Below are 72,089 nucleotides of genomic sequence, written 5' to 3'. Positions count from 1 at the left end.
ATTTGACGATTCAAAAATATTTGTTAAAATACTTAATTGAAAAAAGAAAAAAAATTTGATTTGATATAATAGGTATATTTAATACTAGATGATACCCGCGACTTCGTCGGCGTGGATTTAGGTTTTTAAAAATCCCAAGGGAACTAACTCTGCTGTCCAGAATAAAAAGTTGCCTATGTCAATTTCCGGGACGCAAGCTACCTCTGTACCAAAATTCATATGAATCGGTTAAACAGTTGGGTCTTTGAGAATCCCGTGAGAACTCTTCGATTTTCCGGGATAAAAAGTAGCCTAGATACGTCCCCGGAATGTAAGCTAACTCTGTATCAAAATCAGTTAAACTGTTGATCCGTGAAAAGCTAGCAGCTTTAGACAGACAGATAGACAGACACAGACATACAGGATTAGATAATACCTATGTTTAAGTTAAGCAAAGTACACCTATCCCACAAAAACGTATTCATTTTTTTATATGTAAAAACAAAAGACACCAAGTTTTAAAATCATCTTTATCGTGCATTGATAAAATAGGTATCTACATAAAACATGTGTCTTGATGAAATTTACATAATATGCCCTCCACTCCAAAGCAGATATATTACGTTTTGCATAATATGTGCTTAAATGCGATGGAGGGGGTATTATTTGCCCCACCATGTACCTAAATAACCCCTCCATACATCTCTACTTACCTATTAAAATATAATATAACCAACTTTCGATGTAGTTATGTAGAATACCTAATAATAATATTTTTTTCGTTTTAATTCAGGTAACTGAGTCATATTTAAATATGTACTTACGTACTTATAAAAATATCTGTACGTGTGTATCTATTAATATTTTTTGTGATATTTTAATAAGCTTTATACCCATCTAAAACTCTTGGGCATTACTTACGTGTCAAATAAATACATCTCATTGTGGCATATTACAGAGTAGCTAAAGCCATGAACTAAGCCGCTTACTAAACTCTATAGATATACACGGAGAGAAGTTACTCGTAGCAATAAGGCTCTCCCTGTTACGCAATCCCATTCAAATGACAAAGACGATAACTAAGTAAATAAACGTAATCATTTTGAGTGACCAACGAATCACAAACGCACCTATATATTCGAATTGAATTTCGAAAGTTTTAAAAACGTAGGTTCTCTAATAATACGGAAAACACAAAATTTATCATCGTCATCATTATCATCATCACAAGCCATCGCCAGCTCACTACTGAGAACAGGTCTCTTGAGACGAATGAGCAAGGCTTCCGTCATAATCCACTATGAATACATACCTCTGAGAACAATATGGAGAATTCTCAGGTATGCAGGTTACCTCACGACGTTTACCTTCACAAAGTACATTGCTTAGTATTACAAGTGTAAATTAAAAATTTATAACACCCCCGACAAGTGAAGGTTACAGTAAATAGAAAAGAGCTGATAACTTTCAAACGGATGAACCGATTTTCATGGATAATAGCTAAGAACACTCTCGATCAAGCCACCTTTCCAACAAAAGAAACTAAATTAAAATCCGTTCATTAGTTTAGGAGGTACGATGCCACAGACAGATACACAGATAGTACACGTCAAACTTATAACACCCCTCTTTTTTGGTTCGGGGGTTAAAAATTAATACGAATACACTATGACGACCTCCCTGGCGCAGTGGTGAGCGCTGTGACCTTGGGAGGTCCCGCGTTCGATTCCAAATTGCCCCTGCCGTTAATATTCCTTAAATTGTCGCTGGTCTGGTCTGATGGGAGACTAAGACCGTGGCTAGTTACCACCCTATCCGACCGATAGTTACCAAAACCAATAAGGGGTATGGATTAAATAAAGACTACCACACTCCTTCCCAGTTAGTTTGCTTTGTCACACTTCACACTAATATTATATTAGGCAAAAGTTTGTGTGTATGTATGTGTGTGGTGTATTTTAGTTACACCTTCACGCAAAAACCACTGGACGGATTTGGCTAAAATTTGGAATGGAGATATATTATCCTGGATTAGACCATAGGCTACTTTTTATCCCGGAAAATTAAAGAGTTCCCACAGGATTTCGAAAAACCAAAATCCACGCGGGTGAAATCGCGGGCATCGGCTAGTTTATAATAAAATCGCGAGAAAACGAGCAGGCGGGTCACCTGATGTTAAGTGCCGCCGCCCATGAACATTTGCAGCATCAGAGGTACAACCGATGCGTTGCCGGCCTTTCAGGAATTTGTTGGTCCGCCTCCTTTATAACCCCATGTTGTAATCTAGTGGGAACACCAGTCACCAGCGATGGGAACTGATTCCACAGTTTGCATGTGAGAGGAAAAAAGGATCTGGCGCAACGGGTGGTCGAAGTGCACCAGCCACCCAGGTGGTGATTGCTTCCTCCTTAGATCGCAGTCAAGACTTAACTTGTTGAATTTAAAAAAATGTATAACTGAAACCACATGCTTTTGTCAGTTTATAACAAAGTAAAGAACACCATTGTTTGATTCTGAGACGACTTCAGAAGTTTTTCAAAACGCTCATCCTCACTTAGTCTGGCCGAGTGAAGAGATACGGACATGGACAAAGTTACTTTTACGGTTAACGGAGTCAACCATTCGGGTATGTAAAACAATAATTTAGTATTAAAATAATGAAACCCTATTTATTATTTAATATCTATACCTATCTTCTAATAAATAAAATTGAAGTGTCTGTCTGTAATTTCGAAATAACTACCTCACATTAAGCTCATAATCTTATTTTAACCGTACTATAACCGAATCACACATTTTTAAAATTTTTGTCTATCTGTTTGAACGGGCCAAGCTTTGGAACGGCTAAACCTATTTTGAAGGGGCTTTCACAAACAATTAAAGGATTGGGCGAGGAGTGTGTGTTTTCCTATATATGTACACCGAAATCTCCGAGATTTCTGTACCAATTCGCGTATTTTTTTTAATCGATAGAGAAACTTTGCAACATTATCCCATACAAAATTTGAATTCCAACTCCTCGATCCTGATGCATGCAGGGAACCTGACCACCAAAACTGATGGGTTTTAGAAACTGTTGGTTATAAATAGGTATCTACCAAGTAAAGAGTTCCCAAATCGTAGTGATACTACGGGATTTTTAAAGAATCATCCTCTTAAATATTTTTACGAAATTTGCTACCGTCCCGGTTGCATCCGGGAATGGTCTACTATTAGTACGGATAGGCTACTTTTGTCCTGAAAAATCAAAAGCTCTCGCGGGATTTTTAAAAATCTAAATTCACTCGGGCCAAGCTGCTGGCACCATCGAGTTTCTATATAAATAAATAAATCATTAATTATTATAATAAAATATTTTTACATAAAAAATAAAAAAGACAGGTTCTTAAGTAATAATTAAAAAATTAAAAACACGACTGGCCTGCCATTTATTGCTTTTTTTCTTAAAAAGTTATAGCCAGTGTCACTTGAGATGATAATATTATAAGGATTCTAAAAGGATTCTAACGGGACATTCAAAGCTTTTCAGGCATTCATAAGTTGTTACTATTATTTTTATGTAAAATTATCTAAATAATAGTTATGAACCAACTGGTGAAAAAGGGGCTGGCAAATTTTTGTGCAAAGGATCAGCCTGGCTGTTCAGCGCGTAAGAGCAGCCCATATTCTCGACACCATTTGACGCGGGTATATTTTTACAGTAGTTTATGTTATCGAATCTAATACATAGAATAAAACTGTAACTGGACGATTTCTGTACATTTAAAATATTTTGAAAATTTTAATCGGAGAAAACATTATTATCGATGTATGTCCCAAAACTATTTTTTTTTAATTTTCTTGTCTGTCTGTCTGTACGCGCATCACGCGAAAACCAAGCTAAACCGATTTAAATGTGTGCTACAGTGGTAGGCTGATACTTCGGTTTAACATATTATAGGGTAATATTTATTGATTTTTACATATAATTTAATATTATATAAATAATATAAATAATTAATATAATACAATTTAAATATTTTTTGACAAAGTATTTAATGTGACTAATTTTACCAAACCATGTATTATAGAAGTGTATTATATCATTACATATTGCATGCTTTTAGACAAAATTTGGTTGTACCCTTTTTGTTTTTTAACATGTCCACTGCTGTTTACCCATATTCGCAATAAAGAAATTTGAATTGAATTGAATTGACGAGTGTAAATTAAAAATTTATAACACCCCCTACAAGTGAAGGTTACAGTAACTAGAAAAGAGCTGATAACTTTCAAACGGCTGAACCGATTTTCTTGGATTATAGCTAAAAACACTATCGATCAAGCCACCTTTCAAACAAAAAAAAACTAAACTAAAATCGGTTCAGTAGTTTAGGAGCTACGATATATTTAGCTATAATCCAAGAAAATCGGTTCAGCCGTTTGAAAGTTATGAACTCTTTTCTAGTTACTGTAACCTTTACTTGTCGGGGGTGATATAAATTTTTAATTTATACTTGTTTAAGTGTATCCTGTATTCTTACTCTTTGTAATTTTGCTAACAATAAAGTTGTTTTTAATTTAATTTAACTTAATTTAATTTAATGGTTTTAGTTGGGTGCGAGGAAAGCTCCACCACGACGCTCTTGGATTATCTACGGTACTACCTCAATCTCCATGGCACGAAGTACATGTGCAAGGAAGGTGGCTGCGGCGCCTGCATGGTCAGCGTGGTCAAATGCCATGGCGAAGAACGCGTCAGCCTCAACTCCGTAAGTCCCACAAAAACCAACTTTTTTAAGGTTCCGTACCATAAAAGGAACAGTGGAACCCTTATAGAATCACTTTGTCTGTCTGTCCGTCTGTCGTGTCTGTCAAGAAAACCAATAGGCTACTTCCCGTTGACTTAGAATCATGAAATTTGGCAGGTAGGTAGGTCTTACAACTGCCACAAGTAAAGGAAAAAATCCGATAACCGTGAATTTGTGGTTACATCACAAAAAAAGTGTTGTATGTAAAAAGTAAAAAAATTATTCTTAATAGTTTTTGATTTATCGTGTAAAATGTCGGAAAAAATATTTTCATTCCACTGAACCGATTTTAATGAATTTGGTACAGAGTTAGCTTACAGCCCGGGGACAGACATAGACTACTTTTTATACCGGAAAATCAAAGAGTTCTCATGGGATTCCTAAAGATCCATCCGATTCGTATGAAATTTGGTACCGAGGTAGCTTGCGTCCCTGTAATTGACACAGGCAAATTTCTATCCAGGAAAATTAAACAGTTCCTACGGGATCCTTAAAAACCTAAATCCACGCGGACGAAGTCGCGGGCATCCTCTAGTAGTACCATAATAGTAGTTTATGAAACGATTGCCTAAGACCCGCCAGTAAGGCGGAGATGGATTGATGATGATAATATAGAAGTTATATCGGGCCCGTTTTGTTACCCGACAGCGGCTAATCCAAAAGGAAGGGTTATAATTATCTTTGTATCCAAATTCTGTGTGTTCCATCGTAGTGCCTAAACTACTGGGACGATTTTGATGAATGAGGTGTCAATTGATTCGTTGTAAAGGTTCGGGTGATATAGGCTATATTTTATTCGAAAAAAAAATTACCAAACGGATGTTACATCAAAAAAAGTGGAGGTCTCCAAGAACTCCAAAAGATGACCTGACCATATAAATGCTTCTTCTAGTGCCTGGTGTCAATAATGTCATGTCAGGGCTGGGATATCGAGACCATCGAGCAGGTTGGCAACCGCTTGGATGGATACCATCCGCTGCAGAAGACCCTCGCGGAGAATAATGGATCCCAGTGCGGATACTGCTCTCCAGGGATGATCATGAATATGTACAGGTAAGATAATGAAGATGAAAGCCTTCAACCAGTATGCCCTCCTCATCCTCTTATATAACGCTGTATTTACAAGTTCAAAGTTGCTCAGCGAGCTATTGAAAGGGATATGGAATTTCCCTGAAGAATAAGATCTGAACTAAGCAGATCCGCAGGAGAACTGAGGATACTGACACAGCCCAAATTATCTGCTGACTGTACTGTAGGTAAGCTGCCCACCTGTAAAGGGTAGTTTCAGGGCGTGGTTATTGAAAAGTAGCCTAATAGTGGTGAAAATGTACCTATGACCGAATGACCCTTGGTTTCATTTCGGTGGGATTTTCTAAATTGTTCAAGATTAGTGGAGGCAGATTGAACTAGAGCGAGGGAGGTCTCGGTTTGATTCTGATTCGACGTCTATTAAATACAAGAGGATGCCCGTGACTTCGTCCGCGTGGATTTAGGTTTTTAAAGATTGGTAACTGTTAGATTTTCCAGGGAAAAATGCTTATGTCAATTACAGGGACGCAAGCTATCTCGGTATCAAACATACAAATTGGTTAAGCGGATGGGTTTTTAGGAATCCTGTGGGAACTCTTTGATTTTCTGGAATAAAAAGTAAACTATATCCGTCCCCGGGATATAAGCTAACTCTGTACCAAACGTCAAAATCGGTTACACTGTTGGGCTGTGAAAAGGTAGCAGACAGACAGACAGACAGACACACTTTCGCATTTATTATATTATAAGTATGGGTAAGGTATTTGAACAAATAGGGGAGTCGTGAAATTTTATGATTTTGACTTGTTGATATTTTGATGTAACTGGGTTACATGAGTTGTGATCACGACGGAACTGCATTACTGCGAGAGATGAAGTTCGGGCTGTCATGGACGATACCGAACTACCCACTTTCTTATTTTTTAATGGTATTTTATCAGTAATCATCAATACTATTACCTGTCTTCGTTTTTGCTAGGTTATACCCTGCATGTATTTAATCCATTTGTTTTTGTAGCTTTTTGAAAGCGAAGCCTCGCACGATGATAGACATAGAGAGGGCACTCGGAAGCAACATTTGCAGATGTACCGGGTACAGACCAATCCTCAAGACTTTCAAGCAGTTCGCCAGTGATGCCCCAACCCCTTCGTCACTATCCATCGAAGACCTGAAAATCTGCGGAAGTTCTGCGGGCTGCTGCTCGTCTAAGAAGAAATCTGACGACTGTTGCTCCAAGGACAAATCTGGTGGCTGTTGCTCGGATCAGAAGTCTGACCAATCCGATTGGTGCATGGTTTCCAGAAACGAAGTGCACGATGAGATGTTGCATATCAGACTGAAGGACAACCGGGATTGGTACAGAGTTACCAAGTTCACTGATATCTTTGACGTTTGGCAACAGCATGGCTTGGAATCGTGTATGCTTGTGGCGGGAAATACCGTGAAAGGTAATTTTTTTCTACTGAGCCTGAAGCTTACTCGCTCTGACTTCACTTAAGTGGAATAATTAGAGTTTCGTACCTGAAAAGGAAAAAAGGAAACCTTATAGGATAACTTCGTTTTCTGTCTGTTTGTTGTGTAAAGACAAGGGAATTAGCACCTGAATCATGAAATGCGACAGACAAGTAGGTTTTATAGCAGGTTTTTAGGAAAAAATCCGAAAACTGTGAATTTTGGAGTAAAAAAATAATAATTTAAATGTGTTTATGGACATATTGGTAGATACTAAATCACATATAGGTAGATGACGCTGTCCGTTATTAACTTGCAGTGTTGCACATAAGTGTTAAATCTTGTTCAATGGTACGGAACCCTACGTGTGCGAGTCCGGCGCGCACTTGACCCCAACCTCCTGAATAGGAGGCGGACGTCTTAACCACTCAGCTAACACGGCTCTTATGATTTTATTTGTTTGATTCCAGGAGCGATTCCAATAAATGAGTATCCCCAACTATTGATAGATATAACTGGAATACCGGAAATGAAAGGCTGGTACATGGACCAGAACCTGTTTGTGGCCGGCGGCTGCACGCTGGGTGAGATGATGGATATATTCCAACTCGCGTTGGAGTATGACGGCTTCAGTTATCTCAAGGAAATTTGGTCTCATGTCGATTTAGTTGCCCACGTTGCCATCAGGAATGTAAGTAAAATGAGGGATCTAGCATAGCGTAGGAAGTTTTCAGGGTTCCGTACCCGAATGGTGCCAACGGGACCCTATTACTAAGGCTCCGCTGTCCGTCTGTCCGTCTGAATTCCCACTAGTTCAACGGTTGAACAAATCAGTTCAACTAGTGGGAACGAGCATGTCTGTCAGCGGGCTGTATCTGTGGTCCATAATAGGTAGAGGTGTTTCTATTGCTGTTATAACAACAAATACTAAAAAAATCAAAATTGCCGCCATAAAAATAAAAATAAAGTGTTGTTTGTACAATGGTACTTATCATTTCAATAAATATATTTTAGTTGGGAACCATCGCTGGCAACTTGATGATCAAGAAACAATCTCCAGGTTTCCAATCGGACATTTATCTTTTCCTAGAAACTGTTGGAGGAGAGATCACTATACGTAAGTACTTTTTATTTGTTTATTGAAAATACAAGGTGTAACCAGAACGCTAGCAAAAATGAAGACAGGTGATAGTACTGATAAGGTAATCCTGTATTTTGTAAAGTTCATCTTTTAAAATTTCAATATTGCAATTAAATCATTTGACTGACGCTAAGGTCAACAAACGTTACGTAGATAGGCCACTCAGAGTCAATGCGGTGCCTTAGGTGGAACATTGACCCCAGTTTTGCATGCTGTACATTGCGATTTGCGGGTTCGAAAAATACTAAATCACTAAAAGTGCACGATAATTGGCATCAGATTTTGCTTAGGTAGTATAATAATAACCCTAAGGTTTGCAAGCATTCTGGCCTACACCTTGTATTACAATGAAACTTAAAGCTAGCCTTATCTAATTACTGTGCAAATCATGCCCGCGTGGAATGGTGCCAAGAATACTGGCCGCATTTCCGCGCTGGTCAGCCAGACTGATCCGTTGCGCAAATAATGAGCCAGCCCTTCTGTCTCCAGATCACCAGATGAAGCTTTTAATCGCGGTGAAATGTCTCGTAAATTTTTTTTAGCACTAAGACTCCATGGCCCCAGGGTATCCACGGCAAACGGAACAAAAATGTAACCCTCGATAAGAGAGGCATACTTGCGTCGCTTACCGGTTTCACCCATTTCTGCTGCGGCTCCCGGTTTTGATGCTGTCTCCTCTATCACCTAATATTGCTGGTCTTGCTACTATCGTACCGCGAGGCATCGTCAAGGTCTGCATCCGTACTTAGTCGAAATCCCACGGACTCGTACGAAGCGATTTGCCTCCTCATTTCTAATTCGCCCTTCCGGCATCAGTTTTCTCCTCAAATTTCAAATGGAGGCATCTTCTAGGCAATGCTGTGTTCAAAAATATTTAGAAATAATAACTATGTTGTTACAGTGCAATCTGATGGGCTAAAGCGCGTCTTGTCCATGCAGGGATTCCTAAAAGAAGATATGTCTGGGAAGATTATTTTGAACATTGTTTTACCGCCCCTGGCTCCCGAGTGTAAAGTACGAACTTACAAGGTAAGTGCGAATCCATTTTATTTTTTTAATTTATACGTATGAAAAATTTGATTTATACATTGTCGTAGGGTTAGGATTAATAGAGCTGTTTTCAAGCAACATTGACACATACACACACACACACACACACACACACACAATTATCTTTATCGTTACCTTATTGTAATATCACTGAGTTCACCCGTTGCTTCTAGATAATGCCGCGCTCCCAGAGCGTCCACGCGTTAGTCAACGCGGGTTTCTACTACAAACTGGACGAGAGCAACATAGTAGAAGAATGCAGAATCGTGTACGGAGCCCTTTCGACAAACTTCAGTCGCGCAAACAAAGCCGAGCGGTACCTGGTCGGCAAAAACCCGTTCACCAACGAAACCCTGCAAGGCGCATTGGACGTACTGGTTAATGAACTGGTCATAACAGAACACTTGACTGAACCTTCTGTGTGCTACCGTCGACAACTGGCTTGTGGACTCTTCTATAAGGTAAATTCTATAAAATCAGTCATTTATTCAAATTTCTGATTGTCAAACGTGGTGATAATTAATTCCTGATCAACCCATTTCCGCCCCACTACTGAGTACGGGTCTCCTCTCAGAATGAGAAGGGTTTAGGCCATAGTCCGCCACGCTGGCCCAATGCGGATTGGCAGACTTCACACACCTTTGAGAACATGGAGAACTCTCAGGCAAGCATATTTCCTCACGATGTTTTCCTTCACCCTTAAAGCAAGTGATATTTAATTGCTTACTTGAAAAGTAAGTGGTGCGTGCCCGGGATCGAACCCCCGACCTCAGATTAGGAGGCGGACGTTCTAACCACTAGGTTATCACGAGCTTCAATTGATAATTAATTACATTATCAGGTGATAATTACATTAACTTAAAACTAAAGCTACGAGGGTTCCAAACGCTGGACGCGTCTGAGAAGAGCCCACAACAAACTCAGCTGGGTATACTTTTTTCTATCACCACTTTACAGAACAACTTATAGGTACTTATTAGAACTATCAAAGCTGTTTGGCAACTCATTTCCAAGCTTTCTTATTATTTAATAATCCTTTACATTGTAATAGGATTTTTCAATCAGTTTAAGCTTTATGAGAGCTTTGAACTTGTTGAGAGACATGAGAGATGGTAACTAGCCACGGCTGAAGCCTCCCACCAGACCAGACCAGAGATAAATTAGTATCTAATTATAATTATAATTATTAATTATATAATATAATTATTATATTAATTATAATTATAAATTCCCAAACTATCCCTGCCGGGAATCGAAGCCAGGCCCTTTCACTATAAGATCACAGCGCTCAACACATCTCCTCAATGTGACAACAAAAGCCTAGTTATTATAACTTATAGGTAGAGATATATATGTATATTTATTAGTCCCATTCACTTCTTTCAGAGTCTTCTCTCACTGTGTCCAGAAAATACTTTGGCTGACATATATCGTTCTGGAGCTCTCAAGCATAGAGAAACCAGGCCAGCATCCGAGGGCCACCAGACGACCAGCACCAACCAAGCCCTGTGGCCAATAACCAAACCTATTCCCAAAACCGATGGACTAGTGAGTATCATTTTCAAGATTGTATAGTCGCTAACCATGGACCTCATAGTCACTCAACGGACGTTGGAGAGAGTTATACTTGGAGTTTCTCTACGTGATCGAATCAGAAATGAGATCCGCACTACAACCGACATAACTCAACGGGCTGCGAAGCTGAAATGGTAATGGGCAGGGCAAGTTTGGTGGTGGTGGTGTGGTGCCGAGGTGCTAAAATGGTGACCTCACGGTGAAATGCAGCGTTGGAGTGTAGGCACTAGGTAGGCAAACAACATCAAACGAGTCACAGGGAGCCGCTGGATTCAGGCGGCGCAAGATCGTGGAAGTACCTACCAAGAAGTGAGAACCCATGTCAAAGAGCAGACGCCTATCAGTTGTTCATGGCGATAATGATAAATATTAAATTATATCAAAAGCATTACATAAAAAGATAAAAAAGCGTGAACTTGACTTGCAGCTCGCTCAAGCAATGCGTGGGACTGCGATCGCTTACTCCATATTATATGGCATAATTTGTGAATGTAATATTTGAAAAGGGCAACCGTCGAGTTGCTTGCTGGTTCTTCTAAAGCCTTTTTATTTTTAAAATAGATTATATTGTGTGGTTTTCACCTGCAGCTCGCTCCAGCAATGCGCGGGACTTCAATTAGGTACTTTTATAAATGGCATAATATTGTAGGTATATCAAATCTTTGAACATAAACTGCCGAGTTTCTTGCTGGCTCTTCTCTCGGCATTTCGAACCAGTGGTATATGCATTTGGCGATTCAAAAATAGTTACTTGTAAAAGTCTAATTGAATAAAAAATATTTTTCCTGCTGGCAAGTGACGTTGCAGCCTAAGACGCGCTTGTTTTCTTTGTTGGAAGACCCAACTCTACTTGTAATACATTCTTGACAGTTCAAGTTGCTTGCAAAAGGTTATATTAAGAAAAAATGTTTCCATTTCATTTAGATCCAATGTGCAGGAGAAGCTCAATACACGGACGATATCCCATTGTGTCCAAATGAGTTGCATCTCGCATTTGTCTTGGCTAAGGTTGTTGGAACTATAAAAAACATTGATACTACGAGAGCTCTGGTAAGCAATTAGTTTTTCTTATTTTACTGTACTCTATGGTTTTTATAAGCAACTAGAGAATGCCCGCGTTTAATTTTCCGGGATAAAAAGTAGCCTATGTTCGTCCCCGGGATATAAGCTAACTCTGTACCAAAATTCGTCAGAATCAATTAAACTGTTGGGCCGCGAAAAGGTAGCAGACAGACAGACACACTTTCGCATTTATAATATTAAGTATGGATAAGTTTAAATTGATGAAAATTAGCGAGTCACCTCTATGTGATTCATTTGGGGTTTGTTATTTAATTAATTCTTCCATTCAGACTTATAAAAGCGCTTACGAAAGTCAGATCGTTAAATTACAATACAGTGAATAAAATTATAAGTCTACAAAATTATGTCGTAGGATCTATATAATGCAAATTATTTATTGATTGAAATTGCATAAAAATTAATAATGTATACCTACCCAAGCATCTTGTCAAACAGAAATAGTGAATAGTGAATAGTGTTCTTTGTAATTATAATACGCGAAATTCAAATTTGTTTGAGGTGTAAAGGCTTCTAAAGCAATCTCTTGCAGACAATATTTGATAAAAGAATTAATTTATTCAACTTTTTTCAGGCCGTGCCGGGAGTGGTAGCATTCATTTCGGCAAAAGATATCCCGGGAGTAAACAGTTTTATACCAGCTCCCAATGGATATAATTTGGCTAACGAGGAATTGTTTTGTGACGGCGTAGTAAAATATTTCGATCAGCCTATTGGCGTGATTGTGGCCGAGAGTCAAGCCGCGGCTATATCCGGATCTGCTTACGTCGATGTTACGTACACAGACCCGAGGAAACCAGTCGTTGATATAAATGCTGCTAAAAAGGATCCAAAACGAGTCAGCGCCTTCCAATCCGTAAAAGCAACATCTAAAGGAACTGATGTTGCTAAAGTAATTAAAGGAAATAATACAATTTATGGGCAGTATCACAATCCCATGGAGACTTTAGTTTGCGTAGCTCGTCCCACTGAAGATGGATTACGGTTGCACGCTACGACGCAATGGATGGATCTAGTGCATCAAGCGGTTTCTAGGCTTCTCAAGATGGACCAAAGCAAGTAATTATATGTCAATCAAACAATTATTATGTTACTAGATAATGCTCCCCACTTCGTTCGCGTGGATTTAGGTTTTTAAAATCCTGTGGGAACTCTTTGCTTTTCTAGGATAAAAAGTTGCTTGCTAAAAATGTTAATTTCGGGGACGCAAGCTACCTCTGTACCAAATTTAATATAAATCGGTTTAACGGATGGGTCTTTGAGAATCCCGTGGGAACTCTTTGATTTTCAGGGATCAAAAGTAGCCCATGTCCGTCCCCGGGATTTAAGCTACCTATGTACCAAATTTCATCAAAATCGGTTAAACTGTTGGGTCGTGAAAAGCTAGCAGGCAGACAGACAGACAGACAGACACACTTTTGCATTTATAATGAACCATTTTTTAGAGTTCCGTACCTCAAAAGCAAAAACCCAACCCTTATAGGATCACTGCGTTGTCTCTCTGTTTGTCCGTATCTCCGTCAGTCTGTCTGTGGTGTCTTCCGAAAATAATGGTTGTCTTCCCAACAATTATTTTCACCGTGTATAAATATATACAATGTTAAAATACGCTCCTACTGTTAACTACGCTCCGCCTCAGGAAACTGGGAAAGTCATTTGTGGGAATGAGTGTATTTTATAAAAAAATCCCATAGTCAATTTCAGACTTGCCTTTACAAAAGTTTAAAAAATCTATTAAAAGTATGCTCCTGGATAAAGCATATTATACAATCGAAGATTATGTAAATGATAAAAAGCATGGATTTGACTCGCTCCAGCAATGCGCGGGGTTGCAATTTGCTTGAATAGTATGGCATAATGTTATTGTAAATTGAACAGTTGAAAAGAGCAACCGGCGAGTTTCTTGCTGGTTCTTCTCGGTAGGAACGACATTCCGAACCAGTGGTAAATTATTTTGACGATTCAAAAGCACTTGGAAAAGTTGAAAAAATCTATTCTATTCTATTATTGTATTAGTCGCTATTCTGGCGACAGTTCGCGGGTAGTTTTAGTGCTGTTTACCTTCATCTTGTTAGCATCGACGTTTGCTGCGCGCGAATCGGCGGAGCCTATGGTTTCAAGATAGGCAGAGCCAACATGGTGTCTTGTGCTACTGCTCTGGCGGCCCACGTGCTCAACCGCCCCTGCCGCATGGCCACTCCACTAACTGACAACATGAGGGCTTTGGGCAAGCGCATGCCCTGCTCCAGAGACTTTGAGGTATGATAACGTCACATTTCTGCCGTCCTTTTCAAAGCTTCGTTTTATTTTTAACCCCCGACCCAAAAAGAGGGGTGTTGTAAGTTTGACGTGTGTATCTGTGTATCTGAAAAAATGAAAATGAAAAAAATTAAAAATTATTTATTTACAAAATGTCTTGTACAATTTTTCTGTGTCTGGTGGTACCCACACTAGGTAATCCTGTATCCAGGGTACCTTATTCGCATTAACAATATGCAGTTTACAGTTATTATTTGGCACTCGGTTTATTAATTAAAGGTGTAACTATTCTAAGGTTAAAATAAAAAATAAAAATGGAGATCTAACCTATCAAGTAATTTTGTTGCATTGCATTATGTAATGAAAAGTAGTAACAAAGTGCCCTTATTTTAGATGCAGGAAAAGTTTCTCAGATTCATCGTAACCTAAGTCGGGCGAGCTTCACACTTGAATTTCTAATTTTGTTTTATTATGCTCGCTCGACTTCATACCTATGTACATAACACGTGTAGCTAAACAAAGATTATTTTTTACTTTTTAGTGTTTGAGGTTTTTGAAGTCGGTTTTTTTTGCTATTCATATTGCAGGTCGGCGTGAACTCAAACGGGGAGATTCAATACGTGAACTGCGATCTGTACGGCGACAACGGCTATGTTGTCAACGAGCCCCTGTTGGCGCTGGGCATGGACGTGTACTTCAACTGCTACAACAAGGCCTTGTGGAATTACAACTGCTACAACGTCCTCACTGACACTCCTTCGAATACTTGGTGCCGATCGCCCGGTAAGTAACGCCAGTGATCTGCATAATAGGCGAACTAGAAACCGTAATACACCTGCGACTCCTACGCTCCGCCTCAGGAAGCTCCAAAAGTCATATTTTGTGGGAATGGGTATAATCTTTTATAACAAAATTTCACAATCAATTTTGGACTTGCCCTTACACAAGTTCAAAAAATCCATTAACAAGTGTAAATTAAAAATTTATAACACCCCCGACAAGTGAAGGTTACAGTAACTAGAAAAGAGCTGATAACTTTCAAACAGCTGAACCGATTTTCTTGGATTATAGCTAAGAACACTCTCGATCAAGCCACCTTTCAAACAAAAAAAACTAAATTAAAATCGGTTCATTAGTTTAGGAGCTACGATGCTACAGACAGATACACAGATACACAGACACACAGATACACAGATACACACGTCAAACTTATAACACCCCTCTTTTTGGGTCGGGGGTTAAAAATACGCTCCTGAAAAAAGCATATTACGATTTAAGATTACGTAAGTGATAAAATAGCGTGGATTCGACCTGTACTTAGCTCGCTCCAGCAATGCCTGCTGACTTCAATAATTACTTTTGTACCTGCCATAATATTGTATATCAAATAAATGAAAAGAGCAACCGCCGAGTTTCTCACTGGATCTTATCGGTAGGAAAATCATCCCGAACCACTGGTAGATGCATATGACGATTCAAAAGTACTTGTAAAAGTTTAATAGAATAAAAATATTTTTATTTTTACTGTAAAACTGGCGCCAGATGCATCGGCAAACACTACAGATGGCTTGCCTGCCAATTGGAACGCTCCAAAGCGTTGGCAAGCATACGTGGACGGGTCTATGAAGCCACGCACACTCAGAAACAAGCAATTATATTGTTTGACTAGCTGATGCCCGCAGCTTCGCCCGCGGGGATTTAGGTTTTTGAAAATCCCGTGGGAAATTTGGATTTTTCAGGACAAAAGTAGCCTGTCCGTAACAGCCCGTCTCCGGGATGTAACGTATTTCTGTACCACATAAAACATTTGATGATCTTTTAAAAATCCCGAGGGATTACCAGGATTTAGGAATGCAAATCCTTACAGCATCAGGGTTGAGGAGTTGGGTCCTCGAGGTCAACGACAAAGTCTTTACTTGGTATCAACCTTCAATATCAATTGAAATCCTTGGTACCTTCAATATCAATTGATAACCGACGACAGTTTCTAAATTCCATCCACTTTGGTGGTCAGGTCCCTTGCAGCATCAGGATTGAGGAGTTGGAATCTAAATTTTTCATAAGTCAATGTCGCAAAGTTTCTCTATCGGATTAAAAAAAAATACGCAAATCGGTGCAGAAATCCCGCAGATTTCGGTATACATAGGTAAAAAACACAACAGCTTTTGTGAAAATTGGTCAAAAAACTAGCCTATGTCACACCCTGATCAATCCTTTACTTGTCTGTGAAAGTCCCGTCAAAATCAGTTCAGCCATTCCGAAGATTAGCCCGTTCAAACAGACAGACGGACAGACAGACAGACAAAAATTTTAAAAATGTGTGATTCATGTTATGGTATCGTTCAAATAACCATATGAGCTTAATATGAGGTATTTATTTCGAAATAACAGACAAACACTTCAATTTTATTTATTAGTAAGTATAGATGTAGAATATAAGTTAGTAGCAATAATTTTTATTCGTATAATAATCAGGTACTCTAGAGAACATAGCAATGTCAGAGATAGTAATGGAAAGAATAGCATGTGAGCTGAACCTAGACCCGCTTGATGTGCGCATGTCAAACTTGGACGAGAGTTTACGTGATGATATGGTCGAATTGGTAAACACCATAAAAGCTAATGGGCGATACGATGAAAGGAAATTGGAGGTCGAGAAGTTCAATAAGAATAATAGATGGACTAAACGGGGACTAAGATTCAGTTTCATAAAATGGGAACCAGTTGGATTCATAAACCTCGACGTGAACTTAGCGGTGTACGCCGACGACGGCAGCGTCATCATCACGCACGGAGGGATCGAGATGGGACAAGGTGTCAACGCGAAGGCAATACAGATCGCTTCGTACATACTAAAAGTACCCATGGACAAAATTAAGATAAAACCAAACGATACTACCATCGTGCCGAATGGAGGCGCATCCGGAGGTAGTATAACTTCCCAAAATGTTGGAATTGGAGTTCGCAGATGTTGCGAGGAACTTATGAGAAGACTAGCACCTATTAAGCTACAAATGGGTAACCCTACTTGGAAGGAGTTGATAAAGAAGGCGTATGCTGACCAGATAGACCTGCAAGTGCACGCGTACACTACTTCAGCTGATATTGTAAATTACCATATTTGCGGTGTTGTCTTGTCTGAAGTCGAAATGGATGTACTAACGGGAGAGTTCCAAATGATACGAGTTGACCTGATAGAAGATTGCGGCCAAAGTGTTAGCCCTGAACTAGATGTTGGACAAGTAAGTGTTATTCCACGGTCATTCAGTGGTAGCCTAGTGGTTAAAATGATTCTTAAGAGGATCGAACTAATTTTTATACAAAAAGCGATAACTTATATACTGTAGATATAATAAAGAACAAGTTTTAATTTTAAAGAAATATTGCTTACTAGCTGATACCCGCGACTTCGTTCGCGTGGATGTAGGTTTTTTTAAATTCCCGTGGGAACTCTTTGATTTCCGGGATAAAAAGTAGCCTATGTACTTATCCAGGGTATAATCTATCTCCATTCTAAATTTCAGCCCAATCCGTCCAGTAGTTTTTGCGTGAAGGAGTAACAAACATACACACACACACATATACAAACTTTCTCCTTTATAATATTAGTGTGATGTTAATAGTGGTGTCTAAATATCCATATTTTTGGCTTAAAACTTTCTTGAGCATTTTTACTTTTTTAAATTTAACTAAATAACTGAAATACTAAAAAAAAACGTAAGAGTTAGATTAAGGTAGGGGACGATGGGGGAATTGCGGACGCTGAAGGGAAATTACGTATAAAACCCATACTATTAGAAATAATCAATCAGTCTTTATTAATTATAAAACTTTAGTTATTCAAGTACAAAATTAACATTAACTATTCTAGGAGATCAATCAACGACTACAAATTTTTATTGAAAAACAAAACCTTGTCTGTCCGTAATTACCCGTAGCCGTTGGGGCAAATACGGACGTGTATTCCTTGAATTTTTTATTCTTGAATTCTTGAATTTTATTAAAAGTTGACTTTGTGCCTCTTTTTGGAATAGCCCCTTTTCACTTTGTTAAGAAGTGTAGACTTCGGAATTCTGTATTCTCTTCCGCCTGACGAAAAGTTATATTTTCATCCTTTATTTCTGGTACGGCTTTTTGCAAAGTTGCGATGGTGTATGTCGGATCGAGCCGAGGATCGTTTAAGAATAGATGAAGGCGGGCGAAGATCCTTAGGGTCTGCTTCGATCACTAGGCGATCTTCAGGCGTGTTAAGAACAATACTTCCGTTTACTGCATGTCACAACTACCAGCGTAACTAGGTAAACCTAACCTAACCTACCTAGACCGGCTCCTCCACCCCTTACACCGGTCCCAAACCAACCATCTAACCTAACCGCCACAATAACAACTCGTTTAACCAACAGTACCACTTTAGGTAACCACTACTCTAAAACCTACAGTACGACAGACTATTCCTACTGAGAAGTGTCCTCGGCAACAACCGGACGAATAATGCCTCGCTACGCACAGCGTGTCTGATTTTATAGTCCAACGACGACAGTGGGGAGATGACGTAATGCTCAGTGAGCAAAGTATTGACAGCTAAAAGTCGGTACCGCCGACACGGCCATTCTGACCTGCGTACGTCCTCGTACGCTAAATGTCACAAAGCATGTGAGGACAAAACCATAACCACAAAATCACTATACCGCTCGTCTATCCTGACTAGCAGTTAACTGTCAATGAACATCTTTCTCATTCTAAACCTGGACATCAATGTCCCCTCAACCACTCAACACTAGTGGACCGGACATCAGCGTCCCCTCAGTCAGTAAACCTCTGTAAACCAGAAACATTACAATAATTAACGTACAATGCTATTGGTTATGATTCTGACCATCACGGCTTTTTCTAGGGCTCTTTGGCTTGACTAATTCATCACATCTCAACACTTGACGTGGAAGTTGACACAACCAACCTAGGCTAAGAAATCACTTTCAACTGATCATCTGTCTAAAAATAGGCTAACACTGCGAGAAGAACCAAAACCTAATTACAAGAACCTATCTACTGACATGTCGCGACGCGAAATTTAGTTGAAACGATTCTAAACTACAGTTCATATGATTAGAGCGCAATTGCTATTGCAACTCTTAATCAATCATGATCTAAACATTATTCAAAACTAATTTACCACTGGTTCGGAATGCCACAACCTAGCGAGAAGAACCAGCAAGAAACTCGGTGGCGTCTAACTGAGTCGTTAATTTCATCTTCACGAGAAAAGATCTCCTTAAAGAATCATTGCATTGATACTCACATCTAAACTAGATCACATTATTGACTTCTCTTTACTTCAAATGTCGCAATAGCTCACCTTCTCCACTCTTTGCGAATTACAATACTAAAAGCCATAGTATCGTGCGCTACGGCGCCTTGAACACTATCCATGAAAGTATGCAATCGCCACACCACCGCGTATCCCAATCAAGGAATCGCCAGTAAGTGCCCGGTTTCCGAATGCAAGCTATTCGATTTCATGGGGAAACTCATTGTCCCAATTTATTTTAACTCTGCACAAGAGTCATCAATGATTCTTTACTAAACGGATTACTTGATTCCAAAACTGGTTTATAACGTCATGACGATTATCACAAAAGAGAACCAGAAAACAAAAGAACTAATCACAAGACTTGGCATCTAACTGAACTTAAAAACAATTTTTTTTTTTTTTTTGTTAAGGGTATGTGGTTAACTGTAACTGTGCGGTGTCTATGACAGTAAAACTCGTTTGACATCGTCGCGTCACGGCCATTCTGACGCGCGACCGTCCTCGGGAGCTAGTACTGATCAAGCACAAACAATCCCTAACCAATGCTGTACACCGCAGTTGAAGACAAAAAGAAACAAGGTATTCGCACATGGGTTTAATGTAGGTAGGTACCAGAAAATCCGATTATTGGTTCCATTTAGCTCAAACACATCCAGTGCTATCGAAGGATAACCCCATCCAAGCACACGATATGTCCCGCCAGTATGTGTAACAATGCGTGCCACAGCACTGCCAGAGAGTAGCCCTAGCCACGTACGTACAATACGCACTATTACACATAATCTAAACCACAACACATTATCAGAGAGTTGCCCTGACTTAATGTGCAGCGTCACGACACACGTAACCAAATAATCGTAAAAATAATCTAATGTGGGTAATCCACTTCTGATTTCGCCGCTTCTAATGATTATTAAGATTGAAGCATGATCTAACCACTAGTAAACCTGGATAATAACTAAGCGGATACGTCAGGATAGCAACCTTTAGATTAACCGAGCCTTCGTGGGCGTACTAACGATATTCTTGGACTATCAAGTGATATAGTGTGATTGTAACGGTTTCAGTAAATACTTTGAGAGTGTCTTTGCCAAACCAGCAAACTCTTACGACGCGATGAGTGACTCTAACTTGAGCTATAACGAGTCAATCTGCAAAATCACCATTGAAGAGAATAATGTACCCAAGCTTCTCAAAATTCTGAAAACTAACAAGGGAGCCGGTAGTGATGGTATTCCACCTATTTTCCTGAGCAAGTGTGCTTCAAATCTGGCGAAACCTCTCACGATCATCTTTAACCACTCCATAAACGTCTACGGTAGTTTCCCAGACATCTGGAAAGAAGCGCTGATAGTCCCCATCCACAAAAGCGGATCTAAAACTCAAATAGAGAATTACCGACCTATCTCTATCCTCAACGTAATGAGCAAGTTGTTCGAATCAGTTATTTACTCTTACATATCTCCAATCATTTCGAGATCTATCCCCTACGAGCAGCATGGATTTATAAAAAACCGTTCCACTGTCACCAACTTAGCGGTCTTCACGGACTATGTCACGGAGTATGGATGAGAGACACCAGGTGGATGTGATCTATACGGATTTCGAAAAAGCTTTCGACCGTGTGGATCACGTGATTCTGCTTCACAAGCTAAGCATTCTAGGAATAAATGGCAACTTACTCCGATGGCTAACTTCATATATAAAAACCCGTATGCAGGCTGTAGTAACAGGCAGCGCTAGAAGTAACTTTATAACCATTCCATCAGGGGTCTATCCTAGGTCCCCTCCTATATAATGCCTATCTATATGATATTGGTAGCTGTTTCAGCCATGGACAATATTTAATATTTGCTGACGATAAGAAAATTTTCCTTAAAATACGTTCCCTTGAGGATTGTTATCGGCTACAAGAAGACTTAAACGCCCTGAGTGATTATTATGTCAGGAATAGAATTACCGTTAACGTTAAAAAATGTCACCACATAACTCTTTCTCGTAAAACTAGCTCTATATCCTTCGACTATCATATAAACGATGTAAACATAGCTAAAGTCAAAACCGTCCGAGACCTGGGTATTAAAATGTCAATTTTAATACCCATTTACTTAATAATTTAATAATTTTAATAATTTACTAAACTATCGATGAATGAGCATGTCGAAGTCGTAGCGGATAGAGCTTACAAACAACTAGGTTTCATTAAACGCGTTACACGTATTTTCAGTAATATTGAATGTATAAAAACCCTGTATTTTGCATATGCTCGTAGTATTCTCGAATATGGGTGCAACATTTGGTCACCGTATTACATTATACCTACTCAAAGATTAGAACCAATACAAAAACAATTTCTTAAGTACCTGGCGTTTAAAGAATTCAAAAATTTAGCAGTTATAAAGAAGCCTGTTCGCATTACAAAATTGACTCACTGGAACTTAGAAGAAACCAAAGTGACATGATGTTGCTACAAGCTATTTTGACTGGACAAATTGACTGTCCTAGCCTGCTGTCAGCTTTCTCACTCAACGCTCGCTCCTTTAGGCCTCGTAAACCTCAGCTACTTTGCGTACCGAAATCCAATACAAACTACGCCCAAAACTCCGTACTTCTACGCCTGGCGCGAACTTACAATAAAACTTACTCAGATTTTGACCTTTTCCACCAATCAGGCGTGAACCGTTTCACAATCAAGAGGTGTTGTCAGAACGAGCGCCTCGACAATAGCAACTCGCAACGCACTGTTTTATAATGCTGGCGACCGGACCGTCCCTACCGTCCCTGATTCATGGATTGTCCGATATTGTTCGTGCTCGCCTTCGTTAATCAGCGCCGACATGGCCATTCTGACCACAGGTCGCCCTCGACCTGCCAAAGAAAAAAAAAAGAACACAGTACCGTTGTACGAAACAGATTACGCACGGAAGCCCTCATCCTCGTTGGACACGACTAATAGTGAAAGTAAGGAGGCCCCTGTCCTCAACTTACGTCACAAAACACAAAAGTAAGGAGGCCCCTGTCCTCAACTTACGTCACACACACAAACGTCACAAAACACAGAAGTAAGGAGGCCCCTGTCCTCAACTTACGTCACACACACAAACGTCACAAAACACAGAAGTAAGGAGGCCCCTGTCCTCAACTTACAAAACACAGAAGTAAGGAGGCCCCTGTCCTCAACTTACAAAACACAGAAGTAAGGAGGCCGCTGTCCTCAACTTACGTCACACACACAAACGTCACAAAACACAGAAGTAAGGAGGCCCCTGTCCTCAACTTACGTCACACACACAAAAGTCACAAAACACAGAAGTAAGGAGGCCCCTGTCCTCAACTTACAAAACACAGAAGTAAGGAGGCCCCTGTCCTCAACTTACAAAACACAGAAGTAAGGAGGCCCCTGTCCTCAACTTACGTCACACACACAAAGCGGCAATATTAAGATTTTGAAAAAGTGCAGATTACCTGTAGCTTTCACCTCCTGGACTTGAATCAGATGTCCTTGTCTTTGTCACCATTAACCACTCATGCATGCATTTATGATAAAGCATGGATTTATGAAAAACCGTTCCACTGTCACCAACTTAGCGGTCTTCACGGACTATGTCTTGCGGAGTATGGATGAGAGACACCAGGTGGATGTGATCCATACGGATTTCGAAAAAGCTTTCGACCGTGTGGATCACGTGATTCTGCTTCACAAGCTAAGCATTCTAGGAATAAATGGCAACTTACTCCGATGGCTAACTTCATATATAAAAACCCGTATGCAGGCTGTAGTAACAGGCAGCGCTAGAAGTAACTTTATAACCATTCCATCAGGGGTCTATCCTAGGTCCCCTCCTATATAATGCCTATCTATATGATATTGGTAGCTGTTTCAGCCATGGACAATATTTAATATTTGCTGACGATAAGAAAATTTTCCTTAAAATACGTTCCCTTGAGGATTGTTATCGGCTACAAGAAGACTTAAACGCCCTGAGTGATTATTATGTCAGGAATAGAATTACCGTTAACGTTAAAAAATGTCACCACATAACTCTTTCTCGTAAAACTAGCTCTATATCCTTCGACTATCATATAAACGATGTAAACATAGCTAAAGTCAAAACCGTCCGAGACCTGGGTATTAAAATTGACGCTAAACTATCGATGAATGAGCATGTCGAAGTCGTAGCGGATAGAGCTTACAAACAACTAGGTTTCATTAAACGCGTTACACGTACTTTCAGTAATATTGAATGTATAAAAACCCTGTATTTTGCATATGCTCGTAGTATTCTCGAATATGGGTGCAACATTTGGTCACCGTATTACATTATACCTACTCAAAGATTAGAACCAATACAAAAACAATTTCTTAAGTACCTGGCGTTTAAAGAATTCAAAAATTTAGCAGTTATAAAGAAGCCTGTTCGCATTACAAAATTGACTCACTGGAACTTAGAAGAAACCAAAGTGACATGATGTTGCTACAAGCTATTTTGACTGGACAAATTGACTGTCCTAGCCTGCTGTCAGCTTTCTCACTCAACGCTCGCTCCTTTAGGCCTCATAAACCTCAACTACTTTGCGTACCGAAATCCAATACAAACTACGCCCAAAACTCCGTACTTCTACGCCTGGCGCGAACTTACAATAAAACTTACTCAGATTTTGACCTTTTCCACCAATCAGGCGTGAACCGTGTCACAATCAAGAGGTGTTGTCGGAACGAGCGCCTCGACAATAGTGCGCGTGGCTTCGCAACGCACTGTTTTATAATGCTGGCGACCGGACCGTCCCTACCGTCCCTGATTCATGGATTGTCCGATATTGTTCGTGCTCGCCTTCGTTAATCAGCGCCGACATGGCCATTCTGACCACAGGTCGCCCTCGACCTGCCAAAGAAAAAAAAGAACACAGTACCGTTGTACGAAACAGATTACGCACGGAAGCCCTCATCCTCGTTGGACACGACTAATAGTGAAAGTAAGGAGGCCCCTGTCCTCAACTTACGTCACAAAACACAAAAGCAAGGAGGCCCCTGTCCTCAACTTACGTCACAAAACACAAAAGTAAGGAGGCCCCTGTCCTCAACTTACGTCACAAAACACAAAAGTAAGGAGGCCCCTGTCCTCAACTTACGACACAAAACACAAAAGTAAGGAGGCCCCTGTCCTCAACTTACGTCACAAAACACAAAAGTAAGGAGGCCCCTGTCCTCAACTTACGATACAAAACACAAAAGTAAGGAGGCCCCTGTCCTCAACTTACAAAACACAGAAGTAAGGAGGCCCCTGTCCTCAACTTACGTCACACACACAAACGTCACAAAACACAGAAGTAAGGAGGCCCCTGTCCTCAACTTACGTCACACACACAAACGTCACAAAACACAGAAGTAAGGAGGCCCCTGTCCTCAACTTACAAAACACAGAAGTAAGGAGGCCCCTGTCCTCAACTTACAAAACACAGAAGTAAGGAGGCCCCTGTCCTCAACTTACGTCACACACACAAAGCGGCAATATTAAGATTTTGAAAAAGTGCAGATTACCTTTAGTACTGCGTAGCTTTCACCTCCTGGACTTGAATCAGATGTCCTTGTCTTTGTCACCATTAACCACTCGTTTCCAGATATTCCAAGCTTTGGTAATTGATTCACGTATCTCCAAGAGTTTTGGCTCGACCTTGCAACAAGCCAGCTATTTTCTTCGATGTGGTTAGTTGGAGCTGAAGAGGCTCCACGGTTCATCCCGCTTCTGATGTCGGATTGAGCCGAGGATTGTTTAAGAATTGATGAAGGCAGGCGGAGATCCTTAGGGTCTGCTTCGATCACTAGGCGATCTTCAGACGTGTTAAGAACAATACTTCCGTTTACTGCATGTCACAACTACCAGCGTAACTAGGTAAACCTAACCTAACCTACCTAGACCGGCTCCTCCACCCCTTACACCGGTCCCAAACCAACCATCTAACCTAACCACCACAATAACAACTCGTTTAACCAACAGAACCACTTTAGGTAACCACTACTCTAAAACCTACAGTACGACAGACTATTCCTACTGAGAAGTGTCCTCGGCAACAACCGGACGAATAATGCCTCGCTACGCACAGCGTGTCTGATTTTATAGTCCAACGACGACAGTGGGGAGATGACGTAATGCTCAGTGAGCAAAGTATTGACAGCTAAAAGTCGGTACCGCCGACATGTACGTTCGTTCTTTTTTTCTGATATACTTTCGAGGCATCTGAAAATGAGCAGTAAATTGGTTTAGTTTTTGACAAATTATCTAGTCAGGGGTAATTACGGACGTCCGTATTCACCCCAACGAGCTTGTCCGCAATTAACCCAACCAGATCCAAAAAAAAAAGTTGGCAATAATTTGTAGGTAACAAAATTTCTCATCGAAAGTTATTTGTGTAATCTATTCTATATGAACGAGGCAATCGATAGAAAATATAGCTTTTTATTGTCACTTATTTTACAGACATAACACTCAAAATAGTAAACACTAAAAATTAGATCAAACCTCACAAAAACATTTGAGTTTATTTACCTTAAAAAAGGTGCACAGCCTTCCGTCGCGAATGTTTCCCTGGCACTGAAGATGGCGGAAAGTAACTAGTGATCATGGTGGACGGGCACGGGGGAAAGGGATTGAGCAGATATCTGCTAGTCCGTATTTACCCCGTGTCCGCAATTCCCCCATCGTCCCCTATACTAAATCTAATGAGAACAAAATTATCTAATTTCATAAATGTTTGGAGGGGATAAAAACGATATCATCCGAAACAATATTTCAAGAATAAAATGTAGGCTAATGCCTTCTGCACAGTTGCAACTTTATACTCTATCGCTCGATACGGAGTGGCGAAGCGGCGTGAAACATTTTTGGAAATGCCTAGTCGCGCGTTTTGTCATTAGACGTTGACCCTGACGATTCAGATAAGTGATTCGGGAGGTTGAGGGTTTGATCCCGGGTACGAACCTGCCTGCTAGAGCATAGGTCTCTTCTCAGAATGAGAAGGGTTTGGCCACAAGTCACTACGCTGGCCAAGTGCAGATTAGCAGACACCGTTGAGAACATTATTAGAATTCTCAGGCATGCAGGTTTCCTCACGACATTTTCTTTCACCGTTTAGGCAAGTGAGATTTAATGGCTAAGAACGCACATAACTCCGAAAAGTTAGAGGCACGTGTCCAAGCCTCCCACGCCTTTTTTCCCTTATTTAAAACTAACTCATGCACACGACTTTTTCCGCACGGACTCAATTTTACCCCTTTAGGGATTGAATTTTCAAAAATATTTTCTTAGCGCATGTCTAGTGATAAATCATTGATAAATAGCTATCTGCATACCAAATTTAAGCCCGGTCCGTGCAGTATTTTAAGGCATGTTTAGGCCGCGCTCTCACAAAAATCAAAAATTTTATGATTTCAAGCGCTAAATTAACCATTATAGGATAAACTTTCACATTATTGAATACAATATGTTTAAAATGAACCAATTTTTCGTATTGACATTTAATGTATCATATTTAAAAAGACTATTTTGTTTATTGCGTAGCTACTTATTGCAATTTGGAGTGATGTTTATTATTATTTTTATGTTAGATCAAATAATTAATGGATTGTTACCAAAACTATATAAATAGATTTGTTAACGAACATAGTTTTTATTTTCACATAAATTTTTGAATGAAGTTATACTTTATTTAATACAATAAATCTTACATCTTATATCTTACAAGTTAAACTTGGCATATATAATTTGCAATAATTGGCAACAGTTCTTTTTTTTACTCATTAATGTGATTAAAAATCCATATTTCAATACATTATGTGTCAATAAGACTATATTTCTGATATTTGAATATTTTTTTCCACTAAATCAGATGATTTCTAAGGACAGTTTTAGGGCTTCAAAGTTGAGTCTGTTATTATTTTCTTTAAAACTAGGCGCGGAAGATTGATCACTATAAAATAAATAAAATAGTTTTTCCAAAAGTGTTACAATAACTGTCAATACGAAAGATTGATTTATTTTAAACATGTATTCAATTACGTGGAAGTCTTTCCTATGGTGGTTAATTTGGAGCTCGAAAATTTTTTGGTTTAAATGTAAGCGCGCCCTTAAGCTGTGCATTGATAGATCAGTCAGTCACTCACCTTTTCCTTTTAAACATATTTAGACCAACTTTTTCGTGCGACTTTTTATTTAGTGGCAAACTAATAGAGTGTTATCAATGCGTGTTTTAGATTGAAGGTGCATTTATGATGGGATTGGGTTATTGGACGAGCGAGAACTTGATTTACGACCCTAAAACCGGAGAATTGGTAACGAACCGGACATGGATGTACTGGCCTCCGCAATGCTTGGACATCCCACAGAACCTTAATATTTACTTCAGAGACAAGGCATACAGTACTGAAATGATTTATGGATCTAAAGGTAAGTGTGTTAAGACGCACTTTTTATGGTTTCGTACCTCAAAAAGAAAACACCGGTCAAGTGCGAGTCGCGCCTCGCTGTTTTAGGGCTCCGAACATAATTATGAACATCATATTTGGGTGTACTTATTTCTTTTCCGAGCTAGAACGTCGCAATAAACCATGAAAGAAAACCCCAAAAATTGTTCGTTTGTTTTGGTCACAACTTACAAACTATTTTATAAATCATTGTTTTCAGTATATTCTGTTGTTTAAATACAGTATTAGTTTAGTTTTTGAGATAGATCCCGCCAATTCAACAAGCTTTAAATAATGATACTTTAAATTACTCATTTAGTCTACGAGCTAGAGACCTGTAACACGCGGACAGACAGACGGACACACAGACCGATAGACAGATAGACAGACAGACAGACAGCAGAGTGGCATTAATAGGGCTCCACTTTTAGCCTTTGGGTATGGAACTCTAAACAAGTAACCCTTGTAGGATTACTTCGTTGTCTGTCTGTATGTTTGTCTATCGTGTCTATTAAGACACGACATCACATATAGATGGTGCAGTCCGTCAATCACTTGCATTAGTTCTACATAAAAGTGTTAGGTATATCTCGTACAATGGTATTCCGAACTAGTGGTAGATGCTCTTAACGATTCAAAAGTACTTGTAAAAAGTCTAATTGAATCTGTGAATTGAATAAAAATATTTTAAATTTGAATTTGAATTTGATGGTACGGAACCCATCGTGTACGAGTCCGACTCGCACTTGATCGATTTTTCACTATGAGCTGCTAGTATTCAGGTAACTAACTAACTATATTAATGTCTGCTCTGGCTACGAATCCTGTGCATGCCAAACTTGATGGCCAGATTGCAGCCACACGCAATTAATTTTTTTTGTGATCAGGAACGGGTGAGCCGGCTGCGTGCTTGAGCGTCGGACCCACCTTCGCGTTGAGGGCTGCCATAACAGCAGCTCGCGAAGACTGTGGACTGCCAGCCAACGAGTGGTTCCAGATAGGTAGGCAGTTAGAAATGTTCTATTTCACTATAACCGCTCAGCCTTGGTTGTAGTAGTTATTTAACAATAGAGTGAGATACAAGGAACCAAGAGCTTAATTTGCTATAATCCGCTAAACCAGACTAATCTGTATGGTGCAACATGCAGCATGCGATATCCACCGCCCGCCCTACCACTGCTAAACATGCAGGTAAAGCCAGCTACCAAGCAAGCAATACGCTCCACCACCACGCAGCACCACACAAATCCCAATTGGTTCCTTGTATATCATGGACTTCCGCAAAGTAACGCCTGTATTACAACATGTTCTATTCAACATTGAAAAGAGTGAGTTCTTATATTATTCTGTGGCCACTATAGCAAGTGTACGTGTGCACTCACACAAACATAGCCAACTGGTCTTCGTGAAGTACAACATCTGTACCTCATCTCATTGCAAAGCACCATCATCATTTCACGCACGGGTTTCCTCTCATAATGAGAAGGATTTGGCCAAAGTCTACCACGCTGGCGAAAAAAATCTCGTCCGCGCGTTGCTCCGTTCGCGTTGTGACGTGGTTGAAGGACAAACCAACAAACGAACACACTTTCGCATTTATAATAGTAGTAATTTTTTTAATAGACACAGCTCTTATCCATAGGTGGAGCCTTTAGAATGAATTCATTTAACACTTATTTCAATTCAAGAATTAGTTTTTGTATTGAAGCTTATTTTATTTTTTCAGATGGTCCTTTTACCTTGGACAAGATTTGCATGGCTACAGGAACCAAACCGGAACATTTCAAATTTTACTAAACATTTTTATCTCTTGCATTTTTTATTTATTCTAAGTACCTGTACTCTTTATTGTATTAAAGAGTATAAAATTTACTATCAGTTCGTATCTTTGCTCTTATCGAGTAGAACTGACTAGTAGATTATTTTACCTTTTGTTATATTACGATTTTTTTCTTCATTTAATATTCATATTATTTCTTTGTTGTCTCAGGGGTTGCTTACAGTTTTTTTTGTTTTATTTTGTGTATAGTCCTAACACAATGAGATGCCACGGCGGCGTCACTGACTACGCGGCCATGGCTCTGGCTACCTATCATACATATATGAGGTTGCCAAATCAGTAACACAACAGTAGCGAACAAAAACACGCGGTCGTCCGTCCTGGCAATCAGTTGGCCACTGAGTGAAGGAGGGATACTTACTGGTGTACAAAATTCTGACGACTTGGCTACGCGTCACCCAGGTTGCTAAAGTATTCAAGGGGATAGGAGCGTCGGTCGAGGCTTTGCTCCCAAATTGGCGACGTCGCGTCGCTTCAGGCCCATTGAGGCCGTAGCCAACTGAGTAACTGTCGTACATTTCAATACGAATTGTCTGGATACGTAGTCGGTGACGTCGCCATGGCATCCCAGTGTATTAGCGCTCTTATTCAAACATCTTGTTTCTTGTTAAGTATTTGGTAGTGGTTAGACCTTTTATTGTTTTTGTTACATGGTTTTTGGTTTCAACAGTGTTGTCCCATGATTTTGAAACTTTTGATTTGCTGTGATTTGTTGTAATTCTTTATCATTGTTTAATGTTAAACCTGATTGTTATGGCAAAAATAAAATGATGACCTCAAAATATGGTTTTTATTTTAATTTGTTTCTTTAAATTATAATAGTTAATTCTCGCGACTTCAGGTACGTAGATTTAGCTATTGCTTAAATCTCGTGGATTTTTTTTCTGAGAGTGACGCTATAGAGCGTCTTATGGTGCAAGGCAAGGAGGAGGGCACCAGAGGGCGAGGACGTCGCCCATGCGATGGACTGACCAAATTAAGTAGGTATACTGTCATGGGTAGTCCCTTGTATGAGTGTACCAGCCAGCAGGGAGAAGTGGCGAATGCTTGTTTGGCAAATAACATCTGCCCCCAAAGACATCACTTCGTGATGACCACGACCACTCTGCCAGGGTGTTATGACAAAGATCCCGTCTCGGCTAGACCTTCGTTATTTTACAAAAGCTGAAAGTTTCTCTGTGTGAAATGCTAGTTAACTTCCTTGAAAGACATGGGCTATTCTTAATGAACTTGTTCTGTGTTCTGTAGGTCAATGAGAACTATCTTATAGGTTTTAATTCCCTTTTCTTGACAGACACGACAGACAGACAACGAAGTATCCTTATACAGGTTCCTTTTTCCTTTTTGAGGTACGAAGCCATAAAAAGGGTAAAACGCATCATGTGAATAAGTTGTAAATTACATGTTCTGTCTTCGCCGACCTTTATAATGACAAAACTAAGCATAATATTATAATATTATCATTATTACAACCACTTATTTAGTAGCGTTATTAAAGTTATTACGTAATTCCGCTACATACATAGTACTCGTGATTTTCAGACTATTTAAGAATATTATGTAAATAGTAAATACCTATCACAAGATAAAAGCATCTCTTTTAAGACTAGTCAAAAATTCGCAAATCCTCAAAGCAAATAAACCGTTGCAGGTAAAACACAATCATAAAATTTGCAGCCAATGTCGTTCGATAACAAAAGACAAGCCTTCTATTATATAGAACAGGTAGGAACATACTCAGAAAATTGGCACATATTGTATGAAAAGTATATCATACTTATAGAAACCTCAATAACATTTTTGAAGACCTATCCATAGATATTCCACACGTATGGGTTTGATGAAAAAAAATATTTTGAGTTTCAGTTCTAAGTATGGGGAACCCCCAAGATTTATTGTTTTTTTTTTCTAATTTTGTGTGAATATGTTTCACAGAATACATCTACTTACCAAGTTTCAACAGTGTAGTCCTTATAGTTTCGGAAAAAAGTGGCTGTGACATACGGACGGACAGACAGACAGACATGACGAATCTATAAAGGTTCCGTTTTTTGCCATTTGGCTACGGAACCCTAATTACACGTCAAAGATATGCTTTTATCCACTGTAACGCGGTAAGGTGCACATTTTAAATGCTGACTGCGCCACCTTATTATATTGATAATATGATCATCCGTGGATTCCGTGAGACGGAATGACAGTCCTTTAACAAAAAGTATATTTATTTAGATCCAATAAAAAAACAGACATTTTAAGAGAAATATTCGGGGTTCTTTGTTTTTTTAAATAAGATTAAAAATCTTATTTTTCATGATGCACTAGGTGTTTGTTCGCAGACTCCAAATCTTGTTATCTACAGAGGTAAAACAATAAAGATTATTTGCACAACTTAGCATTTTCACTGCACTAAACAGAATTGTTTCATGCATTTCCTCACTAACTCTTTTTCACTCCTGGACTACGGTCATGGACAAGTTGGATAAAGTTACTTTCAGAGTCAATGGTGTCAGCCATTCGGGTATGTATTATTATATAATAATAATATATATAAATATATATAGGTACTTTCTTAAAATTATAAATGCGAAAGTATGTCTGTCTGTCTGCTACCTTATCACGGCCCAACAGTTTAACCGATTCTGACGAAAATTGGTACAGAGTTAGCTTGTATCCCGAGAACGGACATAGGCTACTTTTTATCCCGAAAAATCAAAGAGTTCCCAAGTGATTCCTAAAGACCCATACGCTTAACCAATTTGTATGAAAGGTACCGAGGTAATGTAATTGACATTTTTACCCCGGAAAATCAAATAGTTCCCACGGGATCTTTAAAAACTTAAATCCTCCGTACCTCAAAACGAAAAACGGAACCCTTATAGGATCACTTTGTTGTCTGCCTGTCTGTCCGTCTGTCGTGTCTGTCAAGAACTAAAGGGTACTTCCCGTTGACCTAAAATCATAAAATATGGCAGGTCTTATAGCACAAATCACGGGCACAAATAAAGGAAAAATTCGAAAAACCGTGAATTTGTGGTTACATAACAAAAAAATATTTAAATGTATTTCATTTTCAAAGAAAGATAACTGTACCAATGAAATGGCTTTACCTGTACATTCTAAAACAGATTTTTCTTTATTTTTATAGTTAAGAGTTTTTGATTTATCGTGCAAAAGTACGGAACCCTCGGTGGGCGAGTCTGACTCGCACTTGGACGGGTTTTGACAGTTTAAATGAATTTCGAAAAAATAATAACCTTACAGTTGGCTGTGAAGTCAGCTCCTCCGACACTCTTCTGGAGTACCTTCGCCGGACGTTGGAGCTCCGCGGGACCAAGTACAAGTGCCATGAAGGAGGGTGTGGCGCTTGCATCGTCAGTGCACTCAAGAGCCCCGGCACTGCACCGATTGGTGTCAACTCTGTATGTATTTCTGAAGTCTCTTTATCATCATTATTTTAACCTATCGTCACCGGCCCACTACTGAACACAGGTCTCCCTCTCAAAAGGATTTAGCCATAGTTGCGTGTTTTCCTGAACCCTCATCATCATCATCATCATTTCAACCAATCGTTGCCGGCGCACTACAGAGCACGGGCCTCCTCTCAGGAGGGCTTAGCCATAGTCGCGTGTTTTCCTGGCCCTCATCATCATCATCATTATTTCAACCCATGCTTCGTCACCGGCCCACTACTGAGTATGGATCTTCTTTAGCAAAGGTTTAGCCATTGTCTCGTATTTTCCTGAACCCTCATCATCATCATCATCATTTCAACCATCATCTACATCACTGACATAACTGCATCATCTCTTACCACCAGGTGAGATCGTAGTCAAGGACTAACTTGTATATGAACAAAAATAAAAACAAACCATGCTTTGTCACCAGCCAACTAATGAGCACGGATCTCCTTCCGGAAAAGTTTAGAAATAGTCGCATATATTCCTGAACCTTCATCATTTCAACTCATCATCGCTGACCTTACTACTGAGCAAAGATCTCTTTTCATAATGAGAAAGGTTTCGCTACAGTATCACTCAAGTCTGTCATAGTTAAATTATTTTTAGTGCATGGTGTCAATAACATCATGCCAGGACTGGGATATCGAGACCATCGAGAAGGTTGGCAACCGCTTGGATGGATACCATCCGCTGCAGAAGACCCTCGCGGAGACGAATGGATCCCAGTGCGGATACTGCTCCCCAGGGATGATCATGAATATGTACAGGTAACTACATGAGTTTTCTACGTTCTGGAATCTTCCCTAATCTAAATCTCCTAAATTCGAAACCATTATTAGTCACGAAATTTAGGACTCCCATGTATGACTTTTGCTATCCATTTAAAATAAATAAAGCAATACATTTTATATTTTTAACCCCGACCCAAAAAGAGGGGTGTTATAAGTTTGACGTGTGTATATGTGTACCTGTGTATCTGTCTGTGGCATCGTAGCTCCTAAACGAATGAACCTATTTTAATTTAGTTTGTTTTGTTTGAAAGGTGGCTTGATCAAGAGTGTTCTTAGTTATAATCGAAGAAAATTGGTTCAGCCGTTTGAAAGTTATCAGCTCTTTTCTAGTTTTCTTATAGAGGTTTTTGTCAAGGGGTTTTTTTAAATTTTGAGTTATTAACATTAGGCTTGTGACTTCGTCAGCGTGGATTTAAGTTTTTAAAAATCCCTTAAGTACTTATAGATTTTTCGGGATAAATATCACTCTCCAGCTGATCTATAACTAAAGATCAAATAGATCTGTTGATTTCATTTCTGCGTAATTGGCCTGAAAGTAGCATGCATGAAAAATTTTTCCCAGCTATACCTACAAAAATCATGCCAATCTATTGCGGTATGAATTGTGATGGAATAACAAACTAACAAACACGTTCGCATTTATACTATAAAAACAAAAAAATAAAAATTATTTCAGCTCGTATAGATAGTGATTAGAATATCTGAAAAAGGATTATAATATGTATTTGTGACATGTATAATTTTCAGTCTTTTAAAATCGAAGCCACTTACAATGCTTGAGATAGAGAAGTCTCTTGGGAGCAACATCTGCAGATGTACAGGATACAGGCCAATATTGGAAGCTTTTAAGAAATTCGCGAGTGATGCCCCGATACCAACCCTGCTAGATATTGAAGACTTGAAAATTTGTGACAAAACTGGGCAGGCGTGCTCCAAAGAAAAATGTGAACAATCTGATTGGTGCATGATTTCCGGAAACGAAGTGATTAATGAAGTTTTACATATCAAATTGAAGGATAATAAGGATTGGTACAGGGCTAGTACTTTATTAGATGTGTTTGATATTTGGAGGACGAATGGCGTAGAATCTTATATGTTGGTAGCTGGGAATACTGCCAAAGGTATTAACTCTATTTCTATATCTATATTTTTCAAAACAGAATATAGTTACAAATAATTTTATATTTGTGCTTTTATGAAATGAATTGCTAAGTTCATAAGGAGAGGATGCTAGGATGCTAGGATCCTCTTTTGAAGATGTATCATCCCATCTCATGGAGTCTATAGCAGGTGACCAGAAAGCTATTATAGGTATAGCGCATAATTGAGGAGGTTTCTGCGGTGAGGTGCAGTGCGGGAGAGGACAGTTGTCACAAGTCGACAACTGTTATCACATGTCACTGAGCTCATCACATTGAGTGGGTTAATAACGCAGCCAGCGTTCTGAGCACGTAGCCTCAATGAAATGATAATTATGAAATTTTGTATTTCTGTATTTACTTTTATTTTGTTTATTAATTGTATTTTATTTTCTGTTAAGAAGGGTCTCTCCGTCACTCGCTCCATACAAACGTAGTTCGTATCTCATTTGAATACTAACCAATCATACTCAATGGAATTTTGTAGAAACGTTCCGGGATCTAATATATATATATATATATATTCCAGATTTCCGTTAAAATATTCGGTTTCAAAGTTACGCGGTCATAAATATTCACATACAAATCTTTGAGCCCCTATAATTTTAAAACTATATATTTTTAGAAAAATCTAAAACACTACAAGCACAGATATTAGTTTCTAAAATATGTCTGCAAAATTTCATGAACTTTGGTTGCTTAATATTCAAATGAAATTGAGACTACGATTGTATGGAGTAAGTGACTTAGAGAGCCCTGTTAAGTTATTTTATTGCATTTATTTATTTTTGCGTTATTTTACTACAGGAGTATATCCTATACTAGACTATCCCAGATCACTGATCGATATCAGTTGCGTCCAAGAATTAAAGGGTTACTATGTAGACCAAAACTTAGTGATTGGAGGTGGAAATTCACTAGCAGATGTAATAAACATATTCAAAACAGTCGCTGAAATTGATGGTTTTAACTATCTCAGTGTGTTGAATAATCATTTGCAGTTAGTTGCACATACTACCATAAAAAACGTAAGTATATTGTTGAAAGAGCTTCTAAATATAAGTAAGTAGAAAATCTTGTGTAGTCATAGTTACTACATAGTTACTATGATTACACCCGTATCCGTACTCACCCGCATCGTTAACCAATAGATGTCCACGGCTGGACATAGGTTTCTTTAAGTAACTACCAAAGCCATGATCTTATGCCATCTGCTCCAGCAGGTCCCTGTGATTCGTTTGATGTTTTATATCTACCTACTCGCTACTGGAAGGTCGTTTGCTTGCGCTTTGTGATGTGAGTCGCCACTCCAATACTTTGGCATCACAAGGCATATATCAGCTCTTCTTCAAAAACATGTATATTCTCTAGAATATTATTTGCATTCGAAATCATTCTACTTCTATTATTAAATTCAGTGCTATCTATATCTAGTAGTTATTTTTAGTTAGCAACGTTGGCTGGAAATTTGATGATAAAGAATCGATACCCCGATTTTAAGTCTGATATTTTTATTCTACTCGAAACAGTTGGAGCTCAAATTACTATACGTGAGTTAAATTAAAATAATCTTCATTTTAAGAATGATACACAAAAGTTTATTCATTGATAAAAGTTGTTTATGTTCTATATTTGTTATTTAATTTATTTTCAGTAAAAAGCGATGGGCAAAAGCAAATGATAACAACACAAGCTTTTCTGAAAGAAGATATGAAGGGAAAAATCCTCCTAAACATAATTTGTCCACCGCTGAGTTTAGAAACCAAAATAGTAACATACAAGGTAAATGAAATTCAAAATCATTAGAGATTTTAAAAAGGCTTTACTTTAGTTGTCAAAAGAAAATATATGTAGTCTTGTATCTGAAATTAAAAAAGTCTTCAAATCCGCACTCACCCAGCGAGGAAGACATAGCCAAACCCTTCTCATTCTAACAGCAGACCCGTGTTTCATAGTGAGTCGATGATTGGTTGATCATGATGATGGTTAAGTATAGTAAAACTCTTTCAGATAAGTATTAATTTCTACCTATTTGTTTGCAGATAATGCCGCGATCCCAAAGCGTCCATGCTCTAGTTCACGCAGGATTTCTTTACAAACTAAGCGAAAACCATACAGTACAAGAATGTAAAATTGTATATGGAGGTCTTTCTCCAAATTTTACCCGTGCATTCAAAACTGAGCGTTTTTTGATCGGTAAAAATTTGTTCGTAAATGAAACCTTGAAACCAGCTCTGGACATGTTGAATAAAGAGTTAGTGGTGGTCGAAAATTTGCCAGAACCGCCAGTACAGTACCGTCGGCAGGTGGCTTTGGGACTCTTTTATAAGGTAAGCTATTACCTTCATCAAGCGATGGAACGGTGAGCATTGCACGGTGGTCTTATAACTATACCAGTTCACCATTCCTAAGAGATCCTGGATTCAATTTCCAGCAAGTGCTAGTTAGGATTTTTTTTTAATTGGTCTTCAATCTAATCTTTTGGGAGGTTAGGGCTGTAGCTGGTTACCACCCTGCTGGCAAAGTTGTGATGACAAGGTGCCGCATATGGTTTTTGGAATATAAAATTGATATATCCTTTTTAAGTTAGTCTACCTCTGCTTAGTACAAACAAATTATGGACTGAATTGCAAGAGTCGTGGCAACGACGGTAATGTTACCATCAAATTAATTGTGGTATGTACCCAATCTAAAATATAAAATGTCATCTGAAGTGGCTTGTTTCAGGGTCTCCTTTCGTTATGTCCACCAAACAAGATGAACATACGTTACCATTCCGGAGCTATCAATCTTCGAGACACTAGGCCGGTGTCTGAGGGGCATCAGGTTTTCGACACTAACCCAGACATGTGGCCATTGAACAAACCTATGCCCAAACTCGATGCATTGGTGAGTGAGCAACTGGTTTTTTTTAGAAATTAAAAAATTCAGAATCTATTTATTTCGTGTGGGACAGTTACTAGTGTCTCTTATGCTACCGTGTGTCTGTGACCACCGCTTCGGCACGTACGAAACCTACGGTGGTAGGTTACATACTTCCGAATTCAGAATGTGGGAGAAGTTCAAAATTTCAATCTTCTTCTTCTCTCTCTTCTTTATTAGTCCTTATTAATCCATTGCTGGACTTAGACCTCCTCACGTGCCTTCTTCTCGTCGTTGGGTGAGCCTCCTCCAAGTTTTTCCCACAAGCCGATGCACTATTTTCGTATTTATCTTAGCACAGGTTTTACACTTTGGAAAATATCACTACTAAATAATTATAAATGTGAAAGTGTGTTTGTTTATTGGCTTGTCCGTCAATCGCATCGCCACGGATTGACGTGATTTTTTACATGGGTATAGTTAAAAGCCTGGAGAGTGACAAGGGCTACTATTTATCTCGGAAAATCAAAGAGTTTCCTCGGTATTAAAAAAAACTAAATTCACCTGAACGAAGTCGTGGTTATTACCGGCGATGTTCTGATGACGACGAATCTGATGACAAAATACGAAAAAATATTGCGCAGATCCAATGTGCCGGAGAAGCCAAATATACCGATGACCTTCCATCGCTCCCAGGGGAAGTGTTCCTGGCGTTTGTTCTAGCTAAAGTTCCCCTTGCAACTATAAAGAATATCGATCCTGCTCAAGCTTTGGTAAGATTCTTATTAATTTTTATGCTTTTTTCTCTCTCTCTGAGCAAAATCTCGTATAGAAAGCGTCCTGGCTGCCATAACATTCTCAAAGGTGTGTGAAGTACCAAACACTCACTCACATATAGGATATGGCCAAGCCTTCTCAATCTAAAAGAAAACTCGTGCTCAGTAGTGAGCTGGTGATGGGTTGACCATGAAGATGATGATGTTAGTGACAAAACCGGGATGACGTGACGGCTTGGGGTGCTCTCCAAAGGAAGGAGGAAACGAAAAGGCCAAAGGTCCTCCAAAGTCGGCTGCATTCGCCATCGCAACAGGCCACACTTCTACATACCTACATATTATTTTCTTCTTGATTTTGTTTTCTTTTTTCTCACTCTCTCTTACGTTAATTTTATTAAACGATTAGTGAAAATATTAAATAATATTTTGTAACTTTTCAGAGTGTACCTGGGGTTGTAGCGTTTTATTCAGCGGCAGATATACCGGGAGTAAATAGTTACATACCAGCTCCTAATAATTTTAATATAGTCGATGAAGAATTGTTTTGTAACGGTGAAGTAAAATACTATGATCAGCCTCTTGGTATTATTGTAGCTGAATCCCAAGCTATAGCTTCTAAAGCCGCTACTTTAGTTCATGTTGAGTATATTAATATTAAAAAACCAATTATCGAGTTAAAAAAAGCTATAAATGATCCATCTCGAGTCAAAGTTTTCGCATCAACTGAGGCAACAAGTAGAGGAACTGATGTCGCTAAAGTGATTAAAGGAAGTGACACTATTTATGGGCAGTATCATTTTCCTATGGAGACCTTAGCTGCAGTGGTTCATCCGACGGAAGAAGGATTGAAGATCTACGCCACGACGCAGTGGACAGATCTGACACATCAAGCTACCTCGAGGGTTTTAAAATTAGACCAAAGCAGGTAAACACACACTTTGTATTTATATTGTGTCTATCGCGAAAGGAGATCTCTAGTTAAATAGCTTAGTTTGAATGTTAAATTCACATTAACACGTTTTTAAGCATTTTAAAGACATTTTTAGTTAGGTCTCTTTTTTCCGTTGACATACTTAGACCTTGCAATTTTTTTTGTCTTTTACGTCCCCACAATAAGCCAAAAATTTTTGTTATTTTATCTTTGCATTTATTCTGTTTATCTATTGGATTCCAATGTTTTCTTTTACCATATTGTGTAACAGACTTTAAAATAAATAAATTTTAAAAAATTACAAATCAAAAATATCATCTAAACCACTGTAACGAAGCAAGGTGCCCAGAACGCTGGGACCTACTCGTACACTGGTAACGCACCTCATTTAATAGCCAAATCTATATTATGCTGACGAAAATTCCAACCCAATATACTAAAAATAAATTGCATTTTATTAATATTATATAATTTTGTTTCAGGATCGATGTTTTCGTCCGAAGACTCGGCGGTGGCTTTGGTTATAAATTAACTCGATCCACGCAAGTTGCAGTGGCCGCTGCTCTTGCTGCTTTCAAACTCAATCGACCCTGTCGTTTTGTCAATCCTCTAAGCATTAACATGAGAGCCAGTGAAAAACGCGCTCCAGCTCACAGACAGTTTGAAGTAAAATAATTGATTTTGATTGACAAATCCTATTGATCAAATAAATTAGGTTAATATACCACTTTTTTTCCTAGGTTGGAGTTAATGCCAATGGAGTAATTCAATACGTTACTTGTGACTTATATAGTGACGACGGCTATATCAAAAACGAGCCTCTTTTGAATCTAGGTCTTGATTGTTACTACAACTGTTATAAGAAGGATCCATGGAAGTACACAGCGTATACTGCTGTTACCGACACTGCTTCAAATACTTGGTGTAGATCACCTGGTAAGTGAACGTAAGGGTGACCAATCAACATTGAGCTATGCTGCGCTATTCTATGCCCAGCTAAGCTAACTTTCTGGTGCTATGTTTATTCTGCAAACAATATTGAGCTACGTGGTGTGCTGTACGACTGTGACAGCGTGATATGCATGCGCACAAGTGCAAGCGAGATAAACGGAAAACTGAGCGAGATGGTCAATACAAAACGAGCAAGCTAACACATATCGCGTGATCCATATGTGATCCGTGGAGTAGGTACAAAGCGCAAGTTTGTATCTTCATTATAATCTAAGAGAAGCGATAGACTATAGCACAGCATAGCGCAGCTAGCTCAGTGATTGGTCACCCTTAAGGTAAAGAAAACCTACTAAATTATCTTTCCCTAATTCGTATGTAATGAATGTAAATTGAACAGGTACTCTCGAAAATATTGCAATGGCCGAATTGATGATAGAAAAAATTGCTTGTGAACTAAATTTAGACCCACTCGAAGTGCGCTTAGCAAACTTGGATATGGAGAAACATAGTGACATAAAAGACATGACTGAAACGATAAAAAATAACGCGCAGTATGATGAGCGCAAGATAGCAGTTGACACATTCAATAAAAATAATAGATGGAAGAAACGTGGGCTACGATTTTGTTTGATCAACTGGACTCCATTCGGATACCTTAACTTTGATGTAAATTTGACTCTGTATTCAGATGACGGTACTGTCGTCATAACACATTCTGGGGTAGAAATGGGGCAAGGTGTTAATACGAAGGCAATTCAAACGTGTGCATATTTATTGAAAATACCCGTAGAAAAAATTCAGATAAAGCCTAATGACACTGTCATTGCACCCAATGCTGGGTTCTCAGGCGGCAGCTTAACTACCCAGCACATTACTTTTGCCCTAAAAAGATGTTGCAATGAACTGTTAACTAGGCTTGAACCTATAAGACAACAGATGACCAATCCTACTTGGGCAGAGTTAGCGAAAAAAGCCTATGGCTCGCAGGTTGACTTACAAGTACACGGTTACACTACTTCAGATGATATGCTGGATTATACTGTAGGTGGGGTAGCATTAGCAGAAGTTGAAATAGACGTTTTAACGGGCGAATCGCAAATCATACAAGTTGATATAGTCCAAGATGTTGGTATGAGTTTTAACCCTGACTTGGATATTGGACAGGTAAGGTTTTCAAAAAATGTTTATTAATTAATAATTAAGATTACAGTATTTATGATTTGCAATAAACTCCCAGAAGACATATCAGAGATGTTAAATGTTGCGGCTCATGCAGTCCTCAATACGTGAATTCATTTATTTATGTACTTTTGCTCCCTTGGAACAGATAGAAGGTGCATTTATAATGGGCCTCGGTTACTGGACGTGCGAGAATTTAGTTTACGAGCCCAATACCGGCGAGTTGTTGACTAACCGTACTTGGGAATACTGGGTCCCTCAAGTTTTAGATATTCCGCAAAATCTGAGGGTCTACTTTAAGAAGCGAGGTTATACTCGTAGTAGTGATGTCGTATTTGGGGCTAAAGGTGAGTTTTATGACACTTTGAGATTCTCGTATAGTCATAATTATTACTCTCTGCCTTTAGTGTAACCAGAACGCCCGTAAAAATGAAGACAGGTGATAGTACTGATGATTACTGATTAGGTAACCCGAATAAAAAAAACTGTATTTTTGTAAACATCTGACTGACGCTAGAGGTCAACGAACCACTCGGGGTCAATGCCGCGTCGTAGATGGGACATTGACGCGAGCTTTGCCCGGTATGCATTGCGGGTTTGAAAAATACTAAATCACTAAAATTACATAAATAAGGCAAATGATTATTGGCATTGGATTTTGTTTAGATAGTGTAATAATAACCCTAAGTTTTTGCTAGTGTTCTGGTTACACCTTGTATGTGGACGGGCGTTTCATAGAAAACCAAATTAACTGAAGCAACTGACCTATTGAACAATTAACTAGTACAGTCAGACTGTAATGGCTAAATCTTAATGAGTCTAGGCCAGCGTTTGACGAAAATTGCCTAATAAAAAGTAAATTAAAGCTCTAGGTTGGCGCACGCTTGTCTAGAACATGCATATTCGCTCTTACCTTGAAGGTATTTAGGTTATACGCTACAGGAAACACGGTTGCCGGAAGGGCACTCCACACCTTAGTGGTTCGTATTAGAAACGTTGAGCAAAAACGTTTCATGCGAGTGGATAGGATACCATCACATGAGGATGCCAACGTTCACGGTTTCTCGCCGATATGTAGTAGAATAGTGAAAAAATTGGTTGTCTGTAAAGTCGGTTTACTGACGATAGTTGAACGTGACAACAAAGGCCGATTGTGCTTCTTTGTCGCTCGTTCCGCGCTCTCGCTTGCACTTACATGGAACGCCTCAGAGCGAGGTAACGCCGCATGAGTCATGTTTTTTTCGTGCGTGCAGCCGGCTCTATCGAATTATAAGACGTTGTCACGTCAAAAATAAGGTTGTACAGTTCCTAAGCATAATCTCTAAAGTATAACCGATAAAAGACCGCAATAAGCAGGCGATATTGCGTCGGTGTTGCAAGCTATGGTGATTGCGATCTATTGATGCTAGTTTTGATTATCAACATTATAAAAAACAATTATTTTCCAATTATGAGAAAAACCTCAATATTTGGAATAATACTTAAATTTATTAATTTACTAGCTGACGCCCGCGACTTCGTCGGCGTGGATTTAGGTTTTTTGAAATCCCGTGGGAGCCCTTTGATTTTCCGGGATAAAAAGTAGCCTATGTGCTAATCCAGGATATTATCTATCTTCACTCTGAATTTCAGCCAAATCTGTCCAGTGGTTTTTGCGTGAAGGAGTCACAAACATACACACACACACACATACACACAAACTTTCGCCTTTATAATATTAGTGTGAAGTATTTTAAAAAAAGTTTCGTTAAATTCAAAATTATCTTCTAGGTGTCGGTGAACCAGGCTCATGTATGGGTATTGTTGTTCCTATTGCGATGAAAGCGGCGATCACAGCAGCTCGGCTTGATTCCGGGATACCTGCCACACAGTGGTTCCAGATAGGTAACCTTACTTACAACTTTATAATTTTCAGCTGATAAATTTTCGACGCCATATTGTATGCTTGGTGTGTGCCCCAAGTTATCCAGCACGGTAGGTCCAATTTCGAGAAAGAGGTTAGCCGCTGCTTCCAACTCTGCTGGGCAGCGTTCGGGGAACTTTGAAATGTCTTCTCGTCCAAAATTCCTCAGTGCTTGAAGACCATTGCAGCATTGGAAAACAGTCGACAGACGACATCAAACGAGTAGCAAAGAGCCACTTGATTCTCTATATCTGTCTGTCAAGACCCGTCAAGGAAATGAAAACTTAAATGGTACTCCCCGTTGAGCTAAACCCATGAAATTTGGCAGGTAGTCAAGTCAAGGGAAAACTTGGTTACAGTGCAAAAAAATGAGAGTGTTATTTTTTGTACAATCGTACGGAACCTTTCGTGTGAATCTGACTTGCACTTAACCGGTTTATCTATTAACTATAGATAATTCTTTTGTTTGTGCAGCATTTAAGAAATTTCAATCTATCTAAATTTTCTATGTTCTAATTGCTAAATTTTTTTTCAGATGGCCCATATACTGTGGATAAAATTTGTACGGCAACTGCAACGAGATTAGATGAATTCAGATTTTACTAAACAATAAAATCAGTTTTTTTTTTTGTAATGCATTTTTTGCGCAGATTTTGTGTACGAGAGATTATTTTTCTGTCATTAACGTCATCATTTAGTTTACATTATTTCTTTTAACTATAGATATTGATAATTCTTTCTCAAGTGTATACTGTAACAATTTACCACTTTTCGAAGATTTAACTATTCTGACTTTTTTTTCTGGTTTTGTTTTTTTTACTTAATAAAGTTAAATAAAATCTAGATGTTTCAATTCTCATATTTTTAGTACCGGTGATTTGCTTTTTCGTTATTATTTAATAAAAACAGTTAAATATTATTGTACATATAATAATTATCATAATCTATCTCTAATATATATCTCTTTGGCATAATTTTGCTATTTATGTTATTGAGTTTAGTTTAGTTTATTTAGTTTTTGTTACTAACATTGACAAATAAATAAAATAAACACTTTGTAAACAAACACACTGCTCTTAATGCAAAAGATACTACAACTCCCATATACGTAGCTGGTTCTCCAGTTGCTACAATCTGGCTTCCTAATTTACCCGACTGTGGCAAAGCCAAAAGGAAGGGTTATGATTTTAGCAGTCTATGTATGTATGTATGTATGTTTGTATCCAGATTTTGTGTGCTCCTCCGTAGCGCCTAAACAACTGGGCCGATTTTAATGAATGAGGTGTCAATTGATTCGTCGTAAAGGTTCGGGTGACATAGGCTACATTTTATACAAAAAATTGTCGTCACAGATGTTACATCTAGAAACGTGGAGGTCTCCAAAAATTTTTCGCTATTTTTTCGAGTGGGATTTCAAATGAAAGAGGAAACAATTCTGAGTTCATTAATATACGCAGTCGGGTTTTAGTTTTCAACTTTATCAAAAAAATATTATTCACCTTTCGCGCCAAGAATTACAACGCTACTAAAAGACCGTTGTCTAAAATAAATACGAAAATCTTGTGGGATATCTTTGAGGTATTAAGATAGGTATATTTGTAAAAAAACTTCATAAATATGTATTCAAAATTTATTTAACAGGTACTGTGAAATCCCGAATAACATTGATTCTCAACCTTCACCCATAAAAAGTATTTTTATCAATCTCTAGCTAACCTACCACCGACTTACTACTTGTAATGAACAAAATTATTTGTATTGTGATAAAGTGGTTATCAAAATAATGGATACAGAAATGATCAAACTAAATAAATAAATAAATAAATCTTTATTAACTTAACAAAACGTAGTGTTTACAAGCTTTAGTGTGAGACCCTGCCCCCTGATGAAGTGAAGGCTGTGTTTCAGGAGGCAGTATCTATATACTAATAAATAAAATTGAAGTGTCTGTCTATAATTTCGAAATAACTACCTCATATTAAGCTCATATGGTTATTAGAACAATACCATAACTGAATCAAACGTTTTTAAAGTTTTTGTCTGTCTGTCTGTCTGTTTGAACGGGCTAATCTTCAGTACGGCCGAACCGATTTTGACGGGACTTTCACAGACAGGTAGAGGATTAATCAGGGAGTAACATAGGCTACTTTTTTAACCGACTTTCAAAAAAGGAGTTGTGTTTCTCTACCTATGTATACCGAAAACTAAAAACAAACTTAAAAAAGATTCCGAGATTTCTGATTTCAGAAATCTCGGAATCTTTTTGATAGAGAAACTTGCGACATTGTCCTATAAAAAATTTGGATTCCAACTCCTCAATCCTGATGCTGTAGGGTACCTGACCACCAAAGTGATGGGATTAAAAAACTATCGTCGTATAAATTGAAGCGTGGTATGAGGCAAAGAGGTTTGTCTTCACCAATCCCCTTTAGCCTTTATGTGAAAGACTTAATCATTGAACTTAGCGAGAAGCGTGTTGGCTGCTAGATAGAAAATGTTAAATGTTATTAATTCAAACATTTGGCAATGCAACAGGATACAATATAATATTATTCTTTAAGAGGGCTCTCTCCGTCACTCGTTTCATACAATCGTAGTTCCAATTTCATTTGAATATTAAGCAACCAAAGTCCATGAAATTTTGCAGACATATTCTAGAAACTAATATCTATGTCTGTGGTTTTCCAGATTTCTGTTAAAATATTCGGTTTCAAAGTTACGCGGTCTTAAAAATTTTCATACAAATCTTTGAGACCCTGTAATTTTAAAACTACATATTTTTAGAAAAATCTAAAACACCACAGACACAGATATTAGTTTCTAGAATATGTCTGCAAAATTTCATGGACCTTGGTTGCTTAATATTCATATGAAATTGGAACTACGATTGTATGAAACGAGTGGAAACGAGTGACGGAGAGAGCCCTGTTAAATACAAAACAAAGTCGAAACTCACAATAGTCTGTCAAAACAGATTTCAATGCGGTTTTTAACACAATTTAGAAAATTTAAAGGTACATTTTATAAAAATATGTGTATAGTGCATTTAACACATAAAATACATTAGGTTTTCTATAGATCAAATTTTTATACATAAAAGCCTCCGTAAGAAGCCAATATAAATTAGCTAGTAATTAATAAAATTTAAAATTTTCCACCCTGACTGCGCATGACACACCAATTTTATCCACGGTGAATGGTCCATCTGTAATTTTAAAAAAAGAAGTAAAATGTTAAAAGTAACTGGAAAAAACGCATTGGGTAATAAATAAAATGATTTTAGAAATATGAATTAAAAACATTAATCAAACACAATCAATATTAAAGTCAGTAAAAAAATGCATCACTCACCAACGGGGAACCACTGAGTAATAGGTAATCCAGATTCTAGCCTCATGGCTGCAATGGCAGCCCTCAATGCAAAAGACACTACAACTCCCATACAGGTAGCCGGTTCGCCAGTTGCTAAAATTAATGATTCGTTATTGGCTTCCTAACACTATTGTTTTAGATTTTTTCTAAGCTTTTAAATAAATAATTTTACCTTTTGCACCAAGAATAACATCACTACTTAAAGACCGTTTTCTAAAATAAATACGGAAATCTTGTGGTATATCTCTAGCTTGGGGCACCCAGTAGTCCCAAGTGCTATTCGTAAGCAACTCTCCCGTGTTAGGCTCAAACACTAAATTCTCACAGGTCCAATAACCAGTCCCCATGATAAAAGCACCTTCAACCTTAAAACATTCATTTCATTTTTAGTCTTTGTTTACAAATCCATTCTCATATTATTTAATTAAAACCAAAATTTTGTTTTAATTATATTTTTTAGTTCAACTTACCTGCCCAACATCTATTTCAGGATTGACACTTTGACCAGCATCTTCGAGTATATCTGCTCTTATAAACTGCCACTCTCCAGTGAGTCCATCAACTTCAACTTCAGCCAGAGCTATTCCATAAATATGATAACTCACAATATCTGCTGTATTAACTAAAGTATGTACTTGTAAATCAATCTGCAATTCATAAGCCTTTTTTATTAATTCTTCCCAAGTGGGATTAGTCAACAAACTCTTGACTGGTTCTAATCTGCTTAACAGTTCTTCACAACATCTTCGAATACCAATAGTGATATTTTGAGACGTCAAGCTGGAACCCGTCGGAAGGACATTTGGTCCAATTGTGGTATCGTTTGGTTTTATTTGAATTTTCTCCAAAGGTATATTTAGAAAATGAGCACATACTTGAGCAGCTCTTGTATTTATTCCTTGACCCATTTCAATACCAGCATGTGAAATTGCTACAGTACCATCATCATTATACACAGACATGTTCATATTTAAATATTGATACCCCAAAGGAGTATATCGAAGGAAACTCGGTCGTAAACCACGTTTCTTCCATCTATTTTCTGAATTGAATTTTTCAACTGCAGCTTTCCTTTCAACATATTGCGAGTTATTTTTAATCGTTTCCGCCATTTCTTGCAAGTCATGGTGACTAACTGTATCCAAGTTAGTCAAACGTACATCGAATGGATCTAAGTTTAACTCATAAGATATTCTCTCTAGTATGGACTCTGCCATAGCTACATTTTCCAAATTACCTAATAGGAAGTATAAGAATACTTATTTAATTTTTTTTTCTAATGCTATTCAACCAATTTAATGATGTGACATAAAATCTTACCAGGAGCTCGACACCAAGTATTTGATGGAGTATCAGTCACCGCATTGTAAGCTTTGTAATTCCAAGATTCCTTATTGTAACAATTATTGTATGCATCAAGACCCAACTGAAGTAAGGGTTCATTAAATATATAACCATTATCGCCATACAGTTCACAATTTACGTACTGAATAACTCCACTTCCGTTTACTGCAATCTAAAAAGTTTCCCATTTAACTTTACTCAGAACTAACAAAATTAACCACCTAGTGAACAAAATATAATAGAAGTCATGCTCTTATCACTGATTAGCAGCATAAACGACGATGCAAATACAAAAATTTATGTGAGTACAGATAAGCAGAAATTGAAAGAAATAACCAGAATCAAAAACATCAGCTGACTATATAAGGTTGTACCACTACGTTTGTGCTAAGGTGTACGGTAACAGGAGCACATTTTTTAAATACGAGTAAAATATTGATAACTATGTTTTATCAAAAACGCAAAATATGTCTATTGTAAAAAAACTAGAAATCTTCAAACAGTTGTACAGATTTTCTTCTTCTTCAAACAAAAAAAAACTAAATCACAATCGGTTCATTTGTTTAGGAGCTACGATGCTACAGACAGATAGGCACAAACACACAGATACACACATACATACATAGACAGATACACACATACATACATACACAGATACACCCGTCAAACTTATAACGCCCCTCTTTTTGGTTTGGGAGTTAAATAATTCTTGAAAACATTACTACCTACCTCTAGGCTTGTAGTACACGGCATTCTTTTTCCCATCGCTCTCATATTATTAGTAAGGGATTGTATGAATCGACATGGACGATTGAGTTTATACGAGACCAAACCACATGCTGTAGATATTTGGATAGAACGACTTATTTTATATCCGTAACTGCCACCAAGCCGACGAACATGAATGTCAACACTAAAAAATTGTATCAATTATTTTTTTGAGATTAACAATATGATTTTGAAAACTCTATCAAACGGTGACTACCTGTTTTGATTTATTTTTAGTACTCTCTTCAGCATTTGCTGTGCTGCATCAATCCATTGCGATGCTGAATAAACTCTCAAACCTTCTTCGATCGGATGTGTTACACATACTAGTGTTTCCATACTGAAGTGGTATTGCCCGTAAATTGTATTCTCACCTTTTATTACCTTTGTTATATCAGTTCCAGTTTTCGTAGCTACAATTGAATTTAATAGCGTAACTTTGGCAGGGTCATTTTTAGCTATTTTTATATCGACAACAGGTTTCCCCGTAATTGTGTAAGTTACATGAACTAAACTAGCAGCCTTTTGTGCTATACTTTGAGATTCAGCTACTATAATACCCAGGGGTTGATTGAAATATTTGACTTCTCCGCTACATAGCAATTCTTCGTTTTTTTGACCAAATATGCTCGGAGCTGGTGTGAAACTATTTTCGCCAGGTATATCTGCCGCTGAATAAAATGCAATAACTCCAGGTTCTTGCTGTGAAGGATCAAAAAGTAGATAATACATAAGTTTGAAATTTAAAAAGTTAAGGTAAAAAAAAAATTAAAAATTTGATTTTTAAAGTGGTATTAAGATAAGTATTTCTTACCAATGCTTGGCTAGGGTCAATTTTATCTATTGTTCCTAAAGCTATTGTAGTTAGAACGAATGCTGCAAAGACTTCCCTTGGAAGAGTTGGTACATCTTCTGTGTATGTAGCTTCGCCTGCACATTGAATCTAAAAATATCAGACTAAATAAATTAATCTACGTAACCTCACAAACTACTAACACAAAATTGCTCATTTCCATACAGCCATATAAAATGAACAGATGAACAAATCATCATTTCTTTTTTAATTTGGTTAAAAAAATTAACTTAGAGACAGACTTACTAATGCTTCCAGCTTAGGAATAGGTTGATTCAGCGGCCATAGTGAAGGATTAGTGTCATATATTTGGCTTCCTTCTGAGACAGGTCTTGTTTCGTTCAGCTTTGTAGCTCCGGACACATGCCGCTTATTAAGTATGTGCGTTGGGCATAATGAGAGAAGACCCTGTGTAGTTACAATAAGTGTAATTTTACTACGATTTACAAACCAGTCTACGTTGAGACTACGTTGATGCTTAAAAAATATGTCTGATAACAAAAGCATTATTTTAACCCAATATTTAGCCTATATTTTTTTAATTAATTTTTTATTATTGAAAATCACACTAATATTATAAAGGCGTGGACACTGACAGTTGGCCTCGTCCACAAACTAAAGGTCGCTCAGCGCGCTATGGAGCGAGCTATGTTGGGTATCACTCTCAGGGATAAAATCCGGAACGAGGAAATTCGCAGAAGAACAAAAGCGACCGACATAGCTCAAAGGATTAGCAAGCTGAAGTGGCAATGGGCAGGTCATGTCTGTCGCAGAACCGACGGCCGATGGGGCAGACGTGTTCTGGAGTGGAGACCGCGTACCGGTAAGCGCAGTGTGGGACGACCTCCTGCCCGCTGGACCGATGACCTGAAGAAGGTGGCGGGGAGCGGGTGGATGAGGAAGGCGGAGGACCGTGTTTGGTGGCGCGCTCTTGGAAAGGCCTATGTCCAGCAGTGGATGCATACAGGCTGATGGAAAAAATTATAAAGGCGAAAGTTTGTATGTGTGTGTGTGTGTGTGTGTGTGTGTGTGTGTGTGTATGTTTGTTACTCCTTCACGCAAAAACCACTGGACGGATTTGGCTGAAATTCAGAATGGAGATAGATAATATCCTGGATTAGCACATAGACTACTTTTTATCCCGAAAAACCAAAGAGTTCCCACGGGATTTCAAAAAACCTAAATCCACGCGGACGAAGTGGCGGGCGTCAGCTAGTATTTCAACAAAACTTAAAGCTAGTATTATAGCGTTATACCTTGTAGAACAATCCTAAAGCAACTCCTCGTCTGTATTCAACTGGTGGATCAGGAAGGCTTTCTGTCACCACTATCTCATTTTGTAATACATTTATAGCTCCTTGCAACGTTTCGTTCCTGAACAAATTTTTTCCAACTAAATATTTTTCAGTATTCGTCGCTCGAGTGAATGTTTGAGAAAGACCTCCATAGACAATTCTACAGTCTTTGACTTTGGTTGCTGGATCAATGTGGTAAAGAAAACCAGCGTGAACAATAGCATGCGCGTTTTGCGCTCGAGGCATTATCTAAAATTAATTTGAAAATATTATTAAAGTATTTTGGTAATCTAATTTAGTTGATAAATAAAACAGCAGCTTAGTACTTATTTTTACCTTGTAAGTTACTAATTTATGCTCTTTACTTAGCGGTGGCAAAAGAACGTTGGTTATGATTTTGCCCGTCATATCTTCATTCAAAAAATTTTGCATAGTCAAAACTTTATATGTCGAGGAAGATACCACTGAAAAAAGTTAAGATTAAAAAGCTATAAGTGTTAATTTTTTTTTTTTTGATAAAATTCTTAAGAAATTAGAATAGAATATATGAAATTAGAATAGATATATTGAATATACTCGTACGTACTGATTTTCAATTGGGTACCAACTGTCTCAAAAAGAAGAAAAATATCTGACTTAAAGTCACGATTACGGTGTTTCAGCATCAAATTGCCTGCAATAGTCCCTAGCTGGCGATAACAAAAAATATTTATTTTTAATTTATTTCAAGTACAATAATACATCAAAAAACATAAAAATACTTAAATACGTAAAATTAAAAAAATAGACAGACAACACCAAACGAGTCGCAGGATGTCGCTGGATGGTGATGGCGTAAGACTTCCTCACACCATGGTGTGTGAAAGTCCCTACAAGAGAATTATTTTAAACTGTGATCATCTAACGCTTGATAATGATGGTGATGATAGTTATAAAATAATGTAGGTTTTTTGAAACTAGACAAGGATTTTGACCTCAAGAAAAAAGTTCGCATTCATTTTTACATCACACATTATTTTTAGTCAGTAATATGTAACCGTATTGCATCGTAGTGAACTAAAACACATATGTAGCCAAAACAAAATAAATCTTTTAAAAACAAACTTACGTTTCTGATTGTAACGTGTGCAACAAGGCTAATGTGATCATTAAGAACTTTGAGATAGCCAAAATTATCAATGTTGGACACAGTTGAAAATATATCTAAAATTTCAGTGAGCGTAATCCCAGCACCAAGAATTAAATTTTGGTCCACGCGGTAACTTTTTAATTCTGTTATGCAACTGATGTCTATAAGCACTCTTGGATATTCCAAAATGGGATATACACCTGTAAGTTGAGTGGTATATTAACCTATTATACATCATTAATCATATTATCCATACTACCACTAACTATAAATGCGAAAGTGTGTCTGTCTGTCTGTCTGTCTGCTACCTTTTCACGGCCCAACACTTTAACCGATTCTGACATTTGGTCAGAGTTAGCTTATATCCCGGGGACGGACATAGGCTACTTTTTATTCCGGAAAATCAAAGAGTTCCCACGGGATTCCTAAAGACCTTTCCGCTCAACCTATTTGTACGAAATTTGGTACCGCGGTAGCTTGCGTCCATGTTATTGACATAGACAACTTTTTATCCCGGAAAACCAAACAGTTACGGGATCTTCAAAAACCTACATCCACGCGGACGAAGTCGCAGGCATCCTCTAGTTATTGATAAGTCTAAGGATTACAATATCTATCTTTGATTGTTGAGATATATTTAGTAAACTTGATCTTCTACTATTTTTTTACCTTTTCCAGTATTCCCCGCAACAAGCATATACGACAGAATTCCTTTTTCTTGCCATATAGCAAACACATCCAATAATGTAAAAACTCTATACCAATCTCTATCATCAGATAATCTTATGTGCACTTTTTCACTTATAACTTCATTGCGAGATACCATACACCAGTCATATTCATCACAACTAGTTTCAGAGCAGACTTCTCCAGATTTTTCGCATATTTTCAAATCTTCAATATCTGGTATATTCAAAGGTTTAGAAGCATCTGACGCAAACTTCTTGAAGGCGTCACATATTGGTCTGTATCCTGTACATCGACAAACATTGCTAGCTAAAGATTTTTCGATTTCAAGCATTGTCAGCTTTCGTGATTTCATCAGACTGAAAATGGAAATTACAGCATTCAATTTTATCAGTTTAATTCAAGTTTCATTGTAAATGTTCAGTTACATGATTCCAAATTTCCAATGCACTAATTCAGTAATTTCATTATAGCGCAAAACTGAAATGGAGAATTACCTAGTCTGATATTTACAGATCATAATGTACTGAATTGCTCATTGAATTCGGTGTTGTAATGAAAAAATTATTGCTGATCACGTCATTATTCACAAAAAATCCATTGCTAAGTTCTATTCACAGACATAATTTGCCTTGTGTTTAATGACCAGACCTGTAAGAGATTACTTCAGCAACAAGGCCACCATTACACCATGTTTGTGTGTGCAATAAAGATTCTAAAATAAAAGATTCTAAAAACTGCTAATCATGCCTATCCTGTGCTGCTTTACCCCTCTTTAGGAGTAAAGCGGCACAGGATAGGGTTGATGATGAGGATAGGATGTAATGTATAAATGTGTGGGATAAGGAGGAATGCGCTTCCGGCGCCCATGTCTCCTGAAACATATAACTTGAAAATCTTCAAAGTAAGAATAAACAGGCGTCTTTTAGGCAAGCACGCTCAAACCTAGCCTTCATCGTTTCTTTTTTTTTAGCAAGACTGTTGTCAAGCACAAGCCTATCACAATTTCAAAAATGTCCATTTTACCTGTACATATTCATGACCATCCCCGGGGAGCAATATCCACACTGTGACCCGTTTGTCTCTGCGAGGGTTTTCTGCAGAGGATGATATCCGTCCAAACGATTCCCAACTTTCTCTATAGTCTCGATATCCCAGTCCTGACATGATGTTATCGAGACCATGCACTGAAAAGAAGATAGTTATGAAGTTCGGCTAAAATTTTTCAAGCTGTTAACCAAGCTACATTTGAAATGTATTCGCGCTAGATTGAAAAAAGTCTGACACAAAAATTAATTACGATTAAGAAGAGAAACAGAATACAGAAACTTTAAAATGATATAAAATAGAAGAGAAAAATGTTGAGCCCATTTAATATTTAGATGCGATTAGAAAGCAAGCTAGAAGGCAGGCGGAGAAGGGTATGGCCAAGAATAATTATTATTAGATTAAAAGGCACAGATGAAGAAAATTATTGAAATTGAATAATAATCACGCTAAACAAACAAAAAAACCGACGTCAATAACCACACAGTAATAATTTAAAAAAAATGATTTATGATGACTAGTTTTAGCTAAAACTTAAGTCTAAGCAAAGTCAAAGAACGCTCTATAGATTTCAGGCTAAGTGCCTGCGGACTTACAGCATTGACGCCTTGTGGGACCTCCCCATGGCATTTGGCGGCGCTAACAATACAGGCGCCGCAACCACCTTCCAAGCAGTTGTACTTTGTCCCGCGGAGATTCAGGGTCCGGCGGAGGTACTCCAGCAGAGTAGTGGTGGAACTGACTTCAGATCCAACTATAAAAGAGTTTTTTGAAGTAAAACTTCGCTAGGCGCAACTTGAGAGATCTTTTTTATACTTCTACTAGACATAATTTCGCATTTGTATTATTATCAACTAGCCGATGTCCGCGACTTCGCCCGCGTGGATTTAGGTTTTTCGAGATCCCGTGGGAACTCTTTGATTTCTCGAGATAAAAAGTAGCCTATGTGCTAATCCAGGATATTATCTATCTCCATTCTCAGCCAAATCCGTCCAGTAGTTTTTGCGTGAAAGAGTAACAAACATACACACACACACACACACACATACAAACTTTCGCTTTTATAATATTAGTGTGATATGGATTATTTACTACTAGATGATGCCCGTGACTTCATCCGCGAGGCTTTAGGTGCTTAAAGATCCCGTGAGAACTCTTTGATTTTCCGGGATAAAACGTATCCTACTGGATGCTAGCTATCTCTGAACCAAACCGATGATGCCCGCAACCTCACCTAAGAGAATTTTTACCGGTTTTTAGAATCCCTTGGGAATTCTATGATTTTTTGGGACAAAGATTACTTAAAATATTAATAAGTATGGATTTGATATTGTATATTTTACACAATAGATAGAGCTGTTAAAATATATTTTTTTTACTTTACTTGTTAAAACCACGATTATATAAGTGCCAATATATTTTTTGTTTTCAGACATACCCGAATAACTGATGCCATTGACACGAAAAGAAACTTTATCCATCTTGTCCATGACCGTATTCCAAGAGTGAAAAAGAGTTAGTGAGGAAATGCATGAAACAAATATGTTTCTTGCAGTGAAATTGCTAAATTATACAAACAACCTTTATTGTTTTATCTTTGTAGATAAAAAAATTACATAACACTTATTTACAAATTAATATAATATTTTGATAAGCCCGTAAACTTTCTTCAAAACAGATTCAGCAAATAGTGCATCATGAAATAACCAAGTTAATATCCAAATATTTACTAAACATTTTATTTTGCTCGATTCTTATCGAGTAGCTTTGTTTATCCAGTATTTCTCCTTGAACCGTTTATTTGCTTTGAGGATTTGCAAATTTTTAACAAGTCTTAAAAGTGATGCTTTTATCTCTAAATATATTTACATAACATTCTTACATCCACCAAAGTCATACACTACATCGTTATACATTATAAAAAATATGTTTGCCTCTATTTGTGTTAGTGCAAAAATATTTTTGGAAATGACCCGTTCACGTAGAAGATGCTCTATCCATACAAATTAGTATAGGGCTATCTCTGTTACGTAATCGCATGCCAAATGACAGAGACATAAATCTAACCTTTAACCATTTTGAGTTACTCGCAAAAAGTTTTTTTCTGTCATTTGTATGACATTACATAACAGAGAAAACCCTATATTAACTTCTTTCCGTGGATAGAATAAACATAGAAGTAGTAATCAGTAAAATTTGAAATCGTCTGTATTGACTGCGCATGCAACACCGATTTTGTCCACGGTGAAAGGTCCATCTGAAACAAAAACAACAATGACCTTTGATCACTGCACTAAATTTTTCCCGCGACTTCATCCATCGTTCATTGTTCGGCTTACATAAACACATAGTTGGATGTATAATAATACTTGCTGTACTTCGCATAAAGTTAAAAAAAGTGTTACTTTATTTATTTTATTTATTATTGGTAGTGTAGGTATTTTCTACACAAATTTTTTGGTTTCTTCGTCTGGTGCCTAGGTACGTGAATAAGTGAGGTGGTTCGACGCGTGAGCAAGCCACATACCTACAGCTGCTGTCCATGTGAAAAACATGGATTTTCCAAACTCAGAGTTCAATACCTTGCAGCATCAAGATTGAAGAATTGGAGTTCAATGATAAAGTCTATGCCCGATATTTTAAATATTATTTCACCAGGAACAGTTCCTGAATCCCTATGGTTTAGGAGTGCTGTACCCTGCATAATCAGGGTTGAAGAGTTAGGCCTAGTGAGTTTTGTCGTAAAGTGCTGTAGAGATTATTACCTATTGGGAACCATTGCGTTTTAGGTATTCCAGATTCAAGCCTCAAGGCGGCAATGGCGGCTCTCAGTGCAAAAGCTACGACGATGCCCATACATGTCGCCGGTTCACCAGTACCTAGATGACGAAAAATTTAATAACGGTTACTTTTTTACTCAGTTACGGCAAAGCTAAAAGGAAGGATTATGATTTTAGCACTCTATGTATGTATGTAAGTTTGTATCAGGTTCTGTGTGTTCCACCTGCACCGTACTTAGTGCCTAAATTACTGGGTTGATTTTGATGAATGAGGTGTCAATCAATTCGTTCGTTATTATAGTCCGGGTGACAGGCTACATGATGCATGTTACATCCAAAAAAGTGTCTACGGGGGGTCTCCAAATTTTTTTTGCTATTGTATTGAGTGGGACATAGAATGAAAGAGACAAAAAATCTGAGTTCAAAAATATAAATATACCGAGCGACAGAAAAACCAGGTATTTTACTATATCTATCGCTATCTATCGACAGTTGCGGGTAGTAGTCGAACTTTAGTGTATATTTATTATAGGCACATGCTCTACCACAATCATACCGGATGGAAAAGATATAAAAACATAAAGTAGATTAGAAAATACCTTTGGCTCCAAGAATGAGTTCGGTACTAAACGACCTTTTCCTGAAGTAAATTCGGAAGTCCTGGGGAATATCCCTGGCCTGAGGTACCCAGTAGTCCCAAGTTCGGTTGGTGAGCAATTCGCCGGTATCAGGATCGTAAACTAAATGTTCGTGCGTCCAATAACCAGTTCCCATGATGAAAGCGCCTTCAACCTAGAAAATGAAGATTCTTTAAAATCTTCTCACCCTTGGTAAACTTTACAATGCCAACTAAATCTGATAGCTCATGTTTCGTACCATTAGTTGGAAAACATAAACTTTTAGTAGTATGAATGAATGAATGAATTATACTTTTATTGTACACCACAAAATTAATACAGAGAAAATACATACAAAGTAAAACAAAATTATAAGCAGGTACAATATTTGGACTGGAAATATTAGCGACAATCAACATGTGAGGTTTGCAAAATTGTTTGCGATTCTGAGCATTCTGATTTCAGATTTTAAATTCAAAATGTGATTTAGGATCTCTGTAAGGCCAGCCTAAAATACTGATGATAATAAAAATAGAAATCAACTTACTTGACCGACGTCAATTTCAGGATTAACACTTCGACCAGTATCTTCCAGTAAATCTGCTCTTATAAACTGCCACTCTCCTGTGAGGCCATCAACTTCAACTTCAGCTAGAGCTATTCCATAAATATGATACATCTGAATGTCTTTCGCAGTAACTAAACTGTGAACTTGTAAATCAACCTCCAATTCATAAGCCTTTTTTATTAACTCTTCCCAAGTAGGATTGGTCAACTGAGTTCTAACTGGCTCTAATCTGCTAAGCAGTTCTTCACAACATCTTCGGACGCCAATACCAGCATTTTGGGACGTTAAACTACCCCCAGACGGAAAGCTGTTAGGTGATATAACAGTATCGTTAGGCTTTACTTGAATCTTCTCTATAGGTATCTTTAGGAAATACGCACATATTTGGGTAACTCTTGTATTAACACCTTGGCCCATTTCAACACCCGAATGTGTGATCACTACTGTACCATCATCATTATAAACGGACATGTTCACATCAAAATACTGGTATCCGAAAGGGGTCCATCGAAGAAAACTAGGTCTTAAACCACGTTTCTTCCATCTATTCTCTGAATTGAATTTTTCAACTGCAGCCTTCCTTTCGACGTATTGAGCATTATTTTTTATTGTCTCAGCCATCTCTCGTAAGTCATTGTGGTTCACTGTGTCTAAATTAGCAAGACGCACATCAAATGGGTCCAAGTTCAATTCGTAAGATATTCTTTCGAGTATTATTTCAGCCATTGCTATATGTTCCAAAGTACCTAAAAATTAAAAATCACTTTGAAAAATCAAGTATTTTTCAGTGTGAGAACCTTCTGGCTTAGGCCTTCAAAAGAGCTGAAGTGAGTGTGGATGATAATAAAATAATTACTCTATATCATCATTAAAACCTTTAATAAATTGTATACAAATAAACGTTGTGTGGGATGCCCTTGAGCACGATGGACCGACGATATAAAGAGGATGGTAGAAATTAGTTGGGTTATGAAGGTTGAGGACTAGGTGTGGTGGCGCTCATTATCAAAAACATTTATCTAACAATGAACGTTTACAGATGGATTAAAATTATAATGATAATGATAATGATGGCTGTGATGATGATGTTGATGAAACCGTATATAAGAACATACCAGGAGAACGGCACCAAGTGTTAGATGGTGTATCAGTTATTGCATTATAAGACTTGTAATTCCAAGTATCCTTGTCATAACAATTATTAAACACATCAACGGCCAACAGAAGCAGATTTTCATTGACCATGTAACCATTGTCACTGTATAATTCATAATTCACGTATTGAATCTCTCCCCTTTTGTTGACTCGAACCTGTCAAAATAGTAAAAATAAATTGAAATTTTGTTTCAAATTCCAATTCAATTGAATTTAATGAATTCGTTATTTTTTAATTAAAAAATTTAAGATCAAATAAAACCAGTTAACGACAAAGCATAAAAATATTCCGTATGCTCATTATGGCAAAATCTCTACCGTATTGGGCAGTTCATATAAACTCCACTGTACGGGTCTTCGATTCGACTGTACCTCTGTAATCTGTAATTGTCAATTTGAGTCGGCCAATAATGGCAGTGGCCTGTATCATATGACACAGTACAAACCAATCATGAGTCTGTACCGATTTACACTAACATAATTGGTTGAAGTTTAACACACGTGAGTTTGTGGTCTCTATTTTCAAATAACAATTATTACAAATGCACTTTTCTAGACTTTGTCGTTTAACTGTAAAAGATGTAGTTAAATTTTTCTCTTTAGGTTCAATACCTCAAAGTTTGTAGAGCATGGTAATCTTTTTCCTACAGCCCTCATGTTGTTGGTAAGGGATTGTATAAATCGACAAGGACGATTCAGTTTGTATGTAACTAAGCTACAAGCTATAGACACTTGAGTAACACGGGACAATTTGTAGCCATAACCGCCGCCCAGACGACGAACAGAGACGTCAACACTATCACAAAAAAAAACATATAGCTGTATCATTAAAATAAAAACAATTTCGGTATAATATTCGGAGACCTCGATTCAAAAGTACCTACTTTGTAAAAGTTTTATGCATCAAAAGGTTTTTGTTTCTATTTTTATTGCAATACTTAAACTTATTACGTAGATTTTTCTGTACAACGTAAGAAAGCGATAAGCAATTAAATTAAACTAAGCGTTTATAAAATTATTATGATGAAATACCTGCTTTGATTTAATTTTAGTACTCTTTGAGCCATTGTATGTACTGCATCCAGCCATTGAGTTGCAGAATGAATTCGTAAGCCTTCTTCTATAGGATGTGTTACACATACTAATGTTTCCATGGTAAAGTGATATTGTGCATAAATTGTATTGTCACCTTTTATCACGTTCGTTACTTCGGTGCCCGTTCTTTTGGCCACTTGAGTGTTAAATAAAGTAACTTTAGAAGGATCATTTTTTGATACTTTGATATCAATAACGGGCTTCCTTACATTACTGTAAGTCACGTGAACCAAAGTAGCAGCTTTTTCGGCAATTTTTTGAGATTCAGCTACGATAATACCCAGAGGTTGATTAAAATATTTGACTTCTCCGTTGCATAGCAATTCCTCATTAGTCGTGTTAAATAAATTTATAGCAGGCGTGTAGCTATTTGCGCCAGGTATATCAGATGCCGAGTAGAATGCAATCACTCCATGTTCTTTCTACAAAGAAAAAATCGAGATTTGCATATACTTGTATATATTTGATTTATTAGATTTTTATTTATGTTACGTTAGAAAATAATCTCACCAAAGCTTTGCTGGGATCGATTTTATCTATAGTGCCTAAAGGTACTGTAGTTAAAACGAATGCTGCAAAGACTTCTCTTGGAAGAGTTGGTAAATCATCTGTGTATGTAGATTCTCCAGCACATTGAATCTAAAATTAATAGGCAGCTTTATTGGTGGTTCGTTACTTATTTTCATTTCATATAAAATCTACTTTAGATTTTTACATACTAGCTACTCCAAAAAATTATTTAAGAACTAGTAATGATATAATTTATCTCTCAAAAAGTAAAGTTCTCAAATAAACTAAATAATTAAATCATTATCATCGTCATCATTATAGACCGATAGACGTCCACAGCTGGACACATTATGTCTCTTGTACTTATTGTCTCTGCTACTTCAGAAACGTTTAAACGTTCCTTCGAATTCACAGAAGTTTTTACGAGTCTATTTCCACGATCAGCTGTTTGCAGGGTTGTGGGATTGTAGTTTTAAACAAATTCTTTCGAAAATAAATCTAGGTACATCAACACATATGTCCTAACCTCAGCTTACCGAGAGGTTAAGGCCGTTACCTAACACCCATGTATATTATACGTTGCTACTTACTAAAGCTTCAAGCTTAGGTATAGGTTTATTCAGCGGCCATAACGTAGGATTGGTGTCGAATATTTGTCGTCCCTCTGACACCGGCCTCGTCTCGTTCAATTTGATGGCTCCAGATGCCATTCTAGCATTGAGCACATTTGATGGGATCAATGAAAGCAGACCCTGAAATAATTTTCATATAATAGTTATTTTTATATTCAGATACAAGTTCGCCCTTGACTGCAATCTCACGGTGGTAACTTGGTAAGTGATTATACAGTCTAAGATGGAAGCGGGCTAACCTGGAAGAGGCATGGCAGTTTTCATTAAACACTTATCATCACTTAACACCAGGCATCATTGCAGTCAAGGCCCCAAGGGCTTACTTGTATCTTAGGGGTATCTAAATAAAAAAAATAAAAAAAATGAAGATGGGTCGTCATGATTGAAATTTGGTCAAGAAGACAATGTACCTACCTATTTATACCTACCTTGTAAAACAATCCTAATGCAACTTTTCGTCTGTACTCCACAGGTGGCTCTGGTAGACATTCTGTCACCACTAACTCGTTTTTCAGTATTTTTATAGCTCCTTGTAATGTTTCATTCCCGAACAAGACTCTGCCGAGCAAATATCTTTCAGTTCTCGTTGCTCGAATGAACGTTGGAGAAAGACCTCCATAGACGATTCTGGAGCCAATGACCCTGTGTGCTGCATCGAGCCTGTATATGAATCCTGCATGTATTAAGGCATGAGCGTTTTGAGCCCGAGGCATTATCTGTAATTAGAAATGAATTTTGCACTATATTAAAAAAAATCGGTTAAGTGCGAGTCGATCTCGCACACGAAGGGTTCCGTGACATGCTACATGAAATAGCAGATTTTAATTTTTGTCATTTTAATGGTGGACATTTTGAAATTTTCATCACTATGCTTATACTATATTGTTATAGCGGCAATAGATATTTATATTCTGTAAAAAATTCAACTCTCCAGGTGTTCCAGTTCGTGAGATACAGCCCGCTGACAGACAGATTGATGGACGGATGGACAGCGGAGGATTGTCCCGTTGGCATCGTTCGGGTACGAACCCTAACAAGTGGACCCGTTTCGACTTCGCACGGGGAGCCTACTTATTTTATAAATAAATAGCGGTATAATATGAATGTATTTTCCTTCCGCGTGAGTTCTGAATCACAATAATACACGTGTATGCATTGAGATTTTTTTAGCAAAATAAAACCAATTACCTTACATTTATTCTCTATAATAAATGAAAATGGATTGTAATTTATAAAATGTTATCTATTAAATATATATGAGAGTCAATTATTTACTAAGCTATAATAGTATTTATATTATTCATGATTATGAAACACTTGCTAATGCCCGCGACTTCGTTCCTGTAGGTAAAGGTTTTTGAAAATCCCGACATACACATACAAACTTTATGTACCTATTTTAGTATACAAATATTAGTATTAGTATTTACTATGTTTTAGTATGAGTTTTTGACACGCCTTATCTAGCGTACTTTAAAATAATATTTATATAATGTTAGTAGATATATAATTGAGTAACTAATGACTTAATCAATTTGCCCAGTAGCATCGATTGTTGAGTTATTAAATTTCATAGATATAGACCGATCGAATCGTTGTACAATAATACACCAATTAATTTATCAATAGCCAATAATTAGTAATTACCTTGTAAGTAACAATTTTGTGGTCATTAGTAAGCGGTGGCAATAAAATGTTCATTATTATTTTGGCCGTCATATCCTCGCGAAGGAAATCTTGCATGCTCAGATATTTAATCCTTCCCGGAGCAACCACTGGAATAATTTGGAATCATTACTCAATAGGGTCTTTTACTGCAGTAATAAAATGAAATTATGACGTTTTGTATAGCGGTAGTTTATGGGGCTGGAATTTATTAGAGAATAATTAAATGAAATTCCCATGATTTTCATTTATTTGTTTTATTTTTATTCGTTTTTAACATTATTATGTACGGAAGGCGATCTGACTGACGTCACAAAGTGTTAACGACAAATATTTTTCAATTTTTAGGAGAACCCTTATAGGATCACTTTGTTGTCTGTCTGTCTGTCTATCTGTCCGTTGTGTCTGTCAAGAAACCTACCCGTTTTTAATATTTTTCTTTTTAACATTTCAACTTTTTCAAGTATAAGTACATCGAACAACAGGTAAACCCGAAATTAATAAATTATTGATGAATATGAAATTGCACCAATTGCCTTATTTTTTTTTGAGGCTACGAATTATAAAATTAGCAATTAAATTATTGCCTAGTTTCTAATGAAGCGGTTTCACCGGATATAATTAGTAGGTACTTATACTTAGTACTGCCCGCGACTTCGTGGGCAGTTAGTAAGTTAATACTAGTAATTAAATTAAGTAAATACTATGGGAACTTTTTGATTTTCTGGGATAAAAGTAGACACACAAAAATTCAAAAAAAATTGTTTTGAGGTATATATCGTGTTTCCTCCGATTAAAATTTTTAAAATATATTTAATATCCAGAAATCGTCCAGTTACACTTTTATTGCAAGTATAGATAAAGATTTATACTGTGTTAAAAACAGCATCCCTACATAGTTCAAGAGTTTTATTTTTAAGGGTTTATTAATTCGTCATCATCATTATCTGAAAATGAGAAGGGGCTAGGGACCATAGACCACCACCCTGGCCAATTGCTGGTCCTTAACTAATAACTACTCACTTATGGTTAATTCAGCACCCACAGTTTCCAGTAGGAGAAAAATATCCGATTTAAATTCATGATGTCGATTCTTCAACATCAAATTACCAGCTATAGTTCCTAGCTGAAAAAATGGAAAAATATGTAAAGTTTTAAAAAAAAATCAAAAAATGTATGAATGAAATAAAAATGTATCTTTATTTTAACCCAAATCACATAAAGAAATATATAACAAAATAAATTTGTCTACAATAGGCAGCCATATCGCTGAAATAGTGATTGATCACTTCCTGGCAACCTTAGGGTAGAGGATATAATAAAACTTAAAGAAAACGCAAGGAGTGAACTAATTAAATTAAATAAATCACATATGTATATATATGTTATGTTACAATATAACCTAAATACATTCAAAGGAAGAGTGAATAGGCATCTTTTAGGCAAGCGCGCTCCAACTTATACCTCATCATTGCTTTTTTGAGCATAATTATCGTCAAGTGCAAGCCTATCACGCTATAAAAAACCAAAGACACCAAAAGGGGAACCCATATCTTCACAGTTTTTCTACTCAGAAAATGAACTTACATTTCTAATTGCTACATGTGCAACAAGATTTAAATGGTCATTGAGTACATTGAGATAACCAAAATTCGCGGTCTTTCCTACTGTTTCAAATATATTAATAAGTTCTGTAAGAGTGTGACCAGCACCAATCACTAAATTTTGATCCATATAGTAGGTTTTCAATTCCGATATACCGCTGATGTCTATGAGCAATTGTGGATACTCTAATATTGGATATACACCTGAAAGAAAATATAAATCATCTAAATGTACACCTAATTCACCATAATCAAATCTCGAATGCTTAGTTAAAATTGTCTTAAAGGTTACTTAGTTCTGAAACGACAACAATTAATGAATACCTACCAGAAATTCAAAAAAAAAATCAAAATTCAAAAGACGATTTTAGTACAAAAATGAATTTAAGTGTACTGGCACTTAGGAACCTTTTTATTTCTGGTATTTAATTGTTCTCAATTAACAATGCCTTATATTAGCTTCACGATCCATACCTACTTTTTATCAATATTTTATTGATAAATATGGATGGATTTCCTATTCTCAACTTTCTATTCACTTTTACCCGCAGGGGATTCCTTCGGGTAAAAGTTACGTGCATTATATTTCTTCTATCCTGACTATAATTTTGTATTTACCTTTCCCTGTATTACCAGAAACAAGCATATACGACTGAGTTCGTCTCGCTTGCCATATGGCAAAAATGTCAGGCAACGTATAAACTCTGTACCAATCTCTCTTATCACGCAATGGTATATGTATGACTTCATTCCTAGACACCATGCACCAGTCTGATTCATCGCAATCGCTTTTAGAGCAAACTTCTCCTGATTTTTCACATATTTTTAAATCCTCAATGTCTGGTATGTCTAGTGGGTTGGGAGCATCTGAGGAGAATTTCTTAAAGGCTTCTAAAATTGGTCTATACCCGGTACATCTACAGACATTGCTGGACATAGATTTCTCTGTTTCTTGCATTGTAAGCTTTTTCGATTTCATGAGACTGGAAATTAATAGGTCAAAGTTTATTATTCTTAACTTTTTTTTCAGATCATTAGTTTATTTTTTCATTTTCAACTCATTTTTCAGCTAAGTTTATCAAAGTTTATAATATTATAAGATTTTTAAATAAAACTTTGAATTGTTTTAACATATTGACGGTCTCATTAAAAACTAAATGAAAAAAATGAATAATGATTTATTGTATTTTAAAAATTAACTTAAGGCCATCCTCACGATTAAAATTCTGATGTTTGCAGACAGCTTGTGAAGCTCCAGCTAAAATAACAAGAAATCGGTTTGTTCGATACTGCCCATGACAACTTGAACTTCATCTTTCGCAATACTGCAATCTCGTCGTGACCACGGCTGATGCAACTGGGTCAAAATATCGATAATTCAAAATCATACCTATTATTAATCATGTACCTACCCGTTATTTACGTTAAAATATGTGGTTAAACCACTAAATAAACCTAAAATCATTAGTTTCACGGGATTGAAAAAAAAAAACCTAAATCCACGAGGGCATCACGAGGAGTCACGAACATCAGCTAGTCATCACTATTTATCAACCCATCGCGGGTCACTACTGAGCACGGGTCTATTCTCAGAATGAGAAGGATTTTGGCCATACTCCACCACGCTGGCCAAGTGCAAAAGGTAGACTCACTCGGCTAGTCTCATACCTGTACATATTCATGATCATCCCCGGGGAGCAATATCCACACTGTGACCCGTTTGTCTCTGCGAGGGTTTTCTGCAGAGGATGATATCCGTCCAAACGATTCCCAACTTTCTCTATAGTCTCGATATCCCAGTCCTGGCATGATGTTACTGAGACCATGCACTGAAAATAAAGTTACAAATAAATAAACATGTATTTATGAGCACATAGCTTGGAAATTAAGACTTCAGCTTCCTGTTCGAGAGGTCGGGGGTTTGACCCCCGGCACGCACCTCTACCTTTTCGGAGTTATTGAAGGAAAACATCGTGTGGAACATTGATTTAGAATTAGGTGTGAAAACCTGCATGCCTGAGAGTTCTCCATCATATTCTCAAATGTGTTTGAACTCTCCCAATCTTGTCCAGCGTAGTAAACAAGTCCGTTACCGTTTACGACTTTTTATCATTCGGGTACAGAGAAAGCTTGCATCGTGTAGGCTAGTTTTGTCCAGGCTACTTTATATCAGAAAATACAAGAGTTCCCATGGGATTTTCATAAACCGAAATCCACGCAGACAGTCTCGAGCATCATTTCATCATAATCATGATGAACAACTCATCGTCGGCCCACTACTAAGCACAGGTCTCCTCTCACATTGAAAAAGGTTTGAACCACAGTCCACCACGCTGCACTGGCCAAGTGCGGATTGGCAGACTTCTCATACAACTTTGAGAACATTAAGGGATTACTCTCAGACATGCAGGTTGGCTCGGGATGTTTTCCTTCACCGGTAAAGCAAGTGACATTTCCGAAAAGTTAGAGATGCGTGCCTGGAATCGCAACCCAACCTCCCGAATAGGAAGTGAACGTCTTAATCACTATGACTAGGCAATCACGACTTTTAGTAATGAATAAATTTTATTCATAGTGATATTTAATAATACATACAGAATTGACACCTTGTGGAGCCTCTCCGTGGCTTTTTGTGGCGCTGACGATGCAAGCTCCGCAGCCACCTTCTAAGCACATATACTTGGTCCCATGGAGCCCCAAATCCCTTCGAAGGTACTCCAGCAAAGTAGTGGTGGAACTGACATCAGATCCCACTAGAAAGAAACATAGAATAAAGGTTCTATAGAAAGAAAAAACCCAAAAAGTGGTCAATTCTCTTTTTCTTGAAGTCGGTTAAAAATAAACGAGATAATACTAATTCAAATAGTTTTATTGAAGCCTTGGTGAAAATCCCATCTACCTTACTCTCGTACCCAATAGTAGTTAAACATCAACTTCATCATAATCATCAATTTGTAGTGAGTTAGCATAAAAGCACTCTGAATCCTGCTTATATAATATGCTCCTCGCCGGGCCACTATTGAGCACGGGTGTGTAGGGTCACCCAGAATGAGTAAGGTCTTGGCTATAGTCCACCACGCTGTCTGTGCGAATTGGCAGACTTCAAACACCCTCGAGAACATTATGGAGAACTCTCGGGCATGCAGATTTCCTCTCGATGTTTTCCTTCACCGATAGAGCAAGTGATATTTAATTAGGTTCTTAAAAAGCAAATAACTCAGAAAAATCAAAGGCCGGAATCGAACCCAGAATCGTGAAAAGGCAGCAGACAGACAAACAAACAGACAGACATACAGATACACTTTCGCATTTATAATATTAGTATGGATAAGTACCTATAATGAAGAACTATGCTCGTGCGTTTTAATTTTGAAGAAAAATTGCCTCAGTGTACACCTACTAGCGTCTACAACCTAAAAACCTAAACCTGACAAACCTGCAAACGTAATAACAAGTAGCAACGTAATAAAAAGTAGCATAAAAATTATTATCACTTTTTTAGTGCCAAAAAAAATTTGAACGACACTTTAAAAAGTTACAATTTACTTTTTCTGTAATTCTTCTGAATGAAAGACCGGCTTAGTTATTGATAGAAAGTCTGCATATCTCAAACTATTTTCATTTTTAGGGTTCCGTACCTCAAAAGGAAAACCGCAACCCTTATAGGATTACTTTGTTGTCTGTCTGTCTGTCCGTCCGTCCGTCCGTCCGTCGTGTCTGTCAAGAAAATCTATAGGGTACTTCCCGTTGACCTAGAACCATGAAATTTGGCAGGTAGGTAGGTCTTATAGCACAAGTGCAGGAAAAAATCTGAAAACCGCGAATTTGTTAAAAAGTAAGATTAGTTATACCAAGTGGGGTATCATATGAAAGGGCTTTGGCACCTGTACATTCTAAAACAGATTTTTATTTATTTTTATGTATTTATTGATTTATCGTGCAAAATGTTGGACAAAATACCCGAGTTCGGAACCCTCAGTGTGCGAGTCCGACTCGCACTTGGCTGTTTTTTTTAAATTTAAATCCAATTTTGTTTTTTTGTTAAACAAAAGTAACAATCGGTTACGTAGTTAATTGGCTCTCTCCATATTATTAATTTCCGAATTTCTGATTTTTTACTGTATACTAGGAGCTGAGGACCAATCTACAGTTATTGTAAATTACACGAGGAACCATATTTTTGTATAGGTAATTATAACTTAAAATTTAAAAAAACCCTCGACGCAAAAACCTCTATAAGAAAACCAGAAAAGAGCTCATAACTCTCACTCTCGATCAAGCCACCTTTCAAACAAAAACAAAAACTGAATTAAAATCGGTTCATTCGTTTAGGGAGCTACGATGGCACAGACAGATACACAGATACACACGTCAAACTTATAACTGTTGGATCGGGGGTTAATCAAAATTTAATCCAAATGCAACCACCGGTAATCCAAAATAATATAAAAAGGCTTCTTGCTTATAGGAAAACCACGATTTAACCGATTTAACTGAATTTCACCACGAACATAACAAAATAGATTTGAATGTAGTGTTATACACACTATTGATATAATTTTTCCATAAAAATACGATTAATAACAATTCAGCTGTATCCATTACAAGAAACTCATTATATTCTCCACCTATTTTACGTAATGATTATGGATAAAAACCGGTCCAGCCAGTACAAGGACTCGCACTCGTAGGGTTCCGTACCATGGCTCAAGAAATAACACTTTTTGATCTCACACGTGGCCTGACCACACTCGTGGCCTCGTGCAAGCTAATAACGGACGACACCATCTGTCTAAGGCAATTACTGATTCCCATATTTATGCCGCTTATGGGATGGGATTAATTAGTTAAGTATATTATCTACGAAACCCTCCCTTCGACCTCCCTGGTGCAGTGGTAAGCGCTTTAAATAAGCGCGTTTAATGATAATAACTGCCATACCCCTTCCATGTTAGCTCGCTTCCATCTTAGACGACATCATCACTTACCACCAGGTGAGATTGCAGTTAAGAGCTAATTTGTATCTGAATTTTAAAAAAGATATCAGTAACTCTCGCATTTGACCTAATTGGAAAACCATTCTCAATTAATAAAGCACGGATCTACATTTTATTGAAATAGTCTCAACTTGAACATTATTGTATTGATCACCATCTATGTGTGATTTACTAAGCATTTGTTCGTGAACACATTTTATTTTGTGATGTAAGTTCCAGTTTTCGGATTTTTTCCTTTACTTGTCCATTGACATTGCTACCTGCCAAATATCATGATTCTAGGTCATCAAGAAGTACCTACCTACTCTTTAGGTTTTGACTTTTGATTCCCTATTCTTGAAAACACGACAGACCGACAAATAAGTGATCCTGTAAGGGTTCCTTTTTTTCTTCCTGAGGTACGGAACCCTAAAAATAGTATTAATTGAGTAGTTAGGTACACGGGAGTCACAGATCGGTCTTCTAATAGTCCCATCAAACGTACAATATGGCACGCGAGTCAAAGTGGTCTGTTTGTCTGTCCCATAAACGTTCCTATTCATATAGGTGCTATTAATTTGATTGTGTTCTTGTAAATTGTACCACAGTCATACCACATGTAGTTATCCTACTTTGAAAATTTAAAATACTAATTATTTATTATTTTTTCATTTAAATTTTTTTGTGATGTAACCCCAAATTCGCAGTTTTCGGATTTATTCCTTTACTTGTGCTATTTAGACCTACAGACGGACAGACAGACAGACAACAAAATGATCCTATAAGGGTTCCGTCTTTCCTTTGACTTACGGAACCCTAAAAAGATTTTTTAGGGTTCCGTACCTCAAAAGGAGCCCTCATAGGATCAATTCGTTGTCTTTCTATCTGTCTTTCTCTCCGTCTCTGTCGTGTCTGCAAGAAAACCTATAGGGAAGTTGGACTTCCCGTTGATCTAGAATCATGAAATACGACAGGTAGCTAAGGCTTATAGCACAAATAAAGAGAAAAATTCGAAAACCGTGAATTTGTGATTACGTCACAAAAAAAAATGTGTTTATGAACAAATAATAATTAGTATTTTCAATTTTCAAAGTAAGATAACTATATCAAGTGGGGTATCATAATATGAAAGAGCTTTACCTGTACATTCTTAAACAGATTTTTATTAATTTTTATATATTTTTTTTAATTTACCTACCGTGCAAAATATCGAAAAAATACCCGAGTTCGGAACCGAGTCTGACTACCACTTGGCCGGCTTTTGTTAAATCATAATTTGTATTCACATACCTGAGTGTGTGATGCCATTGACTCGAAAAGTAACTTTGTTCATGACCGCAGCGTATAAGCGTGTAACACTCACTGCAGCGGTTACTTTAAAAATTACTCTGAAATTACTACAAAAAAAGTAGATTAGGATCTTAACTACGAAATGCGCGGGACTTCGCTTATCACAGTTTTAATGTAATAGCACTAATAGCGGACTGTTATTTACCTATGCTTTTAATTAACAGAATTGTTGTGAATTCTAGATGTAGCTATGATAGCCTAGTGGTTAATACGTCTACTAGGCAGAAGATCGGAGGTTCGATATCACAAACCTCTAGCTTTTCGGAGTTGTGTGCGTTTTAATCAATAAATTAATATCACTTGCTTTGACGGTGAAGGAAAACATTATGAGTAAACCTGCATGCTTGAGGGTTCTCCTTAATGTTTTCAAAGGTGTGTGAAGTCTGCCAATCCGCACTTGGCCAGCGTGGCAGACTGTGGCCTGAACTCTCCTCATCCCGAGAGGTGACCTGTCAGTAGTCGGCCAGCGATCGATTGTCAGTGACGATGGGACAATCACACTACTAGTCACACTAATATTATAAAGGCGAAAGTTTGTATGTGTGTGTGTGTGTGTGTGTGTGTGTGTGTGTGTATGTTTGTTACTTCTTCACGCAAAAACTACTGGACGGATTTGGCTGAAATTTGGAATAGAGATAGATAATATCCTGGATTAGCACATAGGCTACTTTTTATCCCGGAAAATCA

General features: G+C 37.6%; 4 protein-coding genes across 4 annotated transcripts; 2 read left to right on the top strand and 2 right to left on the bottom strand.

Annotated features, from left to right (window-relative positions):
* The first annotated feature begins 2,562 nt into the window (after nt 1-2,562).
* LOC123873117 (xanthine dehydrogenase/oxidase-like) lies at nt 2,563-30,737 on the top strand. The gene is made up of 17 exons (XM_045917826.1): nt 2,563-2,605; nt 4,573-4,730; nt 5,662-5,822; nt 6,817-7,247; nt 7,722-7,942; nt 8,266-8,368; nt 9,294-9,421; nt 9,616-9,903; nt 10,829-10,990; nt 11,942-12,067; nt 12,672-13,156; nt 14,173-14,356; nt 14,944-15,139; nt 16,832-17,598; nt 27,916-28,108; nt 29,013-29,126; nt 29,852-30,737. Exons 1-17 carry the CDS (start codon nt 2,563-2,565, stop codon nt 29,920-29,922), a joined length of 3,831 nt encoding a protein of 1,276 aa, XP_045773782.1. The 3' UTR covers nt 29,923-30,737.
* Nucleotides 30,738-33,296: 2,559 nt separating this feature from the next.
* On the top strand, nt 33,297-44,607 carry LOC123873121 (xanthine dehydrogenase-like). Its single transcript, XM_045917832.1, has 16 exons — nt 33,297-33,384; nt 34,030-34,190; nt 34,962-35,335; nt 36,161-36,381; nt 36,801-36,903; nt 37,008-37,135; nt 37,396-37,683; nt 38,081-38,242; nt 38,860-38,988; nt 39,432-39,916; nt 40,405-40,588; nt 40,663-40,858; nt 41,271-42,037; nt 42,201-42,399; nt 43,823-43,936; nt 44,491-44,607. The coding sequence occupies exons 2-16, from the start codon at nt 34,033-34,035 to the stop codon at nt 44,559-44,561; spliced, it is 3,579 nt and encodes a 1,192-aa protein (XP_045773788.1). The 5' UTR covers nt 33,297-33,384; nt 34,030-34,032; the 3' UTR covers nt 44,562-44,607.
* Nucleotides 44,608-47,055: 2,448 nt separating this feature from the next.
* LOC123873120 (xanthine dehydrogenase 1-like) lies at nt 47,056-55,931 on the bottom strand. Its single transcript, XM_045917830.1, has 17 exons — nt 55,889-55,931; nt 55,047-55,204; nt 54,430-54,590; nt 53,386-53,762; nt 52,696-52,916; nt 52,174-52,276; nt 51,924-52,051; nt 51,549-51,836; nt 50,539-50,700; nt 50,254-50,382; nt 49,657-50,141; nt 49,401-49,584; nt 48,648-48,843; nt 47,798-48,564; nt 47,500-47,692; nt 47,307-47,420; nt 47,056-47,160 (listed from the first exon to the last, which is right to left on the bottom strand). The coding sequence occupies exons 1-17, from the start codon at nt 55,929-55,931 to the stop codon at nt 47,090-47,092; spliced, it is 3,780 nt and encodes a 1,259-aa protein (XP_045773786.1). The 3' UTR covers nt 47,056-47,089.
* A 244-nt stretch (nt 55,932-56,175) lies between these two features.
* On the bottom strand, nt 56,176-71,402 carry LOC123873116 (xanthine dehydrogenase 1-like). Its single transcript, XM_045917825.1, has 17 exons — nt 71,343-71,402; nt 67,672-67,829; nt 66,745-66,905; nt 65,695-66,059; nt 65,060-65,280; nt 64,496-64,598; nt 63,455-63,582; nt 62,236-62,523; nt 61,766-61,927; nt 61,176-61,304; nt 60,603-61,087; nt 60,183-60,366; nt 59,531-59,726; nt 58,395-59,161; nt 57,830-58,022; nt 57,216-57,329; nt 56,176-56,707 (listed from the first exon to the last, which is right to left on the bottom strand). Exons 1-17 carry the CDS (start codon nt 71,383-71,385, stop codon nt 56,637-56,639), a joined length of 3,768 nt encoding a protein of 1,255 aa, XP_045773781.1. The 5' UTR covers nt 71,386-71,402; the 3' UTR covers nt 56,176-56,636.
* Nucleotides 71,403-72,089: the final 687 nt, after the last annotated feature.

This window comes from Maniola jurtina, chromosome 16 (assembly GCF_905333055.1).
Source record: "Maniola jurtina chromosome 16, ilManJurt1.1, whole genome shotgun sequence".
NCBI classification, from domain to species: Eukaryota; Metazoa; Arthropoda; class Insecta; order Lepidoptera; family Nymphalidae; genus Maniola; species Maniola jurtina.
The sequence above is the reverse complement of the archived record's forward strand: the minus strand, read 5'-3'. Positions and strand labels throughout refer to the sequence as shown.

Coding starts and splice junctions, on each gene's coding strand:
- LOC123873117 (XM_045917826.1), top strand. CDS start 2,563: ATGGACAAAGTTACTTTTACGGTTAACGGAGTCAACCATTCGG. Junction 10,991..11,941: donor TTCCCAAAACCGATGGACTA/GTGAGTATCATT, acceptor CATTTCATTTAG/ATCCAATGTGCAGGAGAAGC. Junction 28,109..29,012: donor AATGATTTATGGATCTAAAG/GTAAGTGTGTTA, acceptor TTTTGTGATCAG/GAACGGGTGAGCCGGCTGCG.
- LOC123873121 (XM_045917832.1), top strand. CDS start 34,033: ATGGTGTCAATAACATCATGCCAGGACTGGGATATCGAGACCATCGAG. Junction 36,382..36,800: donor CACATACTACCATAAAAAAC/GTAAGTATATTG, acceptor AGTTATTTTTAG/TTAGCAACGTTGGCTGGAAA. Junction 40,589..40,662: donor CAGCTCACAGACAGTTTGAA/GTAAAATAATTG, acceptor TTTTTTTCCTAG/GTTGGAGTTAATGCCAATGG.
- LOC123873120 (XM_045917830.1), bottom strand. CDS start 55,931: ATGGATAAAGTTTCTTTTCGTGTCAATGGCATCAGTTATTCGG. Junction 52,917..53,385: donor TGCGGGGAATACTGGAAAAG/GTAAAAAAATAG, acceptor CTCAACTTACAG/GTGTATATCCCATTTTGGAA. Junction 47,161..47,306: donor TACTCAGTGGTTCCCCGTTG/GTGAGTGATGCA, acceptor TTAAAATTACAG/ATGGACCATTCACCGTGGAT.
- LOC123873116 (XM_045917825.1), bottom strand. CDS start 71,385: ATGAACAAAGTTACTTTTCGAGTCAATGGCATCACACACTCAG. Junction 61,305..61,765: donor TACCTAAGCTTGAAGCTTTA/GTAAGTAGCAAC, acceptor TATTAATTTTAG/ATTCAATGTGCTGGAGAATC. Junction 58,023..58,394: donor CTGAAATTGACGTCGGTCAA/GTAAGTTGATTT, acceptor TTCATTTTCTAG/GTTGAAGGCGCTTTCATCAT.